Genomic DNA, 72089 nt, shown 5'->3' on the forward strand with positions numbered 1-72089 from the left:
AAAGCTTTCTAACGAGCCGTCAAGCACGAAAATCGCTTAATATTTAAGAAAAACGTGTTTTTCACCTCTCCAGCAAAAGGACTTGCAAGTCAGCAAACGGACAAGACATTGTTCTACATTGTGTGTTTGAGAAACGCGCCAATTTTCGCTTTTGGAGTAAATGTGCCGGTCTTTTGAAACACTTTGCAGTGACCAAATCTTTTGAAAACTTTTGGAAACATTGAACTGGTTACATTGGCTATCCAACTATGTTAAAATAACCACAATGGTGTTGCGCATGCGCGTTCAGTAGCACCCTTACAGAGGCCTTTGACGTCAATTTGGACACCTTCGAACGGTTGTATTTCCCTAACCACCTATTATATGTCTTTCGGATTTGGTATCAAACGTCAAAATATTTCAAGAGCTTTCCAACGAGCCATCATGCACGAAAATCGCTTAATATTTAAGAAAAACGTGTTTTTCACCTCTCCAGCAAAAGGCCATGCAAGTCATCAAACGGACAAGACATTGTTCTACATTGTGTGTTTGAGAAACGCGCCAATTTTCGCTTTTGGAGTAAATGTGCCGGTCTTTTGAAACACTTTGCAGTGACCAAATCTTTTGAAAACTTTTGGAAACATTGAACGGGTTACATTGGCTGTCCAACTATGTTAAAATAACCACAATGGTGTTGCGCATGCGCGTTCGGTTGCACCCTAACAGAGGCCTCTGTCGTCAATTTGGACACATTCAAACGGTTGTATGTCCCTAACGACACATTATATGTCTTTCGGATTTGTATGAAACGTCTTAGAATTTTACGAGCTTTCCAACGAGCCATCATGCACGAAAATCGCTTAATATTTAAGAAAAACGTGTTTTTCACCTCTTCAGCAAAAGGACTTGCAAGTCAGCAAACGGACAAGACATTGTTCTACATTGTGTGTTTGAGAAACGCGCCAATTTTCGCTTTTGGAGTAAATGTGCAGGTCTTTTGAAACACTTTGCAGTGACCAAATCTTTTGAAAAATTTTGGAAACATTGAACTGGTTACATTGGCTGTCCAACTATGTTAAAATACACACAATGGTGTTGCGCATGCGCGTTCGGTAGCACCCTAACAGAGGCATCTGACGTCAATTTGGACACCTTCAAACGGTTGTATTTCCCTAACGACACATTATATGTCTTTCGGAATTGGTATCAAACGTCTTAGAATTTCAAAAAGCTTTCTAACGAGCCGTCAAGCACGAAAATCGCTTAATATTTAAGAAAAACGTGTTTTTCACCTCTCCAGCAAAAGGACTTGCAAGTCAGCAAACGGACAAGACATTGTTCTACATTGTGTGTTTGAGAAACGCGCCAATTTTCGCTTTTGGAGTAAATGTGCAGGTCTTTTGAAACACTTTTCAGTGACCAAATCTTTTGAAAACTTTTGGAAACATTGAACGGGTTACATTGGCTATCCAACTATGTTAAAATAACCACAATGGTGTTGCGCATGCGCGTTCGGTAGCACCCTTACAGAGGCCTTTGTCGTCAATTTGGACACCTTCGAACGGTTGTATTTCCCTAACCACCTATTATATGTCTTTCGGAATTGGTATCAAACGTCATACTGTTTCAAGATTTCGGGTGGATTTGCACATATATAATAACTAGTAGTAAGATATAATACATACGTTGAGACACGTATTAAGTATTAAACAGTTAAATAGCTTTTCTTATGAAACCCCTTTCCATCAACCGCACTGTTGACCTATCTTTTTTGTTCTGTTTTGATGTATTGATGTATTATTTAATACAATATGTATATCTCCCCTCATCCCAATGTTAATTAAAGGAAGCTTGGTGGGGACTTTTGGGATATAAGAAATGAATACAGACTGCCATATTGTCTGAATGACTTAACAAACACCGGGTGTGACCACGTAGACAGGATATCATTCGGGTTTCTCATAATTACTCCATGAGCATGCTTGGTATTGTAGCTTGGGGATATTAAATTTAAGTTTGTTATCAGAGGAGATTGATAGTGAACTTTTAGTACCAGTTAGATATGATATCTATATGACTTCTTTCTGTTTGACAAAGGATTAAGGGTATATGTGTGGGTAATCCTTCCACGCTGATGAAAGAAAGTCACTCTACTAGTTCATGTAATCTACGTCAAATAAGATCAGAACACATGCATTAATACAACATACTCAGGATACCAATAACAACGAAATGTACAAATTAACAAACATGATCAATATTATTACTACATGTTAATGCCATGTATGTAAATATAGCTATATAAACATATGTTTAATTTTTCAACTTGTATGAAGTCGTCCATAAATACAAGAAAACGTATATTTTCCCAAAATTATATTACCCTCAAAAGGGCAATTATATTCATGTTACATTTTTTCAGTCTCTTATTTAATTCGAATTACGTAACATTTATGTTACTTTGATTTTATTAGATCCATGTTGTTGTTACAGACCCAGGGATTGACTAGGTTCATTACGTGTCATAAAAGTGCCGGGACATAATATGGTGGCAATACATTCTCTAATTAACACCTGTCACAAAGGGACGGGCAATTTGGGTTTGTCCTCAGAGAATGTGTTATGCAATTTGTGTATTCACGAAATAACATTCAACAAATTATGCACATGGTCCTGTGATGTAGGATTGATGCATTCGTACTTCTTATAAATATATGAATTGCATTTTATTTCTTAACCGTGTGCGAAATACGCATAATGTCGGAAAGCGCAAGTTATATACTGAATTCATCCCAAAATAAATCACAAACCCTCTCTTATAATTTGTATATTATTCTATATTTTAATTATGTAAATCACGTTCCTGTCACTTTTAAAGTAGAATACGTTAGTCACTCAACCAATTCCATTATTATTTTCCCAAAGATCAAAGATTAAAGCAGTTATCAAGATTTATTTTCCATATCTTTAGAAATACTTAATCTTTACATTGAAACTGCCATCATGATGTATTATTATTATTATTATTATTATTATTTTTATTATTATTATTGATGTACATATGGTTTGCACCCAACCATGCGCGTGCCAAATTATACAGCGTCAAGCTTTTAGTTTTCCAAAGTAGAAATTAAGCCAAATGAATATATATCAAGTTTCCTTTTGCTAGAACATATGCATGCTGTTGTGTTTTTTCAAGGTAATCTTCGTTCTCGCCTTGATAACAATATTAAAAGAACAAGTATTATAAAATATAATACGGGAATATATTACACACGTTATTTACGCATCCGGTTGCTCATAATACAATTTTCCCCAAGGACTACCGTTTTACAAAACGCGATTTTCCGCGTTTCCGCCGAGATTTCACATTATAACAATGTATATCTACAATGAAACCGACAGCTCAGAACAAACCAAATTCAACACTTTTAAGTAGTGATAAAATAGTTTTCATCCTCTGTGCAATCCCCTCTGTTGGCATATGTGCACGAGAGCATGTTAAAAAAACACATCGCTGCCTCCCCACCAAACCAATGCAAGCTCAAACACTTTCAATACAGAAGTTACCGCCAATGCAATCACCCCCGACAGCTAATCCTCTCTGTGCATTTGACCATAAAGTCTACTCACATACCAAGCACCGCGCCAGGAAAAGTACCAGACGCCTCAACCGCCCACCCGTCAATATCATTGCAAGGACAGTATGTACTCCCGCTAACAGTGTGGAGTACTAATTAAACATTCCAGTAATGTTTCCTGCCACTATATCATTTTTTTGTAACTTCTGATACTATTTTGCACATACAAAACAATTATAGAGCAATACATAGCAATTATCCTCCTTTACCAACATATACAAAGAAACACAGTGCTCAACACTTCAATTTGCACATATATAATAATTATACACAAATACATTATAATTATCTCCCTTTACCAATACATACAAACAAAACAAATTTGGATACACCATATATACAAATTTGTATATTTTGGTATATGTCATATATACAAACTTGTATATTTTTGTATATATCATCATTCCAATCTTGTATATCCTTTGGAAATATCATCTTTCCAAAGGATATACATGCTTGTACATATGGATTTTTTTTGCAGTGTGCACATGCATGTCATGTTGGTGTGTTTTGGCACGCAAGTGCTTTCAAGTGGTTGTGTTGTCTATCTTGTCATCAGATTTCTGTTATACGAGTATCTTATTCTTTCCACACAAATCAAGCAATTTCCCAATCCATACAGAAATGAACAATCCATTTGCGGTATCAATTTTGTATAGATGTGTTCAACAGTCTGTCAAATATTTATGTTTTTGTGTGTGCAGAGTATATGTTTCCACTTAGTAAATTTCATTTAGTTGGTGACTTTCTTCGTCTGATAAAAACTTGTCATTTTCACTCATCCTAATATAAATATATTCCCTCTTTACTTTTATCAGTTGTTTGTTTCTGCCGTCTTTTATCAGTCTTGTGTATCATTGGAGAAGCACGGGCTATGAATTATGACTTTCTTTCTTCGAGGGCAAACCATTCGTTTCCAAAGGTTTTTGATTAATGTGTTGTATATAATAACTAATAATCGAAAATATACTGCTCGGATATATCACGTAGCTGTTTTGTTTGACGCCAGAAACACATGCAAGATACTATACCCATCAATAATCCATACTTATCTGTCTGCAACAAATATATGCACTATATATTTTCGATACCTGTTACTTATAGAGCTGATAAGTTGTGTGTTCCTTTAAGTTGATGTACTGCTATTTGAAGCTAATGTAGTTTGAAACATTATCGTCCCACTTACTAAATTCTGTTGATATACGTGCGTGCCATAAACTATGCAATCTATTAGGGTATGTCACTAACGAGATGGACGGAAAAGGTTCGCTCAATTACGACAATAACAGTTTCCCCCTTTTCAGTTCTATTACAAATGCATTATTCATACTTTGGCTTCAACATTCGTCTTTCTTATGTGTGTCTTTGTTTGTGTATCTGTGTATATATGTGTGAGTGTATTTCTGTGTGTGTCAGTGCGTGTTTGTGTGTCTGTATATATCTGGGTGTTCACGTTTGTTTCAGTGTGTCTGCGCTCTGTGTGTTTGTCACTGTGTGGGTTTATGTGTGTGTGTGTGTGTGTGCGTCTGTGTGTGTGTGTGTGTGTGTGTGTGTGCGTGTTTCTACTTGTGCCTGTGAGACATACATCTGTGAGTGTATGTTTGTGTCTATGCATGGATATGTGTGTGTGTTTTTGTCTCTGTGTGTTTGTATCTGAGTGTATCTCGCTAACTGTTTAATCGTGCATGTGAGCGTATCTGTGTGTGTGACTCGGTGTGTTGTTTGTGTGTACCTGTGTGTCTCTATATGTTTGTATCTCTGTGTGTGTGTGTTTGTTTGTGTGTGTGTGTGTGGGGGGGGGGGGGGGGGGGGGGGGGGTGTGAATATTTGAAGTAACTGTTACCAGCATCATATCATAATCGCGGGAAGATTACTTTTGAGCAGTACTGTAGGTTTCGTTCGTCATATATATTGAACAAAGGTGACAGTCAGTCTTTCTGTTACTGCTTCCACAGAAACGCACGAGGTGCACTATGTTCTCGGCGGCTGTGCCTATATTGATACTGCTGGGGGCCTCACTTCAAGAAGCAACAGTACTCTCAAGAAGGTTTAAGAAAATTGACACACCTTTTGATGATGAACTAACGGCTTTACACGAAGTTAGTGTTGTATCTCTCTTGAAATGCAATGTAGTATGCAGTGTTCTTCCCGGATGTCTCGCCCTGGAGTACAAGCGTACCATCTCCCACTCTACCATGTACGGCCACCTCAGTGTGACAGACGGGGGTCCAGTGTCAGTGGGCCGAGTCTCAGCTGATGCACGTCGATATGCAATTTCGGACAGTAAGTGGAATTTCATTTCATGGTACTCACATCAGAAAAGTCACATAATTTCCAATGGGTGTCTGAAATGTGGATCGAACGTTAACCACCCGATCCATTGTGAAGCCTCTTACGACCCTCATAGGACCTTCATAGGTTTCTAAGGATCTATTTTAACTCTGATTCCCCATTGCCTGTCGTTTAGACGATTGCAATGAATGATTGGATGGGTACAATGTAAACCTAGATTGTGGTTATGGCCTGATTACTTCTCTTTACACAGGCATACACCAGTTTGCCTAGTTCAGAGTTCCATAGGGGTGGTAGCCTGGTGGTTAAGCTTGTCAGGCCAACGACCCGGTTCGAATCCCCACAGGAGTACAATGTCTGGAGACAATTTCTTCACTCACTCACTCACTCACAGGCCGAAATGACCAAATCAATTATTCGCGATTGGTCGCCTTTGACTGATATAATTGATGAACGAATTGGTAAGGTTGAAATACATGCTAGAATTAACAAACATAAGGCTAATAAGGCAGATAAGGTAATGTAGGCGTAGGGTAAGCGAAATGTTAAAATCATCAGGCAATTTTCTTTTCTGAAATTTTATTCAATTCCTTATATGATCATGGAGAGTTTCCTACACCTTGGTCATAAGCTTGTTTTATCCAATTTTATGACCTTGCCTCGGTGCATCGAGGTCATGTTTATATTTTTGTTCATTTTCCTGTTACCTATATTTAAGATTTGATTAATCATAAGTATTGTTTGTAAATTTGTTTGGAGAAAAAAATTATGTTGATGCTAACATATTTTCAGATTATGTTGTATATATTCAAATAACTATTTCTCTTTTAGTAACTGAGTATGTGTGGGGGAACGTATGTGACCGAGAGCCGGCAAATACCAACAAAATAACATTGTTTCAATGTTCTTCGGCAAAAACTGAGGACTTCAGATTTAAGCAAACGTTGTTACGATATTTTTCAGCGAACCCAGTACACTGCAAAGTATGAAATTATAAGAACTGAAGGTCAGTTTGGATGGGTTTATTGAAGTGTGAACGATTTAAAAGCGCTGGTAAACTGTATGAACCTCCGAGCTTGTTGCGATCTTTGTACCACAATGTGAACGTCTGTGTGCGTTCACCGACAAATGGAAATACAGAGGTGTTTGAATGTTTAGTTGTGCGACAAGGATCTGTTCTGAGTCCGTTTTTTCTCAATTTTCATTTATGAATTGGTAAATGAAATCACGTCCACATTTGGTATTCAGTTATTCCGAGATTTAGTGGAGATGTTCCTTCTTTAATATGCTGACAATGTTGTTGTTTTTTTACATTTTTTATTCCTTTCGAAGAGTTGTACATCAGGTTCAGAGGTTACACAGTAGGTTTAGTCAATTGTAGTGAAAATACGTTACATAGATGTACATTTTTGTGATATAAATATAGCATGCATAATTGAAACACACCCACGCACACGCACACGCACACACACAGACACACACACACACACACACACGATATGCCTCAAGAAGAGCATGAAAAGTTGTATCGATAGTCAGATAGAACTAAAACAATAATGGTAGTATTGCTATTTGAGGCATAGCTGATCTATAGCCTTATTGTACAGGGCGTGATTATTATATTAATTTGTGAAGGATTTTTCCCCATTTTCGTTCAAATTGTAATAGACCATTGTTTTTGGTGGCAATGAATTTTTCAGTCATCGCTGTCTCTTTTAGTATTTTCCTAAAATTATCAAAAATTGGTTTCTCACCCTTAATACTTGATATATATATATATATCTTTTACTGGATATTATAATATGATTAAGTAAAAGTTTATTTTTTTCGAATCCAAAAATAACTGAGTATTTGGTAAGTGAGATCCTAGTATTTGTGTCAAGGTTTAAAAAGGTTTCCAGTTTGCTCCAAAAGTGTTTAACATATTTACATTCCCAATATACATGTATAAGGTTTTCGCCATTTAAGTCACACAAAAGGAGCAAATATCATTATCAACTAGTTTCATTCTTAATAATTCCTTTTTGGTGTAAATTATTCTGTGGATAAAGTTAAACTGATAGTCAATCAATTTAGTATCTTTAGTACATTTTCTGAAATCTGAATAAACTTCTTTCCATTGAATATCATTATCAAAAAGAGATTGCCATTTTCCATTTACTAAGGGTGGTTTTGTTATTGTAATTAGTCTATCATAAAAGTACCTAGATCCTTGAACGGGTATAAATAAATTCCTCAATTGTGGACTAAGATTTAAGTCATATATTGGTATTTTGACATAATGATTGACAGTGTCTCTCCATTCTTTAGGTATACTAAGTTTAACCTTATTATAATCTAATATTGTACCCTGTATATCATAACGTACTTTCAATATTTCAAATGGCAAAAATCCATTCTCATTACATAAGTCCTTAATTGTCACTATACCCTTTTTAAACCAATTTTTAATTATGTAGTTTTCATGTTTAAATTGGTGATTTAGCCATAGGGGCTGTTATAGAATTTCGGAGATCCTTTCTGAATTTGTTGTAAATTTGCTGCCGTAATTTCCCCAAACATTTAACACATCTCTCCAAAAAGGGTTTTTCACACATAAATATTTATCAGCATTGACTCCTAAATTTATCATATCAGTGAAATAAAAAACTGAGGGATTATCACATGTACTCTTTTTTGAATACTTTCTTAAAGTAGATAATTTTAGTGATTCTATAAATATTTTAATGTCCACCATTCTAAGCCCACCATCAGCATACTTTTTTTTTCAGATTTTGCCTTTTAATTTTATCTGGTTTATTATTCCATAAAAAACTAAACAAAATTTTATTTAAATTTGTAATAAAGTCTTCTGGGGGGTTTGGAAGTGCCATAAAAATATGGACAAGAGTTGAGAGAGCCAATGACTTGATAACAGTAATTTTACCTATAAGAGTCAAGTTTCTTCTTCTCCAGTTTGCCAATAACCTATTTATTGTTTCAAGTCTTTTTCGGGTATTGATAACCCATAGATCTTGCAAATGGGGGTTGAGAATAATTCCCAACACTTCAAAATTGCCTACATGCCAGTCTAACTTTAAGTCTTCACAAATATTTGTTGAGCTCTCTGCTTTCGACCCGATCCATATGGCTTTTGTTTTATTAATATTTATTTTAAGTCCAGACATTTTAAAGAAACAATCAAGTATATTTATTGCTGCATACAGGTAGTCAGCCTCTCCGTTTAAGAATAATTGTGTGTCGTCTGCATACTGACCTAATTTGTACTCTTTCTCATTCAATACAATTCCTATAATGTTTTTATTGTCTCTTGTCATACAGCCTAATATTTCCACAGCAAAAAGAAAGAGATATGGTGATATTGGGTCTCCTTGTCTGCAACCTCTTTCATTAATAAAGAAAGAAGACATATGACCGTTTTGTATTACACAAGAGGATGCATTATTAGTTAGTAGGTGTATCCATTTTATCATATAAGGCCCAACACCATACTTTTCTAATGCCCTGGAAATAAACTGTCTTGATATTGTGTCAAACGCTTTCTCAAAATCAATCAGCAGCAACATTCCTGGTCTATTTAGTCTTTTACATTCAAACATAATGTCATACAAAAGTCTTGTGTTTTCGCTAATACATCTTCCGGGAATAAAGCCAGTTTGATTATCATGAATTAGGTGATCTAAAGTTGTTTTCATTCTATTTGCAATACATGTACTAATTATTTTATAAATATGCTGACAATGTTGTTATGTTTCCTGATTCTGCAATTGGACCCCACTAGCAAATCGGTATTTTAGAGAATTACTGTGAAACATCATCTCTTTTAAGTGAATTTAGACAAAACAAGAATGTTGTTTTTAAACGAAGGCAAAATTTCTAGAACAGAAAAGTGGATTTACAATCTTGTACTAATTCAAGCTTCATCGTCGTATAACATCCCTGAGGCTAATTTCTAGAAGTCTCACTTGGCAAGCATCGAAAAACACTCTGACTCTTAAAACCAAGAAGGTTATCAAAACTGTTCTGCGCAGCTTATTTAAGTTTCAAAATCTTTCACATCAACTTTATTTTATACCTTGAATCGAATATCTTGCCAATCATATTGTATGGTTCTGAGGTTTGACATATTCAAAGGTATCAATTTAATGGAAAAAAACAGACACGTCCATGCGCCCTTACCACTACTCTTCTAAAGCCTATATGATGTTAGTTTATCTGGGTGAAAATGCAAGTGATACTAGAAATAAACATATCTGGTGTACATTAATTAAAATTACAGTGTTTCAATTGGGCGATGGATATGCGCGGATTAGACACGGGGTTTGGAATGTACCCCATAGAGATGTAAAGATGGACTGGTAATAATCAAAATGCAACATTGTATTCACTGTATAGGTAACAGTGTCAATGTGAAAAAATATCTGATCACCGTAAATATAAGACAATTAAGAATATCATTCAGGCAATTTTGACGTAAGTAGCATGATCAAATGTTTCATTTTGAACAATGTGTGACAAAGATTATATGAAGACGCGTGAGTGAGTATGGTTTTACGCCGCTTTTAGCAATATGCCAGTAACATCACGGCAGGGGACACCAGAAATGGGCTTCTTTTTGTACCCATGTCGGGAATCAAACCTTGGTCTTTGGCGTGACGAGCGAACGCTTTAACCACAAGGCTACCCGACCACCCCTATATGCAGACGAACATCGTGCCCTTATCTGAACACAATATTGAGATCTGAGGAATCATTATATTCCATCTAAATTAATATTTTTTTTAATATCAATTGGACCCCACTAGCAAATCGATATTTTAGAGAATTACTGTGAAACATCATCTCTTTTAAGTGAATTTAGACAAAACAAGAATGTTGTTTTTAAACGAAGGCAAAATTTCTAGAACAGAAAAGTGGATTTACAATCTTGTACTAATTCAAGCTTCATCGTCGTATAACATCCCTGAGGCTAATTTCTAGAAGTCTCACTTGGCAAGCATCGAAAAACACTCTGACTCTTAAAACCAAGAAGGTTATCAAAACTGTTCTGCGCAGCTTTTTAAGTTTCAAAATCTTTCACATCAACTTTATTTTATACGTTGAATCTAATATCTTGCCAATCATATTGTATGGTTCTGAGGTTTGACATATTCAAATGTATCAATTTAGTGGAAAAAAACAGACACTTCCATGCGCCCTTACCACTACTCTTCTAAAGCCTATATGATGTTAGTTTATCTGGGTGAAAATGCAAGTGATACTAGAAATAAACATATCTGGTGTACATTAATTAAAATTACAGTGTTTCAATTGGGCGATGGATATGCGCGGATTGGACACGGGGTTTGGAATGTACGAGATGTAAAGATGGACTGGTAATAATCAAAATGCAACATTGTATTCACTGTATAGGCAGCAGTGTCAATGTGAAAAATATCTGATCACCGTAAATATAAGACAATTAAGAATATCATTCAGGCAATTTCGACGTAAGTAGCATGATCAAATGTTTCATAAGAAACAATTTCATGCCAGTGGGAAGCAATTTTGAACAATGTGTGACAAAGATTATATGAAGACGCGTGAGTGAGTATGGTTTTACGCCGCTTTTAGCAATATGCCAGTAACATCACGGCAGGGGACACCAGAAATGGGCTTCTTTTTGTACCCATGTCGGGAATCAAACCTTGGTCTTTGGCGTGACGAGCGAACGCTTTAACCACAAGGCTACCCGACCGCCCCTATATGCAGACGAACATCGTGCCCTTATCTGAACACAATATTGAGATCTGAGGAATCATTATATTCCATCTAAATTAATATTTTTTTGTATGATGACGTTTATGCACCATGTAGTGTCAAAACGTAAACTTACATGTACCACTCACCCATAATAGTCGATGCACTTTTACTTCGGGCCTTTGGACTATAGATCACAAAGACATCAAAGTGCAATCTTACTTTGTGACGTCACAATAACACACATAACATTGTCTAGAGCAGGCGTACGGCGCATACAGAAATAAGTATTGTAGTGGCAGTAAAATGTACAGTAACTGCATAAAATAATTCAATTAAAGGAGACCATTTAATTTTGGCTTGAAAGTATTAATAAAGTTAGTTTTTTTTATTTTTCTCAGTGCTTCATTTCCACATTTATAGAACGGGAATACCACGAACTTTGGTGTTTTATTCCCGGCACATTGATCAATGTGTTGACTGAGTGGGATACACTGACAAGAGGGGTCCCTTATTTGTTGTCGGTGGACTCTCGCTCTCGCTCTCTCTCTGAGGGTGTCCCTTGTTTGTCCAATGTATTTGGCGTTGCATATAGTTCATTGTTTGACATAAATAAACGTTTTTGAAGCACTATCTATATTTGCAAGGACATAGAAAGTGTTTCCGTCTTCGAAAGTAAAAAGAACAACATTGTAAAACTTTCTTGTATGGTTTATCTTTAGGTTTTTAAAGAGCACGCCAGTTTTGTGATTTAACCTTTTTTATTGCCTATTCTACTATTTTTCTTGGGTTGTTTCTTTCCAATAGAGACTCCCTCAGTCCATCGATTCTACATTATTCACAATCTTAGTTAGACGCTATCGCAGAATATCTATGTGCTAATGAGTAAGGGACACTGTTTGTAATATGATGGGGGTGACAGGAATTGTAATTGATCTATTGTTTGGAATCGTTTGGGTCGAAATTTACATCTTTTTCTGTGTTATTGTTTGATGAAGTGTCTGTAAAATATCCATCAATACACTGTAGATCGTCTTGATCATTCCGATTCCTCAGAACAAAACAATCATCTAAAACTCTTGTCCATTTATCTTGAAATCCCTGTCCAAATTCGATGCCGAATTTTCATCAATTTTTTAGAACAGTATTTCCTCCAAATAAACAAGTACAAGGGTTGCATAAGTAGGGGCCATTTTTGTCGCCATTGCAGTTATCATGAGAACCTTCAAAATTATTAGGTTTATTGTTTTGAATGTCCTTAATACTATCTATAATGAAAACAGAGGACAATGTCTTCTAAGATTTCCGAACGGTGTTATTTATCCAGTATTCAATCTGTTCTATGCCGAGATCATTGGGAATGTTTGAGTATAAACTGCATCAAAAGTGACAAATTTGGTACCATTTTCCACTGATCCAGAAAGTTGGTTCACAAAATCAGTGTAATCTTTCATGTAGCTCTCGGCATGTTTAGTTTTTGGTTTTAGCACTTTATCCATAAGGTAACCGATTCTGTGTGGGCGACATTTGGGTTCCGCGATAATTGGCCGTAATATTAAATCATTTAGGGGGTATTATAACAGAATTCAATGTGCTCTCTTATGAACTTTAGGGAGGCCATAAAAAATACTTCCTTTCGAATCAAAATTTAATAAATAATTATCTTTGCTTTTAGTCAGGCATTGAAAATCTTATCAATTACGGTCAGTTGGCCAACACACTATTTCGCTAAGGCTGCGTTCACACAGTGCCGATTAGGTCTCATATTTGAAATTAGATGGGGCAACGACATGAAAAGTGAAAAAGTCAGATTACTATCCTCAATGATCTGTCATTGTCTCAACGCAATCGTATACGTTCGTAACAGAGTCTTGCGGATCGGGAAAGGTCCAGAGAGGTCGGCCAAGCACTCCCGACAAACTTAAAGCTGAAGAAAAGAGATACACAACTTTCCCATTTGAGGGAAGTGAGATCCACCTGAAGAGGTACGATGTGAGACGTACATGGGACGGAGCCTTAGAGATGTGCAGGTCTGACGGCGCTACACTGGTCAAGATAGACAACGCGGAGAAACAGGACATCGTCAGAGGCTTGTTCAACTTCAAGGACTACGAAAACAGCAGTAAGTGACACTGTGAGGATAGCTCCTGGTTTCTACAGATTTCTGTAATCAACATATACTCCTCAGAAAAAGTTAAGCAACAAGTATTATTTTCCGTGCAACAGTCTCATCAGTGTTGAATGCCATCCAATGAGAACAAATTCAGGCAGGAGAATAACCTACGAATACTCGACTTAAAGACTTTTTCATGTAGATTTTCCCGATAACACTGATAACATCGCCTGAACACAACCACCCTCAAAACACACATGCAAAATGCACAACATGCATGTTTTACATACTTCACCCATGCACCCTGATTGCTTAAAAACTGCCAGCAAGGGCAATTTGTCGACATTCACACTTTAGACATGGCTAGGCGTCACTTAACGCCAACTGAGGTTGCTTGTTGGAATGGGACAGGGGGGGTCTCACCCAAACTGCTGTTGCCAATCATTTTAATGTTCACCGCAGTGTCATCTCTAGAGTGATAACTCGATACCATCAAACTGGACTGATGACAGAGAGACCACACTCAGGTCGTCCAAGGGTGACAACTCCTCGTGAGGACCGGTATTTAGCCACCCCGGCCCGGAGAAACAGGTTTACTACGGCCAGATCTCTCCAGAATGACCTTCAGAGAGTTGCAGGAAACAGAGTCTCAACACAGACAGTAAGAAACAGACTTCACGTTCAGGGTCTGAGGTCCAGACCACCTGTTCGACGTATCCCACTGCCTGCACACAATCGACAACAGAGACTTGCTTGGGCCAATCAACGCCGTAACTGGAGGGTCAATCGCTGGCGTAATGTTCTCATCACAGACGAGTCAAGATTCTGCCTTGACTTCAACGATGGTAGGGCACGTGTGTGGAGAAACCGTAATGGACGATACCCCAACCGTACAGTTGCTGAACACGACCAGTACGGAGGTGGAAGTTTGATGATCTGGGCTGGCATCAGGGTTGGACACAGAACTGATCTTGTGGTCATCAGACGTGGTACCTATCTGGTGTACGGTACAGGGACGAGATTGCCACACCTGTGATCATTCCCATGGAACAACAAACAGGTCCTAACTTCATCTTTATGGATGAAAATGCTCATCCACATTGAGCAAGAGTTGTCACTGATCTTCTTCAGACCAACAACATCACGCATATGGACTGGCCTGCAAGGTCTGCGGATCTTAATCCCATTGAACAAGCATGGAACATTCTTGGAAGGCATGTTGATGGTCTTCATGTTCGTCCTCAGAATCTGGATCAACTTCAACAGGCCTTAAGGAGAGAATGGCAGAACATTCCACCACAGACACTTGATAGGCCTATCTGGTCAATGCCAAGACGTGTAGAAGCTTGCATTCAAGCCAATGGTGGACATACACGTTACTGAACATTGGATCATTGTTTCAAAATGACTTAAACTCATTTTTTTTTAAAAATCATCTTTCAGGGCAGCACATTTTGCACGACTCTTTTCATGATACTGGTTTTGATCATTTGTAAACATGTTAGGCATAAACGCTTTTCAGTTCCCTTTGAGGACAATGTGTGTTTGTGCTCTTTCTTTGTATTGCTTTAGTCAGTTTTTAGGTATTGGAATATTTGAACATGACTGACACATAATAGATTTGTTGCTTAACTTTTTTGTGAGGAGTATATGTGAGACTAATAACTCACCAATATCTAATTCTAACGGTGTTTTTATTTTGAAGTTATCAAGCTGTTATCATCTGATTTGTAAAATCATGCAAGTCATGCAAACTAGCAATATCAACGACACCTCATCACGCATGTGTTTCATCTGTCCTCGTTGTCCCTTTTTGCCCACCCAACAGTAACCCAATCTATGTCAGATTAATCCTACTGCCTTACGCTTTGTATGTCGTTGTCCCAAAACCAACGCATCAGTTTTGATAAAAAACTACCAAAAAACCCGAGGACTTTATTCAAAACACTTTAATTAGCTAGTTTGACAATTTATCACTTGAGGAGAAACATGGACAAGGTGTTGTTAGCCCAGGAGTCACTTCCAGCTGTGCTTGAATTGGTCTTCAGCAACCCATTCTTGTCGTAAAAGACGACTTTGCTTGTTGTAAGAGTCGAGAAATGCAATCGGGTGATCAGTCACATTCACCCTCCAGTCATAACCTCCAGGAAAGCACAATCTCCCATACTGTCGCGTCTGTCACACCATTACGCCAGTCACACATGCCCCTCAGTATCAGTCTCCCGTCAGTCAGAACCTCTCGTCAGCCGTTCCTGGTGGTGTTTCAGCTGAACCCTGGATTGGACTGCGGGACACGAACAGGTCCAACATCTACAGATGGACTGACGGTTCCGTCCCGACGTACACGAAGTGGTGCAAAGGGGAGCCCAGCTTTACTTCTGGAGGCCAGGACCAGGACTGTGTCGTGATCTCTTTAGGGATATTTGTGTCTGCATGGGATGATCGTGACTGTAAGATATTACGCTGGTTTGTGTGTGAAATGTGATTTGAACATGTTCACCAAATATATTATCATGTTTCTTTTGTTTCATAAGTCGTTACATGCGATTATGAATTTGTATGAGTATATTGGAAAACTTTCGACAATCAATTTGTGTCCATATTTAATAAGTCAAAGTGGCCCATTGTGGCTTTGGCAAAGTGACTGAAGCATGCGCAAAAGAACTCTGAATATCATGGAAGTGTTGAATAATTCCCTGACTTCCCTACCGCCAGGATACAAGATAACTTGAATGTTTGTGTACTTAAATGCGTTTGATGTAAAACTGATTGTTTGTTTGAAAATTATTTCGGGAACTTCCCAATGTTTATTGTTCAACAAAGATTTAACTGTGTAACATTGTTGTGGATATTTTGTTGACACTCATCACATTGTTTTTGGACAGTGATTTGACGTCAGGAATGTAGTGCCATTTAATCTCGGCAGTCGTCAGGAAGTTACTATACAAGTATTTGGATGCTAGTGTGAGGTATAGACATCTGGAAACGGCGAGACTTGTCCAGCAATGTATAGAGCCTTACAGCATTGTCTGGGAAGTTCTGCGAGCTCGGAAGGTTGTATATTTAGTGGGACAAGAGCATGCCTGCCTGGTCTCTATCACATTCTGTCTCACACCTATTTTCATCCAGTCAAGAAAGCTTTCATGTGAGGATCGCTTACCGTCCTTATACTCCCTGCCCAGCCAATATTCGTCTGCTTGACCACTGTCACCGCTGGGTGGATATATATTATTATCAATGACTTTAGCTATCACCACTGTATTTTGTATTTGATACTGACAACTACCATCTTGGTAGAAAGAGCATCCTCGATTGTTGATTGTATACCAGTTGTTTGTTGTTTGTTTGTTTCACACCAAATTCTTTTTCGTACATATTTCTGGATTAACATATTATTTCAATTTGAGAATAGACATGTAACAGGTGGTTAATCTTTTCATCCAAGCACACATGAATGGTCTACGAATCAATACGACAGTCAGTAGATGTTGACTGTTCACATAAGTTGCATTGGCATTTCCTATATCAATTAGCAGCTTTAGAAAACATGCTGATTAAATATATTATTCACGACATGGAAGAGTTAATGCAAATCATGCTGATCATTAAATTTCAGGACGTTAGTAATAAAACTACACACAAAAAATCCGAAGGTCTGTTGTCTCGTTTCTTTACTTTATCATGGGATAACATTTATCCTAAGTTATCCTATAATAATTAGATCCACATCAAGTGCTTTTATGAGTTATCATGGTGTAATATTTATACATCATTTCATATAATTATAGTTTAGCAAGTAATATTTATCATCAGGTAAAATGTATATATAAAATATCAGTAGTTTCAGTTATAGTTTTGTAGATAGATGCTAGCCTAAGGTAATGGATGCGCATCTAGACATACTATTCAATAAGACAAGTGTTACGTCTACATAGTTTATTAGATTTAAAGCTTTTAGATAAATGCTAGCCTAGGTATCAAGATCCCATGTCCCAGACAAAAGATATGTCTACATAGTCTTATAGATTACCTTGAACTATTTTATTTAAGTAAATCTGTCATCACCTATATTAGAATAACATTCAGCAATTTAGACTCATTAAGGATTAGCCCCCATACAAGCTTGTTTATAGTGCATTAAGGATTAGCCCCAACACAACCTCGTCTATAGTGACACCATAATCTCTTTCCAAAGCATCCAGTAAATATGTCAGCATGATTAGTGCCAGTCCAACAGGATTAACAGGATTAAGTATTCCTCTCTGTCTAGCCATCCATTTAGCATAGGGCACAACCAATCGTGTATCAACCAATCCTATTCCTTTTTATTGTTCAATTTTTTGTTAAATACATACTGTAGCCAAGTTTTAGCAGAGAAGGGGTTTGACTCTCTTACCAAGCAGACCTCACTCCCACAGCCCAGAGTGTTGTACCGACTCTCTGTGGCACCCTCAGTTATTTTCTAAGTATATGGTAAATTGTTAATTGTTCTTGTAAACAAAATTGTGATTAGACTCCTGTGACTCTGGCTCTTTGCTGACTAATTCCCCAAGAAAACCAGCACGTCATTTGGAAGGTATTGTTCACCCAGAACAGTTCCATGATAATTTTGTGAACTATGTTGTCCTCACGAAATATTGATGTTCATTCTATAACCACGTTCAGATGGCATCATTAGTCTGACAGCTCATTAGTGAGCACGAACAGTAATCATCATGCGAGACATCACCAGTCATATTGAGCACCATGTGTTTCAGGCGGGTATTTGTAACACATTCAAATGCACAAGTTTTGTCAACATTATGTTGCAAAGGCGATGGTTATTTTCTATAATTTACGCTATAGCAAGTGCAAGAAAAATAATACCATGTACCGAGATCAAATGTAAATGGAGAAAAGAACACGATCTTATACAAATACTAGACAGATGGTTTACGTACATGTCCGTCCAGAAATAATTCGTTTTACATTTTCCCAGGCATGAATTCGATTGATTAGTCAGTCGATTAGGCCACACCTGCCGGATGCAAGTTCTTGTTTGGGAAATATTCTTGAACGGATTCCACAGGAGATTTAATTCCTTGTCACCCAACGAGAGTCGTGATTGTTCATGTCATTTCAAGGCTGTCAAAGTGTCAGGTTACGGAAAAGGACAAGTGGTGACGAATTTCAATTTATAATACACATGACAATCCCCAAGCTTGTTGGTTGATATATCAAAGTGAATGGCTGATTAAATCAATACAAACTATCGGTAATGAATGTAAGTAAAATCGTAGAAAATCAACACAACCTTGATTGACTTGAGATTATAATGCAATTACCAATACTGTTTGAATAGTGAAATACTTCAAAGCAGTTAGCACTTGGCTTGTTTTTCTAATGACCGGATGCCAGTGGGTGAACTTTTACACCTTCTAATAGAAGTTACGGGACAGACTATAATCATAGACATAAACCTCCCCAGACATTAACCAGGTGAGGACAAAAGGTGGTTGACCAACATGTTAAAGTATGACAATCACAACTACTACTACTACTACTACTACTACTTCTACTACTACTACTACTATTACTACTTCAAAATGTTGATTCTTGTCCACGATTTCTGGTTGTTCAAGGGGTTGTTAGTGAGCCCCTCAAACTCAATCCTTTTGTAGTTTCAAATTCAATTGAAAGTATGTGTGGTACAATGACAAATGTTTCTACTCTCTGGTCTGGTTCACTGCTTGTGGAGTGTGCAAAGAGACTGCAATCTTCGAATCAACTTCGAATACAGAGCAGAGATTGGTGTATCAAGGTGCGTCTTAGGTGAGATCGTAACAACATCTAAATAACAAATATGTATGCCTTTACATTTACCCCAACTAAGCTTCCTTCTTCAATGCCGGATTTTTCAACATCGGAATTGAATTGTATACGACAAACACTCTCTTTATGTAAATACCAATAATTTGAACATGGAGCAAAAGCCTGTCGCCATACCCAAGTTTGCTCTCGCTGCAGTAAGGCCCATGGTAGCAGTGACTGCATGGATACCATCAAATGTGCCCAGTGCAGTGGTGATCACATGTCCACTTCAAAATCATGTTCTCTTTTGTAACACAGACCCACATTCTGAAAATAAAGTGCACAGGTGATATTTCCTTTTCAGACGCGAAGAAACTGGTATCAACCACTTCCACTTCTTCACTTTTCTGATTCAATCTCCTCTTCTTTGCTTATTTGTCTATATGTACGCCAATCAAAGTGGTTAAAATTTAAAATTCATTCAAATTGTTGATCAAAGGATGGCGACGGAAAAAAACGTTCTGCCTTTTCCCTCGCCGTCCTAGTTTGTTGGCAGTTATCGTGAAATCATCAGTCGAATATATGTATAGTGCCCATATCTTGATCATGTTTTATGAACCTATGAATTGCTACACTTATATACCTCATGCACATATGTTACAGATGTATGTCTATTGAATTCAAATTAATAAATGTTTGACAAAAAGAAAAACAGTTTTGTACATTTTAGCCACCTTTTTTCACATAAGGACATGGGTATTTCCTACAAAAGGTGCAAATTAATAACATGTTTAAGTATGACAGTCACAACTAGTAGTAGCAGTAGTAGTAGGAGGAGTAGCAAACACAGTAGGCCTGAAGCAGGGTCGTGGAATATTCTCCATTTTTTTCATTATGGCTACCCCATAATTCGCTCCACAAAAGAATAAAAGACGGCACATTGATACAGATACTGCAATAACTTCTGATGAGTATTCTGTGGAAAATATTGATTCTTGGCCACGATTTCCGATTGTTGAAGGGATTGTTGGTGAGCCCCTCAAACTCAATCCTTTTGTAGTTTCAAATTCAGTTGAAGGTATGTGTGGTACTTTGACAAATGTTACTCGTCTCTGGTCTGGTTCACTGCTTGTGGAGTGTGCAAAGAGACAGCAATCTTTGAATCAACTTAAGCAGATCATTTTGTAAATACTGAGATTGTTGTCTCAAGGTGTATTTGAGGTAAAACGGTTCAACAGGAAAGGTAGGTGACAACATTTTTTTAACAAATATGTATCATTTTATATTTACCCTCACTAAGGTTCCTTCATCAAAATAAGGCTGGATATGTTTCTTTAAATACCAATAATTTGGACATGGAGCAAAAGCCTGTCGCCATTGCCAAGTTTGGTCACGCTGCAGTAAGACCCATGATAGCACTGACTGCGCGGATCCCCTCAAATGTGCACCGTGCAACGGTGCTCTCACGTCCACTTCAAAATCATGTCTAGGATGATATATCTCCTTTAAAGACGCGAAGAAACTGGTAACAAGCACTTCCACTTATTCACTTACCTTTTCTTCACTGATCTCCTCTTCTCCTGTCATGGCTGATAATGGTTGTCAAACAGCTATTACCTCGGAATGACCAGAAAAATATATTGGATCAAATTGATGCTGGTGGCAGCAGGTACATATTTAGATAAGGAAGAGTGCTCAGCCAACTTTTCATCTAGCAACATCTGATTGATGAGTTAGTAGTTGGTCCCAATTTTAAAGATGGTGAATACTAGATTAAGTACCCTTTTTGGACCATATTCCATTACGTGGACATTGGACTTAGTTAAATTATTTGTTGACACATTATTTCGTCAAGATGTGCGTTTACTTTGTTTCAATTTACACCATGCTTTGGTGTTAAACATTCAAAATTTATTCAGTTTTTTTTTATCAAAGGATGGCGACGGAAATAACGTTCTGCCTTTTCCCTCCCCTTCCCAGTTTGTTGGCAGTCATCGTCAAATAATGGTTTAGGTATGTGTGGGATTGCAGAGGCCTTTGGAACGCATTCTTCAATTTTTTCATCAGTTCATCAGAAAAGCATTTTTTTGTCTCAGGAACGTGAGTAAGGCGATCAACCTTTAGGTTGACTGTACAGTGATTCAAATGCAAGCCCTCCGTGAGCGGATACCGGATTCACAGAAACGATTACACTCTGTCCAAGCAGAAACATTAACGCTATTAGCATTCCAGGTGTTATTTGTGACCAGTCACTTTTAGTAAGGAGGAACATCAGATGGGATACTCATTACAAATCATCATCTATTGTGGATCTTTTAAATAGTAATAGTTCTCATTCAGTTATTTTTTGTTTTTGTTTTGTTTTTTAAATATATATATTGAACGAAGCGATAACATTTGAAATGAATAGATAATAATATTTCATAATAGTGTGTTTAATTCGAAATGTAGATTGTTAGCGGCCGATCTTCAAAGGGGTTAAATAATTGCAAACTTACTGTCTCCTGAAAGGATATCATTCAAAGTACCTTCCACAGTTTGAAACCTGGTATATGTGTCATTGTAATTGATGATTAACTTATGTATCATTGGGAGCAGCTGAAGGGATGGTGTGTCATCCTGCTGGGGAACCGTGAAGGTAAGATAAGTACCGTAAGTCCCCAGGGTCCTTAGTTTGGTGGCCTAACTTTGGTTGCCGGTGATCAATAGCCCGGTTTAATAATGTCTTGTCATAAATAGATACAACCTTTAATGGTTACCAACTAGTTGTATAAATATACATCTGTGATATATCTCGTTATTCTACTGTCCTTGGTTTGCAGGTTCTTATATAATAGTCTCACTGTATTTATTTTGTATAATATTTTATAATTACCATATTGCTGAAATACCGCCAATGTGACGTTAACTTTTAACTCACACAATCACTCACTCCTCCACACTTGTCATATTGAGCACATTGGAATCCTGACATGTTTTTTTCTGGTTTCTGCAACTATCGACCACCACGATCTGTGAAATCTAGACAGTGTCACGTTTCATAATTGGAAAGTCCTGGTCTGCCCAGCTGACGTGTTCTCCAGCCGAATCAAAACATGTCAGTTTGTGATTTTGGGTAAGTGGGAGTCCAATGCATGCCTTCTGTGACAGGATACCAGCTTCACGGAACCATTACGCACTGTCTGAGCAGAACATTAACGCCTTTGGCTTTTCAGGGTTTGTTTGTGAGCGAGGTGACAGTCACAAAGTGCAAAAAGGGGAAACATGTCTTCCTGCTGTGGCAACATGCAAGGGTGCCACAATGGGTAGTTGATCCTAACTATCGATTCCATCACACTTTGGCTGATACCAAAGACATTTGCAACGTGACGTTGTGTTGACCCAGATTCTAGCCTGCCTTTGCATCTTCCTAATTCTCCAGACGTCAAACAACGTCCTTGACACTGAGGGGTTAGAAGTGCATTCAGTTGGTGCTACATCAGTAGCAAATGTTGTTAATGATGTGCATGTTATGATACACCCAAACACATGTTTTCAAGCACATCGTGCACACATCGTTTCTATGACGTCATGAGGGTTACCCAATAATTGTGTACTGGAAAAATCCTTTTCTGTTTGATTTTTTTTTTATATAATCAAATTTTGATCCTCAACAAATTAATTAGTGTATTTAAATACTCTCTGCAAATATAGAAACGCAAAAGTACTTTTAGATGTATATTTTATGCATCATATTAATAATCAAGAGATGGTTATTGATTGATCAATGTCTGGGCTGATTACCTATGCAGTCCTGGTATTGTCATTGTTGTAGAGGTGGATTAATATGTCATGTGCTCTAATTTGTTTGTTCGTTTGTTTGTTTGTTGTGTAACGCCGCACTCAACAAAATTCCATCTATATCACGACGGTGTTACAGCAATGTAATAAACTGCGGTAAATTGTAATAAAAACTGCAGTAAATTGAAATCAAAACTGCGGCAAATTGTAATAAAATATTATTAATTTGCAAGTATTCAAAGAAACATGCATGAAGTAAAGAATGTGCGACTAAGCTGTTTGGAAATCAAAATCCGGACTTTGAAACGACTGAATGATCAATACTAGTGGTCATTAAATTCTTCATATTTATATTTACTCAGAACAGTTCCAGTGTTTGCTAGCCTGAATATGATCAATTCCAACCTCCAGCATGTTTAAGGAAATAAAGAAAGCAATGTTGTTTCACTTTCAGTCATTCCTCTTGAGAATATGTCATGTGCTCTAACTTGTTTGTTTGTTTATTTGTTGTTTAACGCCTCACTGAGCAATATTCCAGCCATATGACGGCGGTCTGTAAATAATCAAATCTTGACCACACAATCCATTAAATGAGACCATGAGCATCGATCCACACAATTGGGATACGATGACATGCATCAATCAACTATGTCAGCGAGCCTGACCACACGATCCCATTAGTCACCTCTTACGACGAGATTAGTCGGCTTTAAGGGCACGCTTGAGTTGTGGAAGACCTACTCTACCCCGGATCTTCACGGGTCCCTGTGCTCTTTCGTATTGATTCGTAATCGATCGGATCTGGAAAGGTCACGTGTTGTCCCATGTGTCTCATATCGGTCCCACAGCCTTGTAATGGTGCTTGGTGCCACGTTAAAAAACCCTGGATACGGCCAAAGATGATTCTTCTGTTTGAAGTCGACTGATGGCGTTGTTGCGTTGGGCTTCCTTCAGTTGTGGCATGTTTTTGCTGTTCACTTGCTGTAATCTTGTGATAACGTGGTTGTACTGTCCATCTTTTCACCAAACCTTTGCAATATCTCATTTTTTCCACACAAATCAAGTCATTTCCCAACCATACATAAATGAACAATTCATTTCCGGTATCAATTTTCACTCATCCTAATATAAATATATTCCCTCTTTGCCGACATCCATCAGTCTTTTGTATCATTGGAGAAGCACAGGCTATGAATTATGACTTTCTTTCATCGGGGACAAAAAATTCGCTTCCAAAGGTTTTTGATAAATGTGTTACATATGAGAACTGTTAATTGAAAGAACTGCTCGGATATGTCAAGTCGCTGTTTCGATGGACGCCAGAGACACATGCAAGACAATATACCCATTACTAATCCATACTTATCTGTCTGCAACAAATAAATGCAACATATATTTTCGATACCTGATATAGAGCTGATAAGTTATGTGTCATCCTTCAAGTTGATCCACTTTTTGAACATATATAGTTTCGAACATAATCGTCGCACTTACTGAATTCGGTTGATATATATGCATGCCATTAACTATGCAATCTATTTGAGTATGTCACTAAAGAAATGCATGGAAAAGGTTCGATCAATTACGACAGTAACAGTTTCACCCGTTTCAGTTCTAAAACAATTGCATTATTCATACTTTGGCTATAACATTTGACGTTTTGTCTGTTAAAAATTATTTCTTAGGTATGTTGTTTGATAGTGTATTTCACACAACTCCAGTTCTTGGTCTATTTGTATGAATACTAGAGTCTGGACCAAATAATCCAGTGATTGGTATCATGAGCAATTATTTACGAGATTGGGATACAATGACAAGCTTCAACCTATTCAGAAAAATATGGCCCCTGTATATATATATCTCGTAACTGTTATCCTCCGGTCAGTCTCACCTTGTCGCCAGTCACGCCCTCCCGTCAATCACACCAACAAATCAGTCACACACTTCCGTCAGTCACATCAATCCTCCGGTCATAACCTCGAACAAAAAAATAATATCCAATACTCTCGCGTCTACACATCATTCCGCCAGTCACGCACACCCCTCAGTCTCACTCTCCCCTCATCCCCTCCAGTTGGTGTTTCAATGGAGCCCTGGATTGGACTGCGGGACACGACCAGGTCAAACATCTACAGATGGACTGACGGTTCCACCCGACGTACACGAACTGGGACAAAGGGGAGCCCGCCTTTACATATGAAGGCCATGACGAGGACTGTGTCCTGATCCTTTAAGAGAAGTTTGGGTCTGTATGGAACGATGATGACTGTAGTATATTACGCTGGTTTGTGTGTGAAATGTTTTTTGAACATGTTAGCCAAATACTGCCTGCAGCACCTGCCTATCTAATCATCGTTCATCGGGGGGGGGGGGGGGGGGGGGGGGGGGGATGTCAATAGACAGACAAGCATTTCAGTTATAGCTTGGCGTGAGAAGTGATGCAGATCTTAGACAAAGCCTTGTTGTGTGAAGGAGATGTCATGTCGATCTATAACATACCCAGAAACATATCAGGGACTCATGGCCGAGTAGGGTGCAACCCATGGATGAACAGGAATACCACAAAGCCCAAACACAGATTTACTATAGTCATATGAAACAAGAGCGAGTTGTTTAGCTTCTTTTGAGTAGTGTACTGTGATTCCCTGCCTTCATTACCGCCAGGAGACACATCAAGTTGAATCAGTGTGAACTTGAATGTATGTGATGTAAAACTGATTGTTTGTTTGAAAATTATTTTGGAAATTTCAAAATTGTAGTGTGTTTATATTTCAGTGTATTTTATTGGTTACCAAAGATTGAAAACTGAGTAACATTGTTTTTGTTGAGATTCGATAGAAACTCATTGCGTTGTATCTGGACAGTGATAAGTCATCAGGAATGTCAGCAGTCGTGACTAGTTGTTATCCTCTAATGAAGCTAAAATGATTGTGGGTGAACTTTGGCACCTTCTCATAGAGGTTAACGATGCATGGGACAGATTATAATCGTAGATATAAATCATCCCCGGCATTAACCACGTGAGGACAAAATGTGGTATATACAAAATAACACACAGAGGTGGGGTAAAAAAAGTTGTTTGGTTACTTTCTTACGCCTTTATGCCAGATAACATTATGGAAACATAAACAGCTCAAATTGGTTATGCAAATTCTGAAAACACAGGGACAGGATATTCTTTATACACTATATTGCCTGTGAGATTTACTGTGCACAGGTGTTTACATGTATATTTCATCGTTTCTGCCGTTCTTTATTGGAAATAAAATTACACTGTGGTGTCATGGCAATTGCTGCGTAAGGAGTAGTACTATTTGACTCCCGGCCTTTATTACAACGGCTTGTATTTGTTTTCTGTTTAACACCGCACTGAGCAATATTCCAGCTATAAGGTGGTTGGTTGATTTGCTGTTTAACACCGCACTGAGCAATATTCCAGCTATATGACGGCGGTCTGTAAATAATCGAATATGGACCAGACAATCCAGTGATTAATATCATGAGCAACGATCGACGCAATTGGGATTGATGACATGCATCAACCAATTGAGCGAGCCTGAACACCCTATCCCGTTAGTCGCCTTTTACGACACGCATAGTCACCTTTTACGGCAAGTATGGGTTGCTGAAGACCTATTCTACCCTGGAATCTGTATGGGTCTATAGATATAGGAAGACAGTCTGTGAATAATCGATTCTGAACCAAAACGTCCAGTGACATCATGAGCATCGATCTACTTAATTTGGATGCGATGACATGTTATCAGCCAAGTCAGCGAGCTTAACCACCCATACCTGTTAGTCATCTCTTACCATACACATTGGTTGCTGAAGATCTATCCTAACCGGTCAGTATTCTTCCCCCGTCTGGTGACCTGTGAAATGGCGTGCATGCTTAGTGTTGGAACATTGTCATGAATACTGGATGATTTGCGAGTACTTATTTTGTTGTTGTAAAACACACCCGATAATGATGTTACACATTTATTAGAATTTGAATAGTTAAAGGATGATGCAGAAAGGGGAAGGCAAATAAGAAGTTGGATTCAGTTTGAAAATCCGCCTAAGTATTTTGTCACATGGAAAACTGAACTTACACAAATAAGACTATTAATAATTTAATTTTAACATATGACAATGGTTAAAGTGTCACTGAAGGATACAAAATAATAGGAAACACACTTTTGAAATCAGACAAGTATTAGATGGTGTCTATAATCACTTGCGGATAGCATTGAAAAACCTAATGAACTCGTAAAAGTTGTAAACAAAAGGCCTTGCCTGAATGTGTCCCCAGTTGATTGTGTTTCATTCTTTTAGAATGACTTAGGTGTGTGGGTTTTTAGGTATGTATAAAAAAATCAGATTAATCAGATAATCTTAACTATGGTTCGAGGAATAATTACATGTATTCCGAAAAAAGATCCAGAAGGTTTCTGAGAAACAGGCGACCGATTGCACAATTTTAAGCTCTTGTACAGAAACCAGAACTAGGAAAACGTTGGGCACATTAATTCTTAGTAACCAAACCGGAAGCTGGTCTGAGAATGATTGAAACCTGCAAACATATTAATTTGTTGATTTTTATATTCATTTTTAAGGAGAAGTTTACAAAAAACGACCTTGTCAACATTGAAGAATTTTCAATCAAAATATATTTTCCTTGTTGGGTGCAAATATTGTTAAGTTTCTTACTTTTGAAAATCCCTTTTGAAGGGATATATTTAATAGTTGGTGTAATTATTACAGAAAACATAAAGTTAACAAACAAACGGTTGAAGAACCAATATTTTTCGATCACTGATCTAAAAATAATTTCATCTTAAAACATTGGTTTGATAAGGGTATTGATTGTTTAAAAGATTTATGTAGCAACAACAGATCTTTAACATTTGAAGAATTGCAAGACAAATTTCAAACCAAAGGTACTTTACTTGATATAAAGCATCCCTAAATTATGGACAAAATAATGAATGGCCGATATTGAATCACAGTTAATTTAAAGAGAAATATCCAAATTGTTAATAAGAAGAAAGTGCTCCAGATTATTTTGTGATAAACTCATAGCTTCCACTAACTTTTCTCTGATGTGTGCCAAAATCTTAATCAAAGCATTTTGTGGAATGTTTTTACTAACTGTAAAATATGTACCAATGATGTGAAACTAATAGATTTCTACTACAAATTCATAAATATAGCTCTTTATACCCAAAAGTAATGATTGAAAATAAATTAAATTGATGATAGTATATGCTCAGATCAAAACGTATACCATGTATACGTAGAATGTGTTTTTGGAATTGTGGTACCTGAACACGAAACGTGCATATGATCTTCATTTCACCAGTACAGATAACTTACTTTTCTACAGCAAAAATAACTGTCATTTCAACCCTTTACTTCTTCTTGCAAAACAATACATTCACCAGTCAAGTATTAAGAAAATCCCATATAGTTTCCTTCCTTCAGCAAAAAATATTGAAAGATATAGTAAAAATGAAAATAAATTATTGCAATGAAAACTAGTGGTATTATTAATTTTGACAGCCTGCTTATTTTTTTTACATCAGTCAGTCGAATATACGTATAGTGCCCATATCTTGGTCATGTTTCATGAACCTTTGAATTGCTACACTTATATACCTCATGTACCTATGTTACAGATATATGTCTAATGAATTGAAACATAAAATATTTAACAAAAAAAAAAAAGGTTTTGTAAATTGTAGCTGCTGAATACACGTAAGGCTTTGGTTTTTTTCCACAGCAGGTGTCCAAAACCTAGAAGTAGTAGTAGTAGTAGTAGTAGTAGTAGTAGTAGTAGTAGCAAACATGGTGTATGGGGAGTAGTGGTGTCAAATGTCCTTTCTGCATCATTGCTTCCCCATAATTCACTGGTTCTCGACAAACAAATAAAAGAAGGCACATTGATACAGATGCTGCAATATCTTCTGATGAGTGTTCTGTACAAAATGTTGATTCTGAGCCACGATTTCTGGTTGCTGAAGGGGTTGTTGGTGAGCCCCTCAAACTCAATCCTTTTGTAGCTTCAAATTCAATTGAAGGTATGTGTGGTACTATGACAACTGTTACTACTATCTTTTCTGGTTCACTGCATGTGGAGTGTGCAAAGAGACAGCAATCTTCGAATCAATTAAGCCGATCATTTTGAGAATACAGAGCAGAGATTGGTGCATCAAGGTGCATCTTAGGTAAAACAACTAGTTACACAGGAAAGATCATGACAGCATCTTAATAACAAATATGTACCCCTTTACATTTACCCCAACTAAGCTTCCTTCATCAATGCCGGATATTTCAACATCGAAATTGAATTGTATATGACAAACACACTCTGTTTATTTAAATACCAATAATTTGGACATGGAGCAAAAGCCTGTCGCCATACCCAAGTTTGCTCTTGCTGCAGTCAGACCCATGATAGCTCCTCTGACTGCATGGATACCATCAAATGTGCACACTGCAGTGGTGATCACATGTCCACTTCAAAATCATGTCCTCTTTTGTAGCACAGACACAAAGTCTTTTCAGACGCGAAGAAACTTGTATCAACCACTTCCACTTTTTCACTGACCTTTTCTGATGCCATCTCCTCTTCCCTTGTCAAGGCTGATAATCGTTGTCAAACAGCTTTTAACGGGGTGTCGAATGATCAGAAAAAATATTGTATCAAATTGATGCTGATGCAAACAGGTACATACTTAGATGACGAAGAGTGCTCAGCCAACTTTTCACCAAGTAACATCTGATTTATGAATAGTTATAGTGAATAACTAGATTAAGTTCCCTTTTTGGATCAAGTTCCATACCTTGGACATTGGACTTTGTTAATTTTTTTCAGAGTTTTATTTGAATAAATGTACGCCAATCGATTAGCGGTGGTACCCGTTTGCTGTAGACGCGTCTGCAAATAATAAACAGTCCGTCGACTACAACCTATCGTCCTTGCGACTTCAGCTTCGGACGTTCCCGTCTGCAACATGCCGATGACACGTTCACGTTGCACATTTGAAAGGCGTGGCATGACAAATGGCCGTAAAGACTTTTGTTTTCTTGTGTTTTTCTTTTTTCGTTAATCACTGCTGACAAGTATGGCTGAAAACACGTGCGGTATTATGGCCACGTGACCAGTTGCACGTGAAAAAAATCACTTTTGCCACTATAGTGCCGTGCACATGATTTTGATCAATTTACCTGCACATAAACGGGTGTTATCTGAAGACAAAACGTAGTCATTACTGTTTAAATACACAATAAGGGCCAGCAATGATAACTGGTCAAAATGTTAAAATTTTAGGATTGTGAATTTTTTAGTTTGATTCAGTATAGTTTCAAACGTAATCGCCCCACTTACTGAATAATGTTAATAGATACGCGTGCTATAAACTATGCCATCTAATGGAGTATGTCACTAAAGAGATGCATGAAACAGGTTCGATCAATTACGACCGTAACAGTTTCACCTGTTCAGTTCTATAACAATTCCATTATTAATACTTTGGCTACAATAGACGACGTTTTGTCTAATAATACTCCACTTCTAGGACTATGCATATGAAACTTGAGCACCGATCTACGAAATAGGGATACAATGACATGCATCAAACTATTCAGACAACCATGATCCCGGTATTTATGTGTATATTTGTGTGTGCGTGTGTGCGTGTGTGTGTGTGCGTGTGCGCGTGTGTGTGTGTGTGTGTGTGTGTGTGTGTGTGTGTGTGTGTGTGTGTGTGTGTGTGTGTTTATGCGTATAGCATGTGTAACTCGATATGTATGTTGTGTTTGTGTCAATGTGTGCGTGCGTGCGTGCGTGCATGTGTGTGTGTGTGTGTGTGTGTGTGTGTGTGTGTGTGTGTTTATGCGTATAGCATGTGTAACTCGGTATGTATGTTGTGTGTGTGTGGGTGTGGGTGTGTGTGTGTGTGTGTGTGTGTGTGTGTGTGTGTGTGTTTATGCGTATAGCATGTGTAACTCGGTATGTATGTTGTGTTTGTGTCAATGTGTGTGTGTGTGTGTGTGTGTGTGTGTGTGTGTGTGTGTTTATGCGTATAGCATGTGTAACTCGGTATGTATGTTGTGTGTGTGTGTGTGTGTGTGTGTGTGTGTGTGTGTGTGTGTGTGTGAATATGTGAAGTAACTGTTACCAGCATCATATCATAATCGCGGGAAGATTAGTTTTGAGCAGTACTGTAGGTTGCGTTCGTCATATATATTGTACAAACGTGACACTCAGTCTGTCTGTTACTGCTTCCACAGAAACATATGCGGTGCACTATGTTCTCAGTGGCTGTGCCTGTGTTGATACTACTGGGGGCCTCACCACAAGAAGCAACAGTACTTGGAAGAGGTTTTAAGAAAATTGACAAACCTTTTGATGATAAACTAACGGCTTTACACGAAGTTGGTGCTGTATCTCTCTTGAAATGCAATGTAGAATGCAGTGTTCTTCCCGGATGTCTCGCCCTGGAGTACAAGCGTAACACCTCCCACTGTACCATGTACGGCCACCTCAGTGTGACAGACGGGAGTCCAGTGTCAGTGGGCCGAGTCTCAGATGATGCATGCAGATATGCAACTTTGGACAGTAAGTGGAATCTCATTTCACTGTGCTCATGTCAGTTAGATAATTTGCAATGGCTATTCCCAACCAGCTGATGCTGATGTGTAAGGGTGTCTGAAATGTGGATTGAAAGTTAACAACCCAATCCATTATGAAGCCTCTTACAACCTTCATAGTATTCTAAGGATATATTCTAACTCTCATTCGCCACTACCATGTCGTTTAGATGATTAAAATTAACCATTGGATTGGTAATAGCCGAATTTACTGATGACATACACCCGTTTGCCTAGTTCAGAGTTCCATAGGGGTGGGGTAGCCTTGTGGTTAATCTTGTTAGGCCAATGACCCCGTTCGATTCCCCGCAGGCGTACAATGTGTGGAAACAATTTCTTCACTCCCTCCCTCCCTCACTCACTCATAGGCCGCAATGACCAGATCAACGATTCAGCTTTCGAGGACTATATCCCGTCTAACCAATTTGAATGGTCGCCTTTCACTGATATAATAGATGGACGGATTGGTAAGGTTGAAATACATGTTAGAATTAACAAACTTAAGGCTAATAGGGCGGCTTGGGAAGTTTACACAATTGTCAAAATGTTAAATTTACCAGGTAATTTTCTTTTCAAGATTTTTTTTTTCAATTCTCAAAATGATAATTGGGAGTTTCCTGTGTCGTTGTCAAAAGCTATCATTACCCCATATTATGAGGGGAGATAAAACCTTACCTGAAAATACTACATCTCTTCCAAGTGTTATGAGCTGATATATAAAATACTCCGTTCAATCTTCACTCATTTAATCATCATAACTATAGTGTGCCTGAGAGTTAGAACATGACTGTGCTCTCTTTCTCTCTCTCTCTCTGATTTCAGAAAATGCGTGATTTCATAAACAAACAAAAAAATAAATAAACATGCCAAAATGTCAATTCACAAATCAATAGTGTATGTCAACCTCTGGTTGCGATGCAAGCAACAAATGTTCTTCTCATAGAATGGACCAGGCGTCGCACAAATTCCTGTGGGATAACCGTCCATATCTGCTGGAGCACGTTTCAAAGTTCCTGGAGTGTCTGTGGAACACGTGGTTGACGTCGAAGGCGCCGATGCATCTCATCCCACATGTGCTCTATTGGTGAGAGATCAGGGGAGCGAGCTGGCCAGCGGATGACATTCACGTTGTTGTATTGAAGAGACCTGAACAAGTCGAGCAATATGAGGCCGGGTGTTGAAAGGTAATACCTGGGCCATGACGACGCAAAAACGGTAGAACAACAGGGCCGGTGTTTTCATCGATTATTGGTTACGCGTGGCCTGCCACTCCTTTGATGGTCTTTGACTGCATTCCCCTGTTGCCAATGTTGCCATAAACACCAAATGGTGTTTCTGTGGACGTTAAATTGTCTTGCAACATCACGTTGACTCAATCCTACTTCAAGCATACCAATGGCTCGCAGACGCTCATTTTCGGACAGACGTGGCATTTCGTAATGTTGGATATTTGCGTAATTTTTGTTGTTTTTCTGAGTGGTTGTCAGCACGATGCTAAACAATGCATATGGAATCCCGTTAACATATGTTTTTTATACCCATTCTTGGGTAGTGAAATGCATGGGGCTTGCATAAAAGTCATCTTTTGCATGGAATGCATGTTTTTCTTTAGAGTTGCGTTTTTTGTGACTTGATTCCATTCATGTACTAAAATACTGTTTGAAATACTTGTTTGAAAAATGCACTAAAATATTGGTGTCACAGGAACTTTTGTTGTTGAGTATATATTTGCAGTCAGTTGGCCTATTACTGTTTCGTTATGTGAGTGAGTTCTGTGTTCAACATTCAGCTGAAGAAAAGGGATACACGACTTTCCATGTTGAGGGGGGCGAGATCCATCTGAAGAGATACAATGTGGGACGTACATGGGACGGAGCCTTAGAGATGTGCAGGTCTGACGGCGCCACACTGGTCAAGATAGACACCGTGGAGAAACAGTACATCGTCAGAAGCTTGTTCAACTTCAACTATGAAAAGACAAGTAAGTGACACTGACAGCACAGCTTCTGAATTCTACAGGTTTCTGGTTTCAACATGTGTGAGACTAAAACCCGACATATCCAAGTCTAAGCAACACATTCTTGCCATAAAAGGCGACTATGCTTGTCGTAAGAGTCGAGAAACGCGATAGGGAGGTACGGCTCGCTGATTTGGTTGATTCATGTCATAGTATTCCAAATGCGTAGATCGATGCTCATGATGTCAATGACTGAAGTGTCAGGGGACAAGATTCGATTATTTACAGATCGCCTTCATATAGCTGGAATATAGTTGGAACAAAAGATGTGTCAGTCACACAAACCAATCAATCACAGCCTCTAGTCCGCCATTACCCTCGTCTGCCCCCTTCCATCAGTTACACAGTAACATAAGTGACAAACCGTTCAATCACCACCTTCTGTAAAGCATATTCTCCCGTCAGTCATACAGTTCTGTCAGTCACACAAACCAATAAGTCAGCCATTCCGGTCAATCACACTCTTTCGTCAGTCACACCCTCTCGTGATTTACGCTAAACATTTAGTTTAATCACGCCCTCTCGTCAATCACACCAACAAATAAGTCACAAACGTCCGTCACTCACATCCATCCTCTAGGCATAACCTCCAGAAAAAACAAAATATCGATACTGTCGCGTCTTCACATCATTTCGCCACTCACTCACCCCTCCATCTCACTCTCCCGTCAGTCACACCTTTCCCTCATACCCTCCAGTTGGTGTTTCAGAGGAGCCCTGGATTGGACTGCGGGACACAACCAGGTCAAACGTCTACAGATGGACTGACGGTTCCGTCCCGACGTACACGAACTGGTACAAAGGGCAGCCAAGCTTTACATATGAAGGCCATGACGAGGACTGTGTCCAGTTCCTTTCACAGATGTTTGGGTCTGCATGGAACGATGATGACTGTAGTAAAATACGCTGGTTTGTGTGTGAAATGTGATTTGAACATGTTCACCAAATAATGCCTGCAGCACCTGCCTATCCAATCATCGTTCATCAGGGTAGAATGTCAACAGACAGACAAGCATTTCTGTTATAGCATGGCGTGAGAAGTGATGCAGATCTTAGACATAAGCAACTTTTCACATACACATCTATCCCTCTTACATTTAACTCTCTGTCACTAAGTACCAAGCCTCATCAACCAGTGTAACTGACGGCACTAATATCCCGTGGAGATGGGACAAGAAAGGACAGATGCCTTGTTGTGTGAAGGAGATGTCATGTCGATCTTTCACATACCCAGAAACATATCAGGGACTCAGGGCCGAGTAGGGTGCAACCCGTGGATGAACAGGAATATCCCAAAGCCCAACCACAGATTAACTGTAGTCATATGAAACAAGCGCGAGTTGTTTAGCTTCTTTTGAGTAGTATATATATAAGACAGAACTACTTGTATACTATCGAGTTGTTTCAGTTAGCAATTCCAAACTTAATGTTAACTAAATATAACCCTTAAATTAAAGTATTATGCTACTTTTGTTTTATACAAAGTCGTTAGATCAGATTATAAATTTGTTTGAGTTGATTGGAAAATGTTCGTCATTCAGTTTGCGTCCATGTTTAATCAGTCAGGGTTGCCTATCGTGGAATTTCAATTCCTGCTGTAGAACCCGGCTTTTCGCGTGCTTTGGCAAAGTCACTGGAGCCCGCATAAAAAGACTTATAACATCCTGTGTACTGTGATTCCCTGCCTTCATTACCGCCAGGAGACACGTCAAGTTGAATGTGTGTGAACTTGAATGTATGTGATATAAAAACTGATTGTTTGATTGAAAATTATTTTGGAAACTTCAAAATTTTAGTGTTTTTATGTTTCAGTGTATTTTATTGGTTACCAAAGATTCTTACTGAGTTACATTGTTATTGTTGAGATTCGGTAGAAGCTCATTGCGTTGTATTTGGACTGTTATTAGTCGTCAGGAATGTTGTGCAATTTAATCTAAGCAGTCAGGAAGTTGCTTTACTAGTATTTAGATGCTACAGAGGGGTGTAAACTTCCACAAACGGCGAGACTGGTCTCGCATTGTATAGGGTCTTACAGCAGTGGACAAGTGGGTCAAGAATACGTGTGCCTGATCTCTCACACATTCTGTCTCACACCTATCTTCATCAAGTCAAGACAAGCTTTCATGTGAGGATCGCCGATCGTCCCTAAATTCCTTGTCTAGCCCATCTCGGAAGCTTGACCACTGTCACTGCTGGGTGAATATATATTATTATCACTGACATCAGCTAATCACCTTTGTATTGTGTATTTGACACTGACCAATGCATTTGGCTTGTTTTTCTAATGATCGGATGCCTTTGTGATGTGTGATTTTTATCCTCTAATGAAGCTATAATGATTGTGGGTGAATTCCGACCTTCTCATAGAGGTTACCCATGCATGGGAAAAATTATACACGTAGAAATAAATCATTCCCGGCATTAACCAGGTGAGGACAAAATGTGGTAAATACAAAATTATCACATAGAGGCGGCGTAAATAAAGTTGTTTCGTTATTTTCTTACGCCTTAATGCCAGATAACATTATCAAAACATAAATTGGTTTTGCAAATTCTGAAAACACGGGAACAGGATATCCTTTACACACTATATTGCCTGTTAGATTCACTGTGCACAGGTGTTTACATGTATATTTCATCGTTTCTGCTGTTCTTTATTGGAAATAAAATTACACTGTGGTGTCATGGCTATTGCTGCGTATTTGAATCCCGTCCTTCATTACAACGAGGTGACTTGTATTTGTTTTCTGTTTAACACCGCACTGAGCAATATTCCAGCTATAGGTTAGTTGGTTGGTTGGTTTGTTGTTTAACGCCGCACTGAGCAATATTTCAGCTATATGACGGTTGTCTGTAAATAATCGAGTCTGGACCAGACAATCCAGTGATTAATATCATGAGCATCGATCCAAGCAATGGGGTTGATGACATGCATCAACCAAGTCAGCGAGCCTGACCACCCGATCCCATTTGTCGCCTTTTACGACAAGCATAGTCACCTTTCACGGCAAGTATGGGTTGCTGAAGACCTATTCTACCCTGGAATCGTCATGGGTCTCCACATATAGGAAGACAGTCTGTGAATAATCAATTCTGGACCAAAAAATCCAGTGACATCATGAGCATGGATCTTCTTAATTGGGATGCTATGACATGCTATCAGTCAAGTCAGCGAGTTTAACCACCCGTTCCCATTAGTCGCCTCTTACCATACACATTGGTTGCTGAAGATCTATCCTAACCGGTCTGTATTCTTCACGGGTCTGGTGACCTGTGAAATGGCGTCTATGCTTAGTGTTGGAACAATGTCATGAATACTGGATGATTTGTGAGTACTTGTTTTGTTGTAAATGTTGTAAAACACACCCGATAATGATGTTACACATATATTAGAATTTGAATAGTTAAAGGATGATGCAGAAAGGGGAAAGCAACTAAGAAGTAGGATACAGTGGGAGAAGCCGTCTAAGTATTTTGTCACATGGAAAACTGAACTTACACACATAAGACCAATAATAATTTAACAAATGCCAATGGTGAAGGTGTCACTGAAGGATACAAAATACTGCCTGAACAGAAAGAACTTTACAAAATCCTGTATTCATCTAGAGTTCTAATAGGGAACACACTTTTGAAATCAGACAAGTATTAGATGGTGTCTATAATCATGTGCAGATAGCATTGAAAAACCTGCTGAAATGTTTTAACTCCTAAAAGTTGTAAACAAAAGCCCTGGCCTGATTGTGTCCCCAGTTTTTCATTCTTTTGGAATGACTTAGGTGTATGGGTTTTTAGGTATATATACAAAATTCAGATTAATCAGATAATCTCAACTATAGTTAAAGGAATAATTGCATGTATTCTGAAACGAAACAAAGACAGAAGGCCTCTGAAAAACAGGCGACTGATTTAACAATTTTAAGCTCTTGTATAGAAACCAAAATTAAGAAAACTTTAACATTAAAATGCAAAACATTAATTCATAGTAACCAAACCGACTTCATACCTTGTCCATGGATAAGTGAAACTGACAGAAGCATGTATAATTATCATGTGTGTAGCTGAAAGAGCAAAATAGGGCAGGACGTTTATTACTGTATGTTTTTGATGAGGGTTTTGACACAGTTTCCAAACGATTTATTGACTTGGTTATGAAATAATTTGGTTTCAGACCAAATATCATGAAATGGGTTTTTATCTTAAATAAGAATGCATCATAGACCATACCATATGGATATCTCTCCAGTTTCTTTTCAGAACCAAAGAGGATGTAGGCAAGAAGACCCACTTTAACCATTACTTATTTTGCTTGTAGCTTAGATACCAGGAATAATGATTAGGAATAAGAAAGGCTTAAAAGGAATAACAATAAACGATGTGGAGTATACATCAGGTCAATATCTAGATGATACACAATAAGGTTTAGATGGCTCTGAAGAGTGTCTTAGAGCTGCATAGATACTTTGAATATATTTTACAGAAACTCTGGCCTTGAGGAAGATATAGACATCACTAAAGCTATATGGGTAGGTTCAATGGCACGAAGCAGCACCAAACTCTGTTAGGACACAACAATATACTGGCATGAGGGAAACTTTGAAGCTTTTGAATAATATTTAGTCCCACGTTACCAGTCTTTGGGTAATCAATACAAGAACAAACCTCGAACATATTTACAGGTTATTGGGGAGCTAGAAAAAACCACATTGAATATTAAAAGGTAAAATCACATTTAATAAGACTCTGGCTCAGTCAACATCAGCACTTTCAAACCCACCCAAGGTTATATTTCGAATTTGAATAAACTTTTTATATATATTCATTTGGAATTATAAATCAAACCAAAGCAATCCGCTTTGAATAGGAAAAATGAAGAAGCTGGTCTGAGAATGATTGAAACCTGCAAATTTATTAATTCGTTGATTTATTGATTTATGTTTAAGGAGAAGTTTACAAAAACCGACCTTGTAAACATTAAATCATTTTCAAACAAAGTATATTTTCCTTGTTGGGTGCAAATATGGTTAAGTTTCTTACTTTTGAAAATCCCTTTTGGAGGGATATATTGAATAGTTGGTGTAATTATTACAGAAGTTGTCAAACAAACTATAGAAGAGATTTTATCAGAGCCATTATGGTTAGATGACCGATCTAAATATAATTTTATCTTAAAGCATTGGTTTGATAAGGGTATTGATTGTTTAAAAGACTTATGTAGCAACAACAGAACTTTAACATTTCAAGAATTTCAAGACAGATTTCAAAGCAGAGGTACTTTACTTCATTTATTAAGTATCCCTAAATCATGGAAAAAATAATGAATGGCAGATTTTGAATCACAGCTAACTTATACAGAAGTAACAGTGTGAGAGACTTGTTGATGAGAACAAAAGGCTCCAGATTATTATATGATAAACTCATAGCAACAACTCACGTTTCTCTAATGTGTGATAAATGGAAAAATCTTAATCTAAGCATTTTGTGGAAAATGTACTAACTGTAAAATGTGTACCAATGATGTTAATCTAATATATTTCCACTACAAATTCATAAATATAGCTCTTTATACCATAAAGTAATGACTGAAAATACATTTAATTGATGATAGTATATGCTCTGAATCTCAAAACATACCTTATATATGTAGAATGTGTTTTTCGAATGTTGGTACCTGAACACGAAACTTCTTCTTGCATTCACCAGTCAAGCATTATACTTTCCTTTCTCCATGAAAAAGAAATATTGAAAGGTGTGTGTAAAATTGAAAACAAATTAGTGCAATGAAAAATAGTGGTATTAATGAATTTGACAAAATGGAAAGAATTATCAGCCTGCTTATTTTTTTACATCAGTCAGTCGAATATATGTATGGTGCCCATATCTTGATTATGTTTTAAGATCCTATGAATTGCTACACTTATATACCTCATGTACCTATGTTACAGATATATCTCTAATGAATTGAAACATAAAATATTTAACAAAAAGAAAAAAAAAGGTTTTGTACATTGTATCTGCTGAATACACATGAGGACATGTTGTTGTTTTTCACAGCAGGTGCCAATAAAAAAACATGTTTAACTATGACAATGACAACTAGTAGTAGTAGTAGTAGTAGTAATAATAATAATAGTAGTAGTAGTAGTAGTAGTAGTAGTAGTAGTAGTAGCAAATATGGTGGCTGGGGAGTAGTGGTGTCGAATATCCTTTCTGCATTATGGCTATCCCATAATTCACTGGTTCTCGACAGAAGGATAAAAGACAGCACATTGATACAGATACTGCAATATCTTCTGATGAGTATTCTGTACAAAATGTGGATTCTGGGCCACGATTTCTGGTTGTTGAAAGGGTTGTTGGTGAGCCCCTCAAACTCAGTCCTTTCGTAGTTTCAAATTCAATTGAAGGTATATGCGGTTCTATGACAGATGTTACTCGTCTCTTATCTGGTTCACTGTGGAGTGTTCAAAGAGACAGCAATCTTCGAATCAACTTAAGCCAATCATTTTGTAAATACAGAGATTGTTGTATCCAGGTGTTTCTTAGGTTAAGCGGTTCAACAGGAAAGATAGTAATAACAAATATGTATCCTTTTACATTTACCCCAACTAAGCTTCCTTCATCAATAAAGCCGGATATGTAAACATAGGAATTGATGTGTGTATGGCAAATACACTCTGTTTCTTTAAATACCAATAATTTGGACATGGAGCAAAAGACTGTCGCCATATCCAAGTTTGCTCTTTCTGCAGTAAGACCCATGATAGCACTGACTGCATGGATACCATCAAATGTGCACACTGCAGTGGTGATCACATGTCCACTTCAAAATCATGTCCTCTTTTGTAACACAGACCCAAATTCTGAAAATAAAGTGTGCAGATGATATCTCCTTTTCAGACGCCAAGAAACTGGTATCAACCACTTCCACTTCTTCACTGACCTTTTCTGATGCAATCTCCTCTTCCCCTGTCAAGGATTGATAATGGTTGTCAAACAGCTATTAGCTGAGTGTTGAATGATCAGAAAAAAAAATATTGTATCGAATTGATGCTGATGACAACAGGTACATAGATAGAAGAGGAAGAGTGCTCCCTCAAAGTTTCACCAAGTTTATAAGCAGCATCTGATTTATGAGTTAGTAGTTGGTCCCAAGTATTAAGATGGTGAATACTAGACTTAGTTCCCTTTTTGGACCATGTTACATACCATGGACATTAGACTTTGTTAAATTATATCAGAGTTTTATTTGTCTAAATGTACACCAATCAAAGTGTTTACAATTTAAAATTTATTCAAATTGGTGACGGAAATAACATTCTGCCTTTTCCCTAACCTTCCCAGGTTATTGTCAAGCATCGCTAAATCACATTTTAAGTATGTGTGGCATTGCAGAGGACTTTGGAACACATTTTTCAATTGTTTTCATTAGTTCATCAGGAAAGCATTGTTTGGGATCAGGAACGTCAGTAAGCCGATCAACCTTTGGGTTGATTGTACAGAGATTCAAATGCAAGCTCTCCATGAGCGGATACCAGCTTCACGGAAACGATTAAGCTCTGTCCATTCAGAAACATTAACACTATGGTGTTCCAGGAGTTATATGTGACCAGTCACTTTTTGTAAGGAGGAACATCAGATGGGATACTTATTTCACATCAACATCCATTAAGTTTCTTTGCAATAGTAACAGTTCTCATTTTGTTATTTTTTCAAAAAGATAGTGTGATGATCTTGTATTCCAGCGAATGTGATACGGAACGCCCGTCAAGATCCCAACTTGTCTTTTTTGCATCTTCTGACATTGGTTTAGGATTCCGACAATACAGAGTGGTTTGAAGCAGTTTAGTATTTATTTGCAACGATAGCAATTTTCACTTTGTGTTTGACACATATGTCACAGCTTTCTTCATAATGCAAACATTGTCATTATTATAAATATCATTTTTCCGATTTAAACCCTTGGTTCTTTATCATTGCTGACTCTTGATATCAGGAAACAACATCGGATACTGTTCTATCGATTTTACACGAGGCCGCAGAGAAAAGTGGCTCATCCATGAGATATGAATTTCCAGGTGAATATTTATAATGCAAATTCTGTAATCTTTTTGGTTTACTATTGGTAGTTTGAAAGGCCTACTCAGGAGCTTTAAGAAAATTGGTGTAGGGATCCTAACAAGTATTGATTAGCGCCCATAACGTGGTGGTTCCACGACTGTCGGCCAGTTGCTGTAGGTTTTTGCTGGAGCAATGATCACGAATATCCTGCTGTGTTTCAACATAATAATAGCTATGGCAGCCCGGTTCCCGAACTCGGAGAAAGGTTAGCAGTGCTGTCAGGGTGATATCACAGTCTCTCTCGGGGTGCTGTGAGATTCTGCTGTCAGGGTTCGTGAGAGTATGTTGTCAGGGTGATGTCATAGGCTGCTGCTACCATAACGAGAAAGGCCGTTGTTTGTGTGCGGTGAGAGGCTGTTGTCAGGGTGCTGTCATGGGCTGTTGTCATGATGCTGTGAGAGGTTGTTGTCAGGGTGCTGTGAGAGTATGTTGTTGGGATGCTGTCATAGGCTGTTGTCAGGGTACTGTCACGGGCTGTTGTCAGTGTGTTCTGAGAGTCTGTTGTCGGGATGTTGTCATATGTTGTTGTCAGGGTACTGTCATGTGCTGTTGTCAGTGTGTTCTGAGAGTCTGTGTTCGGGATGCTGTCATAGGCAGTTGTCAGGGTGCTGTCAAAGGCTGTTGTCAGGGTACTGTCACGGTCTGTTGTCGGGATGCTGTCATGGGCTGTTGTCAGTGTGTTCTGAGAGTCTGTTGTCGGGATGCTGTCATAGGATGTTGTCGGGATGCTGTCATAGGCTGTTGTCAGGGTACTGTCACGGGCTGTTGTCAGGGTACTGTCACGGTCTGTTGTCAGGGTACTGTCATGGGCTGTTGTAAGGATGCTGTGAGAGTCTTTTGTCAGGGTGCTGTGAGAGTCAGTTGTCGGGATGCTGTCATAGGCTGTTGTCAGGCTGCTGTCACTGTTGTCAGGGTGCTGTCATGGGCTGCTGCTGGCGTGTCGAGAGAGGCTGTTGCTAGGATGCTGTGAGTGGCTGTCATCAGGCAGCTGAGATGGACTGTTGTCAGTGAGCTCTGAGAGGGGTTGTTATTAGTGTGTTGTTTGGGGCTGTCGTAAGGCCCGTGAGATGGAGCGTTGCCATCTTGTTCAGAGGGAGTGTTGTTAGTGTGCTCTGAGGGGCTGTTTTTAGTGCTCTGTGTGTGGCTGTTGTAAGGCAGCTGTGTGGGGCTGTTGCCAGGTTGCTGAAAGAGACTGCTGTCAGTGTGTTCTGAGAGGGACCTATTGTCAGGGTGCTCTGGGAGGGGCTGTTATTCGTGTGCTGTCTGGGGCTGTTGCCAGGTTGCTGAGAGAGAGTGTTGCCTGGTTGCTGAGAGGGACTGCTGTTAGTGTTCTCTAAGAGGGGCTGTTATTCGTGTGCTGTCTGGGGCTGTTGTCAGGGTGCTGAGAGGGAGTGTTGTCAGGTTGCTGAGAGGGAGCGTTGTCAGGGTACTAAGAGGGATTGCTGTAAGTGTGCTCTGAGAGGGGATGTTATCAGTGTGCTGTGTGGGTCATGTTGTCAGGGTGCTGTGTGGGCCATGCTATCAGTCTGCTGTGTGGGCCATGTTGTCAGGGTGCTCTGTGGGCCATGTTTTCAGGGTGCTGTGTGGGCCATGTTGTCAGGGAGCTGTGTGGGCCATGTTATCAGTGTTCTGTGTGGGCCATGTTGTCAGGGTGCTGTGTGGGTCATATTGTCAGGGTGCTCTGAGGGCCATGTTGTCAGGGTGATCTGTGGGCCATGTTGTCAGTGTTCTGTGTGGGCCATGTTGTCAGGGTGCTGTGTGGGCCATGCTATCAGTCTGCTGTGTGGACCATGTTGTCAGGGTGCTCTGTGGGCCATATTGTCAGGGAGCTGTGTGGGCAATGTTGTCAGGGTGCTGTGTGAGCCATGTTATCAGTGTTCTGTGTGGGCCATGTTGTCAGGGTGCTCTGTGGGCCATGTTGTCAGAGTGCTGAGAGGGACATATTGTCAGAGTGCTCTGTTTCATCTGCATTCTGTGCTAAAAGGTGCTCGTCATCTTTTATTCGGAGATAAATTCTTCGTCATTTAGGCAAGTTCTTTATTAAATGTTCTATTATTCAATAGTGTGTCAACAGTAAGATGATGTATTTCTGCAGTTTACTTTCTCTCCAAGTCAGCTTTAATTCCTTCAAGATTATGTTTTATTGATGGTCTTTTAATGAAATCAATATGAAACTATACTAACAACAAAAGTTTTTGGGCTGCGCTTTGTCACACAATGCAAGACACTAACTTATCTCTATAATGAAAACTTTATTCGATTCGGGTTAACAGCATCTTCCCAGGGCAAGTGAGTTAACTGACTATAAAAGTCCAGTTTCCACCCTTGCCGAACTAGGCTGGTATTATGGAGTTACATTTTGGCTGGGCTAACGAGTCTATGCATAGTCCAATCAAAATCGCGCACCGAAATCGAAATCCGGTTTGTAAAATGTAAATGTAAAATTTCTGTCGAGGGCAGGATTTGCAAAGCATGTGCACCGCCAACTCGTTGTCAACACATATTTTCCAAGTATTTTCATGTTTTTGATCAAGGTGCTCACGTAATTTGATGCACTTCGCTATGTAAGAGACGTTTTATCACAATATAGATCTCGATTATCAATCAGATCGTTTTGACTGGGCGGCACCATTTTCTTTGAAACAAATGCAAGTGATACGAGAGGTGGAATTTGATTGGTCGATAGGAGAGGCTTAGAAGGAACATAACTCGTAATAACCACTGGTGGCGCTACGGTCGAGCCCAGGAATTCCAGCCTAGTTCGGCAAAAGTCAGTAATCTCCCTTGCCTCGGGAAACTGGACTTTTATAGTCAGTTAACTCGGGAAGATGGGTTAATAGAAAAATGAAGAGATAATGTCTGATGATGGCTCCTCCTGCTCTTCTGTTTGCAGGCCGATCTTTAGTGTTGTTAGTTTGTTTCCAGAAGCTCCAGACTGCGTTCCTGCGCAGATTATACCTTCAGTAGAACTGACTAACTTGAATTTACATCCAGTGTTTGGATTTTAGATTTCAGGACTCACAGTATCTTGTTAAATTAGGGAATGAAACATTGAGATAAGTAGTAGGTATTCCCGTGGCTATTGATTTTGTCCCTCTCCTAGCCTAGTGGGTTAAGCATTCGATCGGCTAGCCGAAGACCCGGGTTCGATTCCCAGATAGGTACAATGTGTGAAGCCCAATTTTGGTGTCACCCGCCTTGATATTGTTGGAATATTGCTAAAAGCGACATAAAACCATACTCACTCACTCTTTGATCTGTTTCTCTTTGAACATGTATTGGAAGTTTTGGACTACCTTATTTAAATCTGAGAGAGGACATATTGTGAAAACGTTCAACAATAGTTGCAGATGTATAATGACCTCATTTCTTTTAAACATGTCTAATTAAATAAATATCTTCAACTCATCTATCTACCAGCTTGGGAATCAAAGAAACCACTGAGAAACTATTCAGTATCTGAATCTACGTGTATTTAAATACATTTTAAATCTATTGAATAAAATCACATTAAATAAATAGTAAATAGTTTGACGAGTTTCATCTATCCTTTCCTGTTTGGACCCAATACACAGAACAAAATAGTGAGTCGGTCGTTAGGTCAGTCGGTTTGCAAAACGAAAATATTTCTTCAACATTTTGTCATCACAAGCAGAAGCATCTCTGCACTTGTACACAGCAGGCGTAATTCAAAATTAACATAACGGTTTTAGTTCCGTGTGATTGGATCTGGTTTGTGTGCATGGTAGGAGTACTGTTGTAAAACCATACACTTTTTATGCAACTTGTATGAGTCGCAGGTGCTATCAGCAGGACAGAACATGCTTGTCCCTTTTCGCTGGCATCACTGGTTTTCAGTGGTCCGTTCATATAGTTTTCACCACTGTATGCCTTTCTTGCCCAATGGGGGGCACGGGTAGCCAAGTCGTCTAAGGCGCCGCGATTCGCTGTGCAGAAATGCGTCCCTTGGGCACGCCAGAAACCTATGATTGTTGGTTCGAATCCCGGTTCGCCCCGAGTACGTTTCTAGGTTTGTCAGCACCATACCCGTGCTCGTGGGTTTCACCGAAGTGGTAAACGTCTCAGACCTACATCACTTCGGGCCTTCCTCCCACATCAAGCTGACACGCCGTGATATTACTGGAATAATGTTAAAAGCGGCGTTAAAACCAACTCACTCACTCACTCTTGCCCAATGGGATCCATTACGTCGCTTGATAGAGGCAAGCGCTGGCGTTATTTATTATGGATGGAGATAACGAATATAAGTTGACTTCCAATGTAGGATGAGATCATGTTACTGACTAGGGCTGGATTACACATCTCAATTTTGTTTGTCGATGGTTTTAAAGCATTCTTATATGATACAGTCTAAATAATTTACTTAGTTTGCTATCGCGTGATGGAGGCAAGCGCTGGCGTTATATATTATGGATGGAGATAAAACATATAAGTTGACTTCCAATGTAGGATGACTGTGTTGAAGGTGAGATCATGTAACTGACTGGGGCTGGATTACATATCTCAATTTTGTTTGACGAGGGTTTAAAGCATTCTTATATGATACAGCCTAAATAATTTACTTAGTTTGCTGCACAAGAAAACACATTCAGCATGATTGATGGGTGAAATGTAAACCAGTAGGGACAATAATTGTGCAACAACTCAACTAATAGGATGTTACTTGGTTTCTTCGACCAAAAAACTTAACAAATGTGATATAAAACTTAGAAAAAATACATTTTGAGACTGTACAGTTTTTTTCCCTTTTTTAAAGATAAAAGTCAATTATCCAAGAAGGAAACTCTATATTATGACATTTACTGAACGACACACATTAGGGTCAATGAAGAAAGAACCAACAAGAAAAACAGCCTTATCACTATGCCCCGCCATGGGGCACATTAGAATTTTGTTTGTTCATAGAGAAGACATTAACATGGAAGTTAATGTTAACTCCAAAACAGAATCCTATACATCCTTAAGAACAGATAGTGTGGCTTTATGTCATGAGAAAATCTGTTTTTTCGAACTCAGTCTTGATAAGTATCTCTTTCATAAGCTAGCCAAGTTTCATTCATGTAACTTCAGTAGTTTGAGAAAACTTTCCCAATTGCCGACTCGATGCATTAAAATGAAAAGGATTGATCAAAGGCCACAAGCCTGTAAACAAATATCGACGGCACCACTGTTCATACTCAGTCTTGACAAGTATCGCTTTGATGTGCAGGCAAACTTCCATTCATGTAACTTCTGAATAGGAAAATGTGTCCCCATTTCACACAATATGCACGAAATTAAAAACCACGGGCAACAAATCTGTAAAAATAATTTAAGACACCAATGTTCGAACTCATTAACGATCATGATCAGTAACATCAGGGTATAAAATGTGATTTAAATATTTTTTTAAGAAACAGACGGAAGGACGTAAGAACAAACGCTGTTCCTACATCCCCTGGTCAAAATTTGAAAGCCAGGGCCTCGAGCTGCTAATTTTAGATGGACTCCGTGGAGATTTAGAGTGTCCCCAGCTTGTCGTGAACGACCGCAAATGTGATCAAAACTGCTGAATTGGTTGATGTATGGCATTGTATCCCAATTGCATGGGTTGATTATCTTGATCATTGCATTGCCTGGTATACATGCTGTCATTGACTGCGGTTATTGAGGGTTATGCAACAAGCAAACAAACAAGTTGTCTTGGAGATATTGACCAATCAGAGAGATGCTTTCTGACCTAAACAATTTGTGTCGAGTTGGTCTCAAAATAGCGAGTGGGCCGGCTATCGATAGATATGATTTCATAGCAATAAAGAGAGAGAGGTATCGTGTATTGGGATCGATAGAATAATCATCTTATATATATGTATATGTACTCGGATTTTATTGCTTTTAGTGAGGAGAGGAACATGTGTTTTTCAAAACTTCCAGATAGGCCTACAGATCTAAATTGTTCTTCTCAACTGATCACTGAAACTTCAGGTCGAAAAAACGTTGTGAGTTCAAGATGTTTTCTCGGGTCGCAACGTTATTTCAACGTTGAGCAACGTCGCGACCAGGAATCAATCATCGTTCAACTTTGAAACAACGTTGTGTGCCTGCTGAGATGTAAATGTTTCATGGTAACTTTATTTGTTCGAGTATTTTCTGGGACAACGTATTTATAAAGCAATACAGCTATAATTCATGAATATTCGGATTAACAGAAAAAAATAAACTTCTGCTTCAAGGCCGAGTTATCGTGTAGTTTGTTTGTCCAGATTATGTGGACTGGCTTCAAATGGGTTTCTCACCTACAGGTGGTTACGAGAAATAAAACACCAACTATTCCCTCTCAGCACTCGCGGGTACTAGAATAGGGAGCATTGTATATGGAACCTCTGCTTCTGAGACATGATTTCTCAAGTTTTTATAAAACATGTCTACCGTTGCAGAGAAGAAACCGCAGATGCATGCAGGGGGCATTCATCACATCGCCTGTGTACAACGCTGGCGACTGGCGTCGAAGTGCGCGGTCGGTGCATGGTTGAAGTGTCCACTGGATCCAGACAGGGTCAACATCAGAGGTAAGGGTTTTGTTGAAGCGTCCTCCGGATCTCAACAGGGTTATTTCAGAGGCAAGGGTTTTGTTTGAGAATCTACCTGATCCAGACAGGGTCAAGATTAGAGGTAAGGTTTTTTGGTGGAGCGTCCACTATTCCAAACGGAGTCAATATCAGAGGTAAGGGTTTTGTCGAAGCAACTACTGGATCCAAACAGGGTCAGCACCAGAGGTAAGGGTTTTGATGAAGCGTCCACCAGGGTTAATTCAGAGGCAAGGGTTCTTTTTGAGAATCTGCCTTATCCAAACGGAGTCAAGATCAGAGGTAAGGTTTGGTTGGAGCATCGACTGTATCCAAACAGGGTCAGCACCAGAGGTAAGGGTTTTGATGAAGCGTCCACCGGATCTCAACAGGGTTAATTCAGAGGCAAGGGTTCTTTTTTAGAATCTGTCTTATCCAAACGGAGTCAAGATCAGAGGTAAGGTTTGGTTGGAGGATCCACAGGATCCGAACAGGGTCAGTATCAGAGGTAAGGTTTGTTTTGGAGCGTCCACAGGATCCAAACAGGGTCAACTTTAGAGGTAAGGGTTTTGTTGGAGCGTCCACAAGATGCGAACAGGGTCAGCATCAGATGTAAGGTTTTTGTTGGAGCGTCCACAGGATCCGAATAGGGTCAGCATCAGAGGTAAGGTTTTTGTTGGAGCGTCCCCAGGATCCGAACAGGGTCAGCATCAGACGTAAGGGTTTTGCTGGAGCATCCACATGATCCAAACAGGGTCATCATCAGAGATAAGGGTTTTGTTGGAGCGTCCACAAGATCCGAACAGGGTTAGCTTCAGAGGTAAGGGTTGTGTTGGAGCGTCCACGGGATCCGATCACTGTCATGTCCACATGGTTCAAGGAAGGACCGAATCATAGGCAGGAGTTTTGTTGAAGTGTCCACGGAATTCAAACATGAACAAAATAGAGGTCAAGGTATTGTTGGAGCGTCCACAGGATTCAAACTTGAAAAAAGGAGAGGTAAGAATTTGTTGGAGCATCCACAGGATCCAAAGAGGACAGAATTACAGCTAATGGTTTTGTCGGAGAGTCCAAGGGATTCAAACAGGGAGGGAAATGCATAGATAAGGGTTTTGTTGGAGCGTCCACGGGAGAGAATCTGAGGTTAGGGTTCGTCCACGGGATTGAAACAGTTTCAGAATCACAGGTAATGGCATTTTGAGTGTGTGAGTAGCGCTTCGTTTCCACCGGTTTCTAGCATGCCTTTGCTTCTTCCTAATTAACGTCAAACACTGAAGGGGTGGGGCAGCCTTCTGGTTAAAGCTTGTCAGGAAAAAGACCCGGTTCGATTCCCAGCAGGCGTACAATGTGTTGAGACAATTTCTTCACTCCCTAACTCACTCACAGGCCGAAATGACCACATCAACGATTCAGCTTTCGATGTTCATATCCCGTCTGACCAAATTGATTGGTCGCCTTTTTACTGATAAAGTAGATGAACGAATTAGTAAGGTTGAAATACATGTTACAATTAAGAAACTTCAAGCTTTGGAAGATTACAGAATTGTCAAAATGTTATAATTATCAGGCAATTATCTTTTCTTAATTTTGTTTTCAATTCTCTATATGATAATGGGGAGTCTCCTGTGTCGTGGTCAAAAGCTATCATTATCCCATATTATGAGAAGAGATAAAACCTTACCTGAAAATGCGACATGTCTTCCAAGTTTTTTGGGCTTACATATATAAAACTCTGTTCAGTCTTCAATCATTTAATCATCATTATTATATTGTGCCTGAGAGTTAGAACATGACTCTCTCTCTCTCTCTCTCTCTCTCTCTCTCTCTCTCTCTCTCTCTCTCTCTCTCTCTCTCTCTCTCTCTCTCTCTCATGACGACGCAAAAACAGTAGAACAACAGAGCCGATGATTTCGTCGATGATTGGTAACGTGTGGCCTGCCACTCTGTTGATGGTCTCTGACTGCATTCGCCTGTTGCCAACGTTGCCATAAACACCAAATGGTGTTTCTGTGGACGTTAAATTGTCTTGCAACATCACGTTGACTTGATCCTGCTTCAAGCATACCAATGGTTCTCAGACGTTCATTTTCGGACAGGCATGGCATTTTGTAATGTTGAATAATTGCGTTATTTTGTTGTTTTTCTGAGTGGTTGTTGTCAACACGATGCTAAACAATGCATATGGAATCCTGTTAACGCACATGTGTTTATACCAATTCCTGGGTAGTGAAGTGCATGGGGCTTGCATAAAAGTCAACTTGTGCATAGAATGCATGCTTTTCCGTAGCAGCTGCGTTTTTGTGACTTGATTCCATTCATGTGCTACAATATTAAAAACAAAACTTTACTTGTTTGAAAAATGCATTAAAATATTGGTGTCACGGGAACTTTTGTTGTTGAGTATATATTTGCAGTCAGTTGGCCTATTACTGTTTCGTTATTTGAGTGAGTTCCATGTTCAACTTTCAGCTGAAGAAAAGGGATACACGACTTTCCATGTTGAGGGGGGCGAGATCCATCTGAAGAGATACAATGTGGGACGTACATGGGACGGAGCCTTAGAGATGTGCATGTCTGACGGCGCCACACTGGTCAAGATAAACACCGCGGAGAAACAGGAAATCGTCAGAGGCTTGTTCAACTTCAACTATGAAAAGAAAGGTAAGTGACACTGACAGCACAGCTTCTGATTTCTACAGGTTTCTGGTTTCAACATGTGTGAGACTAAAACCTGACAATATCCAGGTTTAAGCAACCCATTCTTGCCATAAAAGGCGACTATGTTTGTCGTAAGAGTCTAGAAACGCGATCGTGTGGTACGGCTCGCTGATTTGGTTGGTGCATGTCATCGTATCCCAACTGCCTATCTCACATCATCCCGTCAGTCACAAACAACCATCAGTCTCACTCTCCCGTTAGTCACATCTTCCCGTCATCCCCTCCAGTTCGTGTTTCAGTGAATCCCTGGATTGGACTGCGCGACACGACCAGGTCAAACGTCTACAGATGGACTGACGGTTCCGTCCCGACGTACACGAACTGGTACAAAGGGCAGCCCAGCTTTACATATAGAGGCCATGACGAGGACTGTGTCCATATCCATTTACAGAAGTTTGGGTCTGTATGGAACGATGATTACTGTAGTAAATTACACTGGTTTGTGTGTGAAATGTGATTTGAACATGTTCACCAAATAATGCCTGCAGCACCTGCCTATCCAATCATCGTTCATCAGGGTGGAATTTCAACAGACAGACAAGCATTTCAGTTACAGCATGACGTGAGAAGTGATGTAGATCTTAGACATAAGCAAGATTTCACATACACATTTATCCCTCTTACATTTAACTCTCTGTCACTAAGTACCAAGCCTTATCAACCAGTGTAAATGACGGCACTGATATACCGAGGACAGATGCCTTGTTGTGTGAAGGAGAGGTCATGTTGATCTATAACATACTCAGAAACATGTCAGGGACTCATGGCCGAGTAGGATGCAACCCATGGATGAACATGAAAACCACAAAGCCCAACCACAGATTAACTATGGTCATATGAAACAATAGCGAGTTGTTTTGAGTAGTGTACTGTGATTCCCTGCCTTCATTACCGCCAGGAGACACGTCAAGTTGAATGTGTGTGAGCTTGAATGTATGTGATGTAAAAATGATTGTTTGTTTGAAACTTATTTTGGAAACTTCAAAATTGTTGTGTGTTTATATTTCAGTGTAATTTATTGGTTACCAAAGATTGTAACTGAGTAACATTGTTTTTGTTGAGATTCGGTAGAAACTCATTGCGTTGCATTTGGACAGTAACTAGTCGTCAGGAATGTTGTGCCATTTCATCTTAGCAGTCAGACAGTTGCTTTACTAGTATTTAGATGCTACAGAGGGGTGTAAACTTCCACAAACGGCGAGACTGGTCTCGCATTGTATAGGGTCTTACAGCATTGGACAAGTGGGTCAAGAGTACGTGTGCCTGATCTCTCACACATTCTGTCTCACACCTATCTTCATCAAGTCAAGACAAGCTTTCATGTGAGGATCGCCGATCGTCCCTAAATTCCTTGTCTAGCCCATCTCGAGAGCTTGACCACTGTCACTGCTGGGTGAATATATATTATTATCACTGACATCAGCTAATCACCTTTGTATTTTGTATTTGACACTGACCAATGCATTTGGCTTGTTTTTCTAATGATTGGATGCCTTTGTGATGTGTGATTTTTATCCTCTAATGAAGCTATAATGATTGTGGGTGAATTTTGGCACCTTCTCATAGAGGTTACCCATGCATGGGACAAATTATACACGTAGATATAAATCATTCCCGGCATTAACCAGGTGAGGACAAAATGTGGTAAATACAAAATTAACACATAGAGGCGGCGTAAATAAAGTTGTTTCGTTATTTTCTTACGCCTTAATGCCAGATAACATTATCAAAACATAAATTGGTTTTGCAGATTCTAAAAACACGGGAACAGGATATCCTTTACACACTATATTGCCTGTAAGATTCACTGTGCACAGGTATATTTCATCGTTTCTGCTGTTCTTTATTGGAAATAAAATTACACTGTGGTGTCATGGCTATTGCTGCGTATTTGACTCCCGGCCTTCATTACAACGAGGTGACTTGTATTTGTTTTCTGTTTAACACCGCACTGAGCAATATTCCAGCTATAGGTTAGTTGGTTGGTTGGTTTGTTGTTTAACGCCGCACTGAGCAATATTTCAGCTATATGATAGTTGTCTGTAAATAATCGATTCTGGACCAGACAATCCATTGATTAATATCATGAGCATCGATCCACGCAATGGGGTTGATGACATGCATCAACCAAGTCAGCGAGCCTGACCACCCGATCCCATTAGTCGCCTTTTACGACAAGCATAGTCACCTTTTACGGCAACTATGGATTGCTGAAGACCTATTCTACCCTGGAATCTTCATGGGTCTCCACATATAGGAAGACAGTCTGTGAATAATCAATTCTGAACCAAAAAATCCAGTGACATCATGAGCATGGATCTTCTTAATTGGGATGCTATGACATGCCATCAGTCAAGTCAGCGAGTTAAACCACCCGTTCCCATTAGTCGCCTCTTACCATACACATTGGTTGCTGAAGATCTATCCTAACCGGTCTGTATTCTTCACGGGTCTGGTGACCTCTGAAATGGCGTCTATGCTTAGTGTTGGAACAATGTCATGAATACTGGATGATTTGTGAGTACTTGTTTTGTTGTAAATGTTGTAAAACACACCCGGTAATGATGTTACACATATATTAGAGTTTGAATAGTTAAAGGATGATGCAGAAAGGGGAAGGCAACTCAGAAGTAGGATACAGTCGGAGAAGACGTCTAAGTATTTTGTCACATGGAAAACTTACACACATAAGACCATTAATAATTTAACAAATGCCAATGGTGAAGGTGTCACTGAAGGATACAAAATACTGCCTGAACAGAAAGAACTTTACAAAATCCTGTATTCATCTAGAAGTTCTAATAGGGAACACACTTTTGAAATCAGACAAGTATTATATGGTGTCTATAATCATGTGCAGATAGCATTGACAAACCTGCTAAAATGTTTTAACTCCTAAAAGTTGTAAACAAAAGCCCTGGCCTGATTGTGTCCCCAGTTTTTCATTCTTTTGGAATGACTTAGGTGTATGGGTTTTTAGGTATATGTACACAATTCAGATTAATCAGATAATCTCAACTATAGTTAGAGGAATAATTGCATGTATTCTGAAACGAAACAAAGACAGAAGGCCTCTGAAAAACAGGCGACTGATTTAACAATTTTAAGCTCTTGTATAGAAACCAAAATTAAGAAAACTTTAACATTAAAATGCAAAACATTAATTCATAGTAACCAAACCGACTTCATACCTTGTCAATGGATAAGTGAAACTGACAGAAGCATGTATAATATCATGTGTGTAGCTGAAAGAGCAAAATAGGGCAGGACGTTTATTAATGTGTGTTTTTGATGAGGGTTTTGACACAGTTTCCAAACGATTTATTGAATTGGTTATGAAATAATTTGGTTTCAGATCAAATATCATGAAATGGGTTAACATCTTAAATAAGAATGCATCATAGACCATACCAAATGGATATCTCTCCAGTTTCTTTTCAGAACCAAAGAGGATGTAGGCAAGAAGACCCACTTTAACCATTACTTATTTTGCTTGTAGCTTAGATACCAGGAATTATGATTAGGAATAAGAAAGGCTTAAAAGGAATAACAATAAACGATGTGGAGTATAAATTAGGTCAATATCTAGATGATACACAGTTATGTTAAGATGGCTCTGAAGAGTGTCTTAGAGCTTTATAGATTCTTTGAATATATTTTACAGAAACTCTGGCCTTGAGGAAGATATAGACATAACTAATGCTTTATGGGTAGGTTCAATGGCACGAAGCAGCACCAAACTCTGTTAGGACACAACAATATACTGGCATGAGGGAAGCTTTAAAGCTTTGGAATAATATTTAGTCCCACGTTACCAGTCTTTGGGTAATCAATACAAGAACAAACCTCGAAAATATTAACAGATTATTGGGGAGCTAGAAAAAAACACATTGAATATTAAAAGGTAAAATCACATTTAATAAGACTCTGGCTCAGTCCACATCAGCACTTCCAAACCCACCCGAGGTTATATTGCAAATTTGAATAAACTTTTTCTCTATTTTCTTTTGGAATAATAAATCAAACCAAAGGAATCTGCTTTGAATAGGAAAAATGAAGAAGCTGGTCTGAGAATGATTGAAACCTGTAAATTTATTAATTCGTTGATTTATTGATTTATGTTTAAGGAGACGTTTACAAAAACCGACCTTGTAAACATTAAAGCATTTTCAAACAAAGTATATTTTCCTTGTTGGGTGCAAATATGGTTAAGTTTCTTACTTTTGAAAATCCCTTTTGGAGGGATATATTGAATAGTTGGTGTAATTATTACAGAAGTTGTCAAACAAACTATAGAAGAGATTTTATCAGAGCCATTATGGTTAGATGACCGATCTAAATATAATTTTATCTTAAAGCATTGGTTTGATAAGGGTATTGATTGTTTAAAAGACTTATGTAGCAACAACAGAACTTTAACATTTCAAGAATTCAAGACAAATTTCAAAGCAGAGGTACTTTACTTCATTTATTAATGATCCCTAAATCATGGAAAAAATAATGAATGGCAGATTTTGAATCACAGCTAACTTATACAGAAGTAACATTGTGAGAGACGTGTTGATAAGAACAAAAGGCTCCAGAATATTATATGGTAAACTCATAGCAACAAATAACGTTTCTCTGATGTGTGATAAGTGGGAAAATCTTAATCTAAGCATTTTGTGGAAAATGTACTAACTGTAAAATGTGTACCAATGATGTTAATCTAATAGATTTCCACTACAAATTCATCAATATAGCTCGTTATACCATAAAGTAATGATTGAAAATACATTTAATTGATGAAAGTATATACTCTGAATCTCAAAACATATACCATGTATATGTAGAATGTGTTTTTGGAATGTTGGTACCTGAACACGAAACTTCTTCTTGCAAAACAATGCATTCACCAGTCAAGCATTATACTTTCCTTTCTCCATAAAAAAGAAATATTGAAAGGTGTGTGTAAAATTGAAAACAAATTAGTGCGATGAAAAATAGTGGCATTAATGAATTTGACAAAATGGAAAGAATTATCAGCCTCCTTATTTTTTTACATCAGTCAGGCGAATATATGTATGGTGCCCATATCTTGATTATCGTTTAAGATCCTATGAATTGCTACACTTATATACCTCATGTACCTATGTTACAGATATATCTCTAATGAATTGAAACATAAAATATTTAACAAAAAGAAAAAAAAAGGTTTTGTACATTGTATCTGCTGAATACACATGAGGACATGTTGTTGGTTTTCACAGCAGGTGCCAATAAGAAACATGTTTAACTATGACAATCACAACCAGTAGTAGTAGTAGTAGTAGTAGTAGTAGTAGTAGTAGTAGTAGCAAATATGGTGGCTGGGGAGTAGTGGTGTCGAATATCCTTTCTGCATTATGGCTATCCCATAATTCACTGGTTCTCGACAGAAGGATAAAAGACAGCAGATTGGTACAGATACTGCAATATCGTTTGATGAGTATTCTGTACAAAATGTGGATTCTGGGCCACGATTTCTGGTTGTTGAAGGGGTTTTTGGTGAGCCCCTCAAACTCAGTCCTTTCGTAGTTTCAAATTCAATTGAAGGTATATGCGGTTCTATGACAGATGTCACTCGTCTCTTATCTGGTTCACTGTGGAGTGTGCAAAGAGACAGCAATCTTCGAATCAACTTAAGCCAATCATTTTGTAAATACAGAGATTGTTGTATCCAGGTGTTTCTTAGGTTAAGCGGTTCAACCGGAAATATAGTAATAACAAATATGTATCCTATTACATTTACCCCAACTAAGCTTCCTTCATCAATAAAGCCGGATATGTAAACATAGGAATTGATGTGTGTATGGCAAATACACTCTGTTTCTTTAAATACCAATAATTTGGACATGGAGCAAAAGAATGTCGCCATATCCAAGTTTGCTCTTTCTGCAGTAAGACCCATGATAGCACTGACTGCATGGATACCATCAAATGTGCACACTGCAGTGGTGATTACATGTCCACTTCAAAATCATGTCCTCCTTTGTAACACAGACCAACATTCTTAAAATAAAGTGTGGAGATGATATCTCCTTTCCAGACGCCAAGAAACTGGTATCAACCACTTCCACTTCTTCACTGACCTTTTCTGATGCAATCTCCTCTTCCCCTGTCAAGGCTGATAATGGTTGTCAAACAGCTATTAGCTGAGTGTCGAATGATCAGAAAAAAATATTGTATCAAATTGATGCTGATGACAACAGGTACATAGATAGAAGAGGAAGAGTGCTCACTCAAAGTTTCACCAAGTTTATAAGCAGCATCTGATTTATGAGTTAGTAGTTGGTCCCAAGTATTAAGATGGTGAATACTAGACTTAGTTCCCTATTTGGACCATGTTCCATACCATGGACATTAGACTTTGTGAAATCATTTTTGACACATGATTTCGTCAAGATGTGCGTTTAAAATTTAAGATTTATTCAAATTGGCGACGGAAATAACATTCTGCCTTTTCCCTAACCTTCCAAGGTTATTGGCAAGCATCGCTAAATCACAGTTTAGGTATGTGTGGCATTGCAGAGGACTTTGGAACACATTTTTCAATTGTTTTCATTAGTTCATCAGGAAAGCATTGTTTGTGATCAGGAACGTCAGTAAGCCGATCAACCTTAGGGTTGATTGTACAGAGATTCAAATGCAAGCCCTCCGTGATCGGATACCCGCTTCACGGAAACGATTAAGCTCTGTCTATTTAGAAACATTAACGCTATGGTGTTCCAGGAGTTATATGTGACCAGTCACTTTTTGTAAGGAGGAACATCAGATGGGATACTTATTTCACATCAACATCCATTAAGTTTCTTTGCAATAGTAACAGTTCTCATTTTGTTATTTTTTCAAAAAGATATTGTGATGATCTTGTATTCCAGCGAATGTGATACGGAAAGCCCGTCAAGGTCCCAAATTGTCTTTTTTGCATCTTCTGACATTGATTTAGGATTCCGACAATACAGAGCGGTTTGAGGCAGTTTAGTATTTATTTTGCAACGATAGCAATTTCCACTTTGTGTTTAGTACAAATGTCACAGCTTTCTTCATAATGAAAACATTGTCATTATTATAAATATCATTTTTCTGATTTAAACCCTTGGTTTCTTTATTATTGCTGACTCTTTAAATCAGGAAACAACATCGGATACTGTTCTATCGATTTTACACGAGGCCGCAGAGAAAAGTGACTCATCCATGAAATATGAATTTCCAGGTGTATATTTGTAATGCAAATAATGTAATCTTGTTGGTTTACTATTAGTAGTTTGAAAGGCCTACTCAGATGCTTTAAGAAAATTGTTGTAGGGATCCTAACAAGTATTGATTAGCGCCCATAACGTGGTGGTTCCACGACTGTCGGCCAGTTGCTGTGGGTTTTTGCTGGAGCAATGATCACGAATATCCTGCTGTGTTTCAACATAATAATAGCTATGGCAGCCCGGTTCCCGAACTCGGAGAAAGGTAAGCAGTGCTGTCAGGGTGCTATCACAGTCTCTCTCAGGGTGCTGTGAGATTCTGTTGTCAGGGTTCGTGAGAGTATGTTGTCAGGGGGATGTCATAGGCTGCTGCTACCATAACGAGAAAGGCCGTTGTTTGTGTGCGGTGAGAGGCTGTTGTCAGGGTGCTGTCATGGGCTGTTGTCATGATGCTGTGAGAGGTTGTTGTCAGGGAGCTGTGAGAGTATGTTGTTGGGATGCTGTCATAGGCAGTTGTCAGGGTGCTGTCAAAGGCAGTTGTCAGGGTACTGTCACGGTCTGTTGTCGGGATGCTGTCATGGGCTGTTGTCAGGGTACTGTCATGGGCTGTTGTCAGTGTGTTCTGAGAGTCTGTTGTCGGGATGCTGTCATGGGCTGTTGTCAGGGTACTGTCATGGGCTGTTGTCAGTGTGTTCTGAGAGTCTGTTGTCGGGATGCTGTCATGGGCTGTTGTCAGGGTACTGTCATGGGCTGTTGTCAGTGTGTTCTGAGAGTCTGTTGTCGGGATGCTGTCATAGGATGGTGTCAGGATACTGCCATAGGCTGTTGTCAGGGTACTGTCACGGTCTGTTGTCGGGATGCTGTCATGGGCTGTTGTCAGGATACTGTCATGGGCTGTTGTCAGTGTGTTCTGAGAGTATGTTGTCGGGATGTCGTCATAGGCTGTTGTCAGGTTACTGTCACGGGCTGTTGTCAGTGTGTTCTGAGAGTCTGTTGTCGGGATGTTGTCATAGGCTGTTGTCAGGGTACTGTCACGGGCTGTTGTCAGTGTGTTCTGAGAGTCTGTTGTAAGGATGTTGTCATAGGCTGTTGTCAGGGTACTGCCACGGTCTGTTGTCGGGGTACTGTCACGGTCTGTTGTCAGGGTACTGTCATGGGCTGTTGTAAGGATGCTGTGATAGTCTGTTGTCAGGGCGCTGTGAGAGTCACTTGTCGGGATGCTGTCATATGCTGTTGTCAGGCTGCTGTCACTGTTGTCAGGGTGCTGTCATGGGCTGCTGCTGGCGTGTCGAGAGAGGCTGTTGCCAGGATGCTGTGAGTGGCTGTTGTCAGGCAGATGAGAAGGACTGTTGTCAGTGAGCTGTGAGAGGGGCTGTTATTAGTGTGCTGTGTGGGGCTGACGTAAGGCCCGTGAGAGGGAGCGTTGTCATGGTGTTCAGAGAGAGTGTTGTTAGTGTGCTCTGAGGGGCTGTTATTAGTGCTCTGTGTAAGGCTGTTGTAAGGCAGCTGTGTGGGGCTGTTGTCAGGTTGCTGAGAGGGACTGCTGTCAGTGTGTTCTGAGAGGGACCTATTGTCAGGGTGCTCTGGGAGGGGCTGTTATTCGTGTGCTGTCTGGGGCTGTTGCCAGGCTGCTGAGAGAGAGTGTTGCCTGGTTGCTGAGAGGGACTGCTGTTAGTGTTCTCTAAGAGGGGCTGTTATTCGTGTGCTGTCTGGGGCTGTTGTCAGGGTGCTGAGAGGGAGTGTTGTCAGGTTGCTGAGAGGGAGCGTTGTCAGGGTACTAAGAGGGACTGCTGTAAGTGTGCTCTGAGAGGGGATGTTATCAGTGTGCTGTGTGGGTCATGTTGTCAGGGTGCTGTGTGGGCCATGCTATCAGTCTGCTGTGTGGGCCATGTTTTCAGGGTGCTCTGTGGGCCATGTTGTCAGGGTGTTGTGTGGGCCATATTGTCAGGGAGCTGTGTGGGCCATGTTATGAGGGTGCTGTGTGGGTCATGTTGTCAGGGTGCTGTGTGGGCCATGTTATCAGTGTTCTGTGTGGGACATATTGTCAGGGTGCTGTGTGGGCCATGCTATCAGGGTGCTGTGTGGGCCATGTTGTCAGGGTGCTGTGTGGGCCATGCTGTCAGGGTGCTGTGTGGGTCATATTGTCAGGGAGCTGTGTGGGCCATGTTATCAGGGTGCTGTGTGGGTCATGTTGTCAGGGTGCTGTGTGAGCCATGTTATCAGTGTTCTGTGTGGGCCATATTGTCAGGGTGCTGTGTGGGCCGTGCTGTCAGGGTGCTGTGTGGGCCATGTTGTCAGGGTGCTGTGTGGGCCATGCTGTCAGGGTGCTCTGTTGGCCATGTTGTCAGGGTGCTGTGTGGGCCATATTGTCAGGGAGCTGTGTGGGCCATGTTGTCAGGGTGCTGTGTGGGCCATGTTATCAGTGTTCTGTGTGGGCCATGTTTTCAGGGTGCTGTGTGGGCCATATTGTCAGAGTGCTGAGAGGGACCTATTGTCAGAGTGCTCTGTTTCATCTGCATTCTGTGCTAAAAGGTACTCGTCATCTTTTATTCGGAGATCAATTCTTAGTCACTTAGGCAAGTTCTTTATTAAATGTTCTATTATTCAATAGTGTGTCAACAGTAAGATGATGTATTTCTGCAGTTTACTTTCTCTCCAAGTCAGCTTTAATTCCTTCAAGATTATGTTTTATTTATGGTCTTTTAATGAAATCAATATTAAACAATACTAACAACAAAAGTTTTTGGGCCGCGCTTTGTCACACAATGCAAGACACTAACTTATCTCTATAATGAAAACTTTATTCGATTCGGGTTAACAGCATCTTCCCAGGGCAAGTGAGTTAACTGACTATAAAAGTCCAGTTTCCACCCTTGCCGAACTAGGCTGGTATTATAGAGTTACATTTTGGTTGGGCTAACGAGTCTATGCATAGTCCAATCAAAATCGCGCACCGAAATTGAAATCCGGTTTGTAAAATGTACTGCAGATTTCTGTCGATTGCAGGATTTGCCAAGCATGTGCACCGCCAACTCGTTGTCAACACATATTTTCCAAGTATTTTCATGTTTTTGATCAAGGTGCTCACGTAATTTCATGCACTTCACTATGTAAGACTCGTTTTATCACAATATAGATCTCGATTATAAATCAGATCGTTTTGACTGGGCGGCACCATTTTCTTTGAAACAAATGCAAGTGATACGAGAGGTGGAATCTGATTGGTCCATAGGAGAGGCTTAGAAGGGACATAACTCGTAATAACCACTGGTGGCGCTACGGTTGAGCCCAGGAATTCCAGCCTAGTTCGGCAAGAGTCAGTAATCTCCCTTGCCTCGGGAAACTGGACTTTTGTAGTAAGTTATCTTGGGAAGATGGGTTAACAGAAAAAAATGAAGAGATAATGTCTGATGATGGCTCCTCCTGCTCTTCTGTTTATAGGCCGATCTCTAGTGTTGTTAGTTTGTTTCCAGAAGCTCCAGATTGCGTTCCTGCGAAGATTTAAATGACATACCCCTTCCCAGTGTACTGTTCCAGTTTCAATCATTCCGTTGCTCTGAACTGACTAACTTGAATTTACATCCAGTGTTTGGATTTTAGATTTCAGGACTCACAGTATCTTGTTAAATTAGGGCATGAAACATTGAGATAAGTAGTAGGTATTCCCGTGGCTATTGATTGTGTCTCTCTCCTAGCCTAGTGGGTTAAGCATTCGATCGGCTAGCCGAAGACCCGGGTTCGATTCCCAGATAGGTACAATGTGTGAAGCCCAATTTTGGTGTCACCTGCCTTGATATTGCTGGAATATTGCTAAAAGCGACATAAAACCATACTCACTCACTCTTTGATCTGTTTCTCTTTGAACATGTATCGGAAGTTTTGGACTACCTTAGTTAAATCTGAGAGAGGACATATTGTGAAAAACGTTCAACATCAGTTGCAGATGTATAATGACCTCATTTCTTTTAAACATGTCTAGATAAATAAATATCTTCAACTCATCTATTTACCAGCTTGGGAATCAAAGAAACCTCTGAGAAACTATTCAGTATCTGAATCTACGTGTATGTAAATACATTTTAAATCTATTGAATAAAATCACATTAAATAAATAGTAAATAGTTTGACGAGTTTCATCTATCCTTTCCCGATTGGACCCAATACACAGAACCAAAGAGTGAGTCGGTCGTTAGGTCAGTCGGTTTGCAATACGAACATATTTCTTCAACATTTTGTCATCACAAGCAGAAGCATCTCTGCACTTGTACACAGCAGGCGTAATTCAAAATTAACATAACGGTTTTAGTTCCGTGTGATTGGATTTCTGACTGTCTGGTTTGTGTGCATGGTAGGAGTACTGTTGTAAAACCATACACTTTTTATGCAACTTGTGTGAGTCGCAGGTGCTATCAGCAGGACAGAACATGCTTGTCTCTTTTCGCTGGCATCACTGGTTTTCAGTGGTCCGTTCATATGGTTTTCACCACTGTATGCCTTTCTTGCCCAATGGGGGCCACGGGTAGCCCAGTCATCCAAAGCGCCGCGATTCGCCGTGCAGAGTTGCGTCCCTTGGGCACGCCAGAAACCTATGATTGTGGGTTCGAATCCCGGTTCGCCCCGAGTACGTTTCTAGGTTTGTCAGCAACATCAAGCTGACACGCCGTGATATTACTGGAATAATGTTAAAAGCGGCGTTAAAACCAACTCACTCACTCACTCTTGCCAAATGGGATCCATTACGTCGCTTGATGGAGGCAAGCGCTGGCGTTATTTATTATGGATGGAGATAAAAAATATAAGTTGACATCTAATGTAGCATGAGATCATGTTACTGACTAGGGCTGGATTACACGTCTCAATTTTGTTTGACGATGGTTTTAAAGCATTCTTATATGATAAAGCCTAAATAATTTACTTAATTTGCTGTACAAAAAAACACATTCAGCATGATTGATGGGTGACATGTAAACCAGTAGGGACAATAATTGTGCAACAACTCAGCTAACAGGATGTTAATGTCAGATTACTTGGTTTCTTCGACCATAAAACTTAACAAATGTGATATAAAACTTATAAAAAATACATTTTGAGACTGTATAGTTTTTTCCCTTTTTTAAAGATAAAACTCAATTATCCAAGAAGGAAACTCTATATTATGACATTTACTGAACGATACACATTAGGGACAATGAAGAAAGAACCAACAAGAAAAACAGCCTTATCACTATGCCCCGCCATGGGGCACATTAAAATTTTGTTTGATCATAGAGAAGAGAATAACATGAAAGTTAATGTTAACTCCAAAACAGAGTCCTATAGATCCTTATGAAGTGATAGTGTGGCTTTATGTCTTGAGAAAATCTGATTTTTCGAACTCAGTCTTGATAAGTATCTCTTTCATAAACTTGCCAAGTTTCATTCATGTAACTTCAGAAGTTTGAGAAAACTTTCCCCGTTGCCGACTCGATGCACTAAAATGAAAAGGATTGATCAAGGGCCACAAGCCTGTAAACAAATAAGACGGCACCACAGTTCATACTCAGTCTTGACAAGTATCGCTTTGATAAGCAGGCAAACTTCCATTCATGTAACTTCTGAATAGGAAAATGTGTCCCCATTTCACAAAATATGCACTAAAATGAAAAGTACGGGCCACAACTCTGTAAAAATAAAATTAAGACACCAATGTTCGAACTCCTTAAAGATCATGAACAGTAACATCAGGGTATAAAATTGAATTTAAATAAAACAATTTAAGAAGCAGACGGACGGACGGAAGAACAAACTCTGTTCCTACATTCCCTGGCCAAAATTTGAAAACCAGGGCCTGGAGCTGCTAATTTTAGATGGACTCCGTGGAGAGTCAGAGTGTCCCCAGCTTGTCGTGAACGGCCCTAAATGTAATCAAAACCGCTGAATTGGTTGATGTATGGCATCGTATTCCAATTGCATGGATTGATTCTCTGGATGTCAATCATTGCATTGCCTGGTCTACATGCTGTCATTGACTGCGATTATGGAGGGTTACGCAACAAGCAAACAAACAGTTTATCTTGGATATATTGACCAATCAGAGAGATGCTTTCTGACCTAAACAATTTGTGCCGAGTTGGTTTCAAAATAGCGAGTGGGTCGGCTATCGATAGATATGCTTTCATAGCAATAACGAGAGAGGGGTATCGTGTATTGGGATCGATAGAATAATCATCTTAGATGTGTGTATATGTACTCTGTTCTTCTCAACTGATCACTGAAACTTCAGGGCGAAAATTTGTTTTTGTGAGTTCAAGATGTTTTCTTGGGTCGCAACGTTATTTTAACTTTGAGCAACGTCACGACCAGGAATCAATCTTCGTTCAACTTTAAAACAACGTGTGTGCCTGCTGAGAGGTATATGTTTTATGGTAACTTTACTGGTTCGAGTATTTTTGAGGACAATGTATTTATAAAGGAATGCAGCCTCAAGCAAGCAAATAATGCTTGACCTCAATAAAGCAGTGTCATAGATATAACGTAGTGGAAGAGAATAGGGCTTTGTGAGAGAGTGATTACTACACGCTCAGATACCAGTTATGTTACAACCAGTTGTTTCCAAACCCGAGTAATTGACCCATCTAAATCTTGAGGCTATAATTCATGTATATTCGGATTAACAGACGAATTAAACTTCTGCTTCAAGGCCGAGTTCTCGTGTAGTTTGTTTGTTTGTTTGTTTGTCAAGATTGTGTGGACTGGTTTCAAATGGGTTTCACGCCTACAGGTGGTTACGAGAAATAAAACACCAACTATTCCCTCTCAGCAGTCCCGGGCACCAGAATAGGAAGTGTTGTATGTGGAACCTGTGCTTCTGAGACATGATTTCTCAAGTTTTCTGTTTGTTATGAAAATGCCTACCGTTGCAGAGAAGAAACCGCAGCTGTATGATGGGGGCATTCATCACATCGCCTGTGTACAACGCTGGCGACTAGCAGCGAAGTGCGCGGTCGGTGCATGGTTGAAGTGTCCACTGGATCCAGACAGGGTCAACATCAGAGGTAAGGGTTTTGTTGAAGCGTCAACCGGATCTCAACAGGGTTAATTCAGAGGCAAGGGTTTTGTCGGAGCATCGACTGGATCCAAACGGAGTCAATATCAGAGGTAAGGGTTTTGTCGGAGCATCGACTGGATCCAAACAGGGTCAGCACCAGAGGTAAGGGTTTTGTTGGCGCGTCCACCGGATCTCAACAGGGTTAATTCAGAGGCAAGGGTTCTTTTTGAGAATCTGTCTTATCCAAACGGCGTCAAGATCAGAGGTAAGGTTTGGTTGGAGGATCCACAGGATCCGAACAGGGTCAGTATCAGAGGTAAGGTTTGTTTTGGAGCGTCCACAGGATCCAAACAGGGTCAACATCAGAGGTAAGGGTTTTGTTGGAGCGTCCACAAGATGCAAACAGGGTCAGCATCAGATGTAAGGTTTTTGATGGAGCGTCCACAGGATCCGAATAGGGTCAGCATGCGAGGTAAGGTTTTTGTTGGAGCGTCACCAGGATCCGAACAGGGTCAGCATCAGATGTAAGGGTTTTGTTGGAGCGTCCACATGATCCAAACAGGGTCATCATCAGAGATAAGGGTTTTGTTGGAGCGTCCACAGGATCCGAACAGGGTTAGCTTCAGAGGTAAGGGTTGTGTTGGAGCGTCCACAGGATCCGATCACTGTCATGTCCACATGCTTCAAGGAAGGACCGAATCATAGGCAGGAGTTTCGTTGAAGTGTCCACGGAATTCAAACATGAACAAAATAGAGGTCAAGGTATTGTTGGAGCGTCCACAGGATTCAAACTTGAAAAAAGGAGAGGTAAGAATTTGTTGGAGCATCCACAGGATCCAAAGAGGACAGAATTACAGCTAATGGTTTTGTCGGAGATTCAAACAGGGAGGGAAATGCATAGATAAGGGTTTTGTTGGAGCGTCCACGGGAGATAATCTGAGGTTAGGGTTCGTCCACGGGATTGAAACAGGTTCAGAATCACAGGTAATGGCATTTCGAGTGTGTGAGTAGCGCTTCGTTTCCACCGGTTTCTAGCATGCCTTTGCTTCTTCCTAATTAACGTCAAACACTGAAGGGTTAGACGTGCATGCAGTTGGTGCAAACATCGGTAGCAAATGTTGTAATGATGTGCAACGATTCTGTCAGGATACATCCAAACACAGGTTTTCAAGCACATCAGGCTCACATCACTCCTATGACTTTATGAGGGTTACCCAATCATTGTGTACCGGAAACATTCTTTCCTGATGGATTATTTGTCCTGTGTCAGTGGGCCGATTCTCAGATGATGCATATAAATATGCAATTTCGGACAGTAAGTGGAATCTCATTTCACTGTACTCATACCAGTTACATAATTTCCAATGGCTATTCCCAACCGACTGATGCTAATGTGTAAGGGTGTCTGAAATGTGGATCGACCCGATCCATTATGAAGCCTCTTACGACCTTCATAGTTTTCTAAGGATCTATTCTGGATCATCACTCTGGTTCTTCACTGCCATGTCGTTTAGACGATTGAAATGAATGATTGGATGGGTACAATGTATACCTAGGTTGTTGTAATAGCCTAATTACATCTTTTTTACTTATGACATGCATCCGTTTGCCTAGTTCAGAGTTCCATAGGGGTTGGGCAGCCTTCTGGTTAAAGCTTGCCAGGAAAAAGACCCGGTTCGATTCCCAGCAGGCGTACAATGTGTTGAGACAATTTCTTCACTCCCTAACTCACTCACAGGCCGAAATGACCACATCAACGATTCAGCTTTCGATGTTTATATCCCGTCTGACCAAATTGATTGGTCGCCTTTTACTGATAAAGTAGATGAACGAATAAGTAAGGTTGAAATACATGTTACAATTAAGAAACGTCAAGCTTTGGAAGATTACAGAATTGTCAAAATGTTATAATTATCAGGCAATTATCTTTTCTGAATTTTGTTTTCAATTCTCTATATGATAATGGGGAGTCTCCTGTGTCGTGGTCAAAAGCTATCATTATCCCATATTATGAGAAGAGATAAAACCTTACCTGAAAATGCCACATGTCTTCCAAGTATTTGGGCTTACATATATAAAACTCTGTTCAGTCTTCAATCATTTAATCATCATTATTATATTGTGCCTGAGAGTAAGAACATCTCTCTCTCTCTCTCTCTCTCTCTCTCTCTCTCTCTCTCTCTCTCTCTCTCTCTCTCTCTCTCTCTCTCATGACGACGCAAAAACAGTAGAACAACAGAGCCGATGATTTCGTCGATGATTGGTAACGTGTGGCCTGCCACTCTGTTGATGGTCTCTGACTGCATTCGCCTGTTGCCAACGTTGCCATAAACACCAAATGGTGTTTCTGTGGACGTTAAATTGTCTTGCAACATCACGTTGACTTGATCCTGCTTCAAGCATACCAATGGTTCTCAGACGTTCATTTTCGGACAGGCATGGCATTTTGTAATGTTGAATAATTGCGTTATTTTGTTGTTTTTCTGAGTGGTTGTTGTCAGCACGATGCTAAACAATGCATATGGAATCCTGTTAACGCACGTGTTTATACCAATTCCTGGGTAGTGAAGTGCATTGGGCTTGCATAAAAGTCAACTTGTGCATAGAATGCATGCTTTTCCGTAGCAGCTGCGTTTTTGTGACTTGATTCCATTCATGTGCTACAATATTAAAAACAAAACTTTACTTGTTTGAAAAATGCATTAAAATATTGGTGTCACGGGAACTTTTGTTGTTGAGTATATATTTGCAGTCAGTTGGCCTATTACTGTTTCGTTATGTGAGTGAGTTCCATGTTCAACTTTCAGCTGAAGAAAAGGGATACACGACTTTCCATGTTGAGGGGGGCGAGATCCATCTGAAGAGATACAATGTGGGACGTACATGGGACGGAGCCTTAGAGATGTGCATGTCTGACGGCGCCACACTGGTCAAGATAGACACTGCGGAGAAACAGGACATCGTCAGAGGCTTGTTCAAATTCAACTATGAAAATAAAGGTAAGTGACACTGACAGCACAGCTTCTGATTTCTACAGGTTTCTGGTTTCAACATGTGTGAGACTAAAACCTGACAATATCCAGGTTTAAGCAACCCATTCTTGCCATAAAAGGCGACTATGTTTGTCGTAAGAGTCTAGAAACGCGATCGTGTGGTACGGCTCGCTGATTTGGTTGGTGCATGTCATCGTATCCCAACTGCCTAGATCGATGCTTATGATGTCACTTACTGTCAGGGGACAAGATTCAATTATTTACAGATCGCCGTCATATAGCTGGAAAAAAGCTGGAACAAAAGATGTGTCAGTCACACAAACGAATCAATCACAGCCTCTAGTCCGTCATTACCCCCGTCTGCCCCCTCCCATCAGTTACACAGTAACAAAAGTTACAAACAGTTCAATCACCACCTTCTGTAAAACATATTCTCCCGTCAGTCATACAGTCGCGTCAGTCACATCAACCAATAAGTCACACCTTCCGGTCAATCACACTCTTTCGTCAGTCACACCCTCCCGTGATTTACACAAAACCTTAAGTTACATTCTCCGGTCAGTCACACAAATCAGTCACACACGTCCGTAAGTCACATCATAACCTCCAGAAAAAAACAAAATCTCCAAAATCTCACATCATCCCGTCAGTCACAAACAACCATCAGTCTCACTCTCCCGTTAGTCACATCTTCCCGTCATCCCCTCCAGTTCGTGTTTCAGTGAATCCCTGGATTGGACTGCGCGACACGACCAGGTCAAACGTCTACAGATGGACTGACGGTTCCGTCCCGACGTACACGAACTGGTACAAAGGGCAGCCCAGCTTTACATATAGAGGCCATGACGAGGACTGTGTCCATATCCATTTACAGAAGTTTGGGTCTGTATGGAACGATGATTACTGTAGTAAATTACACTGGTTTGTGTGTGAAATGTGATTTGATCATGTTCACCAAATAATGCCTGCAGCACCTGCCTATCCAATCATCGTTCATCAGGGTGGAATTTCAACAGACAGACAAGCATTTCAGTTACAGCATGACGTGAGAAGTGATGTAGATCTTAGACATAAGCAAGATTTCACATACACATTTATCCCTCTTACATTTAACTCTCTGTCACTAAGTACCAAGCCTTATCAACCAGTGTAAATGACGGCACTGATATACCGAGGACAGATGCCTTGTTGTGTGAAGGAGAGGTCATGTTGATCTATAACATACTCAGAAACATGTCAGGGACTCATGGCCGAGTAGGATGCAACCCATGGATGAACATGAAAACCACAAAGCCCAACCACAGATTAACTATGGTCATATGAAACAATAGCGAGTTGTTTTGAGTAGTGTACTGTGATTCCAGCTATAGGTTAGTTGGTTGGTTGGTTTGTTGTTTAACGCCGCACTGAGCAATATTTCAGCTATATGATAGTTGTCTGTAAATAATCGATTCTGGACCAGACAATCCATTGATTAATATCATGAGCATCGATCCACGCAATGGGGTTGATGACATGCATCAACCAAGTCAGCGAGCCTGACCACCCGATCCCATTAGTCGCCTTTTACGACAAGCATAGTCACCTTTTACGGCAACTATGGATTGCTGAAGACCTATTCTACCCTGGAATCTTCATGGGTCTCCACATATAGGAAGACAGTCTGTGAATAATCAATTCTGAACCAAAAAATCCAGTGACATCATGAGCATGGATCTTCTTAATTGGGATGCTATGACATGCTATCAGTCAAGTCAGCGAGTTAAACCACCCGTTCCCATTAGTCGCCTCTTACCATACACATTGGTTGCTGAAGATCTATCCTAACTGGTCTGTATTCTTCACGGGTCTGGTGACCTCTGAAATGGCGTCTATGCTTAGTGTTGGAACAATGTCATGAATACTGGATGATTTGTGAGTACTTGTTTTGTTGTAAATGTTGTAAAACACACCCGGTAATGATGTTACACATATATTAGAGTTTGAATAGTTAAAGGATGATGCAGAAAGGGGAAGGCAACTAAGAAGTAGGATACAGTGGGAGAAGCCGTCTAAGTATTTTGTCACATGAAAAACTGAACTTACACACATAAGACCATTAATAATTTAACAAATGCCAATGGTGAAGGTGTCACTGAAGGATACAAAATACTGCCTGAACAGAAAGAACTTTACAAAATCCTGTATTCATCTAGAAGTTCTAATAGGGAACACACTTTTGAAATTAGACAAGTATTAGATGGTGTCTATAATCATTTGCAGATAGCATTAAAAAACCTGCTGAAATGTTTTAACTCATAAAAGTTGTAAACAAAAGACCTGGTCTGCTTGTGTCCCCAGTTTTTTATTCTTTTGGAATGACTTAGGTGTATGGGTTTTTAGGTATATATACAAAATTCAGATTAATCAGATAATCTCAACTATAGTTAGAGGAATAATTGCATGTATTCTGAAACGAAACAAAGACAGAAGGCCTCTGAAAAACAGGCGACTGATTTAACCAATTTTAAGCTCTTGTATAGAAACCAAAATTAAGAAAACGTTAACATTAAAATGCAAAACATTAATTCATAGTAACCAAACCGACTTCATACCTTATCCATGGATAAGTGAAACTGACAGAAGCATGTATAATATCATGTGTGTAGCTGAAAGAGAAAATAGGGCAGGACGTTTACTACTGTGTGTTTTTGATGAGGGTTTTGACACAGTTTCCAAACGATTTATTGACTTGGTTTCAGACCAAATATCATGAAATGGGTTAATATCTTAAATACGAATGCGTCATAGACCATACCAAATGGACATCTCTCCAGAACCAAAGAGGATGTAGGCAAGAAGACCCACTTTAACCATGACTTATTTTGCTTGTAGCTTAGATACCAGGAATAATGATTAGGAATAAGAAAGGCTTAAAAGGAATAACAATAAACGATGTGGAGTATAAATTAGGTCAATATCTAGATGATACACAATTATGTTTAGATGGCTCTGAAGAGTCTCTAAGAGCTGCATAGATACTTTGAATATGTTTTACAGAAACTCTGGCCTTGAGGAAGATATAGACATAACTAAAGCTTTATGGGTAGGTTCAATGGCAGGAAGCAGCACCAAACTCTGTTAGGACACAACAATATACTGGCATGAGGGAAACTTTGAAGCTTTGGAATAATATTTAGTCCCACGTTACCAGTCTTTGGTTAATCAATACAAGAACAAACCTCAAACATATTACCAGATAATTGGGGAGCTAGAAAAAAACACATTGAATATTAAAAGGTAAAATCCCATTTAATAAGACTCTGGCTCAGTCAACATCAGCACTTCCAAACCCACCCGAGGTTATATTGCAAATTTGAATTACCGTTTTCTATATATTCATTTGGAATTATAAATCAAACCAAAGCAATCCGCTTTGAATAGGAAAAATGAAGAAGCTGGTCTGAGAATGATTGA

The 72089-nt window shown here is 39.4% G+C and overlaps 1 protein-coding gene across 1 annotated transcript; it reads left to right on the top strand.

Annotated features, from left to right (window-relative positions):
- The first annotated feature begins 13673 nt into the window (after window positions 1-13673).
- On the top strand, window positions 13674-34919 carry LOC125377943 (macrophage mannose receptor 1-like). The gene is made up of 5 exons (XM_048392057.1): window positions 13674-13773; window positions 16032-16214; window positions 31643-31942; window positions 33764-33955; window positions 34702-34919. The coding sequence occupies exons 1-5, from the start codon at window positions 13674-13676 to the stop codon at window positions 34917-34919; spliced, it is 993 nt and encodes a 330-aa protein (XP_048248014.1).
- Window positions 34920-72089: the final 37170 nt, after the last annotated feature.

Source organism: Haliotis rufescens, unplaced genomic scaffold (assembly GCF_023055435.1).
Source record: "Haliotis rufescens isolate VD_foot unplaced genomic scaffold, xgHalRufe1.0.p SCAF_107, whole genome shotgun sequence".
NCBI lineage: Eukaryota > Metazoa > Mollusca > Gastropoda > Lepetellida > Haliotidae > Haliotis > Haliotis rufescens.

What these genes read in the sequence shown, in the direction of transcription:
- LOC125377943 (XM_048392057.1), top strand. Translation starts at nt 13,674, where the DNA reads ATGTGCAGGTCTGACGGCGCTACACTGGTCAAGATAGACAACGCGGAG. An exon ending in CAAGGACTACGAAAACAGCA is followed by an intron (nt 13,774 to 16,031) that starts GTAAGTGACACT and finishes GTGGTGTTTCAG; the next exon opens with CTGAACCCTGGATTGGACTG. An exon ending in CTTCAACTATGAAAAGACAA is followed by an intron (nt 33,956 to 34,701) that starts GTAAGTGACACT and finishes TTGGTGTTTCAG; the next exon opens with AGGAGCCCTGGATTGGACTG.